At 40.1% G+C, this 72089-nt stretch overlaps 2 protein-coding genes across 3 annotated transcripts; one reads left to right on the top strand and one right to left on the bottom strand.

Annotated features, from left to right (window-relative positions):
- The first annotated feature begins 10431 nt into the window (after window positions 1–10431).
- On the top strand, window positions 10432–31188 carry WASF3 (WASP family member 3). 2 transcript variants are annotated; one of them, XM_062514679.1, is made up of 8 exons: window positions 10432–10564; window positions 16680–16814; window positions 20162–20315; window positions 20755–20872; window positions 25333–25508; window positions 28093–28356; window positions 29963–30318; window positions 31031–31188. In XM_062514679.1, the coding sequence occupies exons 1-8, from the start codon at window positions 10432–10434 to the stop codon at window positions 31186–31188; spliced, it is 1494 nt and encodes a 497-aa protein (XP_062370663.1). The 2 variants fall into 2 exon arrangements, with proteins under 2 accessions (XP_062370663.1, XP_062370664.1); XM_062514680.1 differs by lacking the exon at window positions 25333–25508 and adding an exon at window positions 27261–27427.
- A 32949-nt stretch (window positions 31189–64137) lies between these two features.
- GPR12 (G protein-coupled receptor 12) lies at window positions 64138–65193 on the bottom strand. The gene has a single exon (XM_062514682.1). It carries the CDS (start codon window positions 65140–65142, stop codon window positions 64138–64140), a length of 1005 nt encoding a protein of 334 aa, XP_062370666.1. The 5' UTR covers window positions 65143–65193.
- Window positions 65194–72089: the final 6896 nt, after the last annotated feature.

A 72089-nucleotide genomic window follows, 5' to 3' on the forward strand; every position in this document is an offset into this window, starting at 1 on the left:
TAACTGTTCTGAACTTCTCCTAGTTCTGGCTGGGTGCTTCTTTTCAAAAAAGGGGTGGTATTTTTAAAGGGTAAATGTCACTTGAGAGGTAGACAGTATAGTGTAGTAAGGTATTTATATTTTTATATTTCTTTCAACTCTTCTTAAAAAACAAGAGGCTAACGCTATTTTTTTTATATGCACAAGCAAAGTATTTTTTAGCTGCTGTGCTGAACTGGAGAAATGAAATTTAAACAAGCTCTGACAAATGTGTAGTGTGCATCTTTGCTATAAAGAAAAATAATAAAATCAAAGGGAAACAAATGGTATCTCAGTTCAATTCTGTTTGCTTGAATAGGAGAAGGGATGATAATAAATTCTCAGGGTGTAATACAGAAAGGTCATATGAAAGAAAACTGTGTTTTCAGTGCAGCATAAGTACTTTGTGATGGAAACAAGTCCGTTCTTAAGATAGCAAAAACAAAACAAATGCTCTTACATGATTTGAAAAGACATTTTTTTTTTCAATTCTCATGTACATGCATAACATTTACACTGTATTTTGCTGTTAGTCTAGCAGTATTAGGTTGAAATACTAAAATTGATAGTGACAGTAAGGTTTTTATTCTTTTTTTTAAACATGTGAATGCAGTGGAACAGATGTTCAGAACAGCATGGAATATTCCTTGTTCCCCATCCCACCATCCCTTTCACACCGAGCCATCTGGAAGGGACTTGGAGCAGGATGAGCAGCCATCACGCTAAGAACAAGATTAACGTGTCGGCATCTTTTGTTGATACTTGAAACTGGTCACTGTTTGTTCAGCGGAAAGAAACAATGTAAGGTCTCATGTCTCCCTGTATGCCAACCCCATTCACGTGGCTATGGAAAGAAGGCAGAAGAGAAAACGTGATTTATATAGAACAATGAATAAATTTAATTCAGGCTGAACTTAGACCCATATAGGCAACTTTTTCCCCATTCAGCTGTATTGATGTGACTGGCCACCTTTTACCACTAAGCACAAGGTCAGGTAATCGCATTCTCTTAAAACAGATTCAAATTTGCTTATTTGTGAAAAAACTTGTCTACGTGTATTCCAGGGGTTTTCAGTTCCTGCTGTTCATGAACTTTTGTTTTGTAACCCTGAATTTTTCTTTTTTACAGAGACAAGTATACTACCATGTGTGGGTATCTTTCAGTTTACTTGGTTGGATTTCTTTAGTACCCTTTAGCCTTATATCTTTTGAGATATAGTGTAGTTAGTGTTTTGGCTTAATGAACAAAACTTTGGTTAGAGAAAGGACAGCTTGTGGTGTAGATGTGAGAGACTCTAGCCATGTGTGAAGGTGCCCTGGATCATCTGTATTCCAATACAGAATGAGTAGAAAAGGGTGGGTGGATCTGATGCCAGCAGAGGGATTGGATTCAGTACAGCAAGCTATTGTATTGTGCACTCCGTGAACTTCTGTTAGATTTCAGGTAAGCAAATCTGTTTCTTAATAGATATCTGAGTAACACTGGATGTCAAGGAAAACTAAAATGTGTTAGTGAAGGAGAAATTGGCTTTCAAAGCATAACACACAGGTTCAATGGTAGCACTTCCATTGTTTTGTATTTCTTTCAATGAAGAGAATTTTAAGGAATGGAAATCTGAAATCAGATTTAGGAAGGCTATTTGAAAATAAGATTCTTGAAGTCTGAATCTACTACTGTAGTGCTGTAAGCTGCTCTAAGGGAGAAGGCAATCAGAAAAAAGTGACACAATCCAAGATACCAGCTTTCAGATCTCAGTTTTCAGAGTAAAGATAAGCATGAGAAAAATAACAGAGGGTAAAACTAGTTAAGTGATATGCACAGATGTTCTGGGGAAAGCTTATTCTTTGAAGAAATGGGGTGATGGAACTAAGTAAATATTAAATGCTTAAAAAATGTACTTCAGCATGAAAAATATACTGTGTATATGCTTTTCCTGTATTTTTAAGAAAATGATAAGGCACGTTTAAAAAGTATAATGATTTAAATGACAGGAGTAAAAAAATTACAATGTAATTTACTGGCAAAGATTTTTGGGCAGGGATAAAAATGCTATGAGTATAAAAGACAAAGTTCATTAGTTTGAACAGTGAGAACTTAATACAGGGAATGCATTCTGTATTCCATAGGTATGTTGCAGTTGGGCCTTTATTTCTTCTTTGAACAATGATGAAGCCATTTAATTGGGTGGCATGTATGTGATCCCTTATTTTGGAGCAGGAGGTAAAACTTCATCATTATCTGTCTGTACTTACTGATGGTAAGCTTTTTGCTTCCTTAGAGACTGCTGTGAAAAGTGTTGTCAATGGGAAAAATTATTTTTGGGATTGTGGCTTTGAAGTGTTACAGCTCTTTTGAGAGGAGAAAGTTAATGCAATAACTTTGAAGTGGTCCCCCAGTCTTCTTTTCTTCATTGGGGTACTCTTACTTGGCAGTGAACTGAAGAAGGTCACTGTATTAAGTAGTTAAGAAGTTGATGAGACCTGTGACACTATCAAAGAATCACAGGTGCCCGAAGATCATCTTGTGCTACAGTGGACAGGTAATATGATCCTGGGGTTGTAGAACAAAAGGGAAAAGGCCCCAAAATACTCATGCCAGAAGCTGCAGAGGAAATAAGTCATTTTCTGACTTTATAGTTTTTTGATAGTATTTTAAAGCCTTTTAATACAGTCTGTATTGCCAAGGAGAGAATAGATACTTAATTTTAGGTTGAATCATCCTCAGGGCCTCTTTTCCTGCATTTGTGAACGTTATCTTTTCTATGCATGTTTATAGTTAATCTGAAATAGGGAGAACTAAATTTAAAGTACCTGTAAATGCTCACTACTGTGAAGATCTGTTCACCTTTTTGTCTCCCAGCTTTTTAATTAGCGGACGTTCCTGAATTAATGTGTTCACCTTTTAATGGTTCTGCAAACTTTTGTGTTGCAGGCCCACTGTGTTAAGAGAGGTAGCTGTTGTTCTGCTTCTTACATGTTTTATGGAGATATGAAGGGTTGACTAGGAAAATATTCATCCATAAAGTTTAGGTTGCAGATAAGCAGAACTATTTACCATCCCTTCTCCTGTTGTCGTTTCTCTTGTCATTGCTTAATGTCTTGATTTCCTTCATAATATCATTGGACCATAAAATCTGCCCTGCAGATCTCAGCACAGACAAAAACTCTTCCAAACAAAGAGAAGAAAAAAAACAACCGTCCAAGTTGGTGAACCTTTAGAAACAGCTCATCGCAATCGACATTAAAAAGCTCTATTAAAGAAACAAAGTAGCTTTAGGAATTTCTGTGCTCTTTTCATCATGGCTTATACTTAGATTGGTGTGATGCAAGAGGAAGATTGGAAGTGGTGGTCTGATACTGAGCGGAAAAAACCTGCTTTCATTCCAGCCTTGACTGTCATTCCTTTCATGTAGACCTGGCAATCAGGAGGAAGATCTGTGAAAAAGATGTTGATAGAATTGGCTGTATATTAAATTATAGTGAGGAGGACATTTTCTAGGCATTTCAGTTTACTTGCATTGTTGAAAGATGGGGTTTGTTGTGGGTAAGAAATGTTCTTGATTTTTAGTAATCCTTAGGAAATAGAGTTCTATTAGACTTAGTACATATTTGTATCAAAAGTCTGCCCATGCATCACCGAACTCTTATCAAAATCAAGAGAGTTGCATTAATAATTATGTAAAACGTGAAAAAACCTGTATATTAACTAAAAAATAAAGTGTCCCTTAGATTGGGGTAGCTCTAATGAAAGTAAAGTACTTGTTACTTAAAGCACGGTTGTGCTTTAGTAGAACAATATTTTGTTTTGATACTCATTACATAGTAATATGGCTGAGAGAGGAATTGCATACTTAATAGCATTTGAATAGCTAGAAGAGACTATTAAAAATTAGTCTTCTTTGGTTGCCTTTTGATAAAAATCAATTCTGGGGTGTTAGAGAGCACTGTGAGACAATAACTGATGGCTGAATATTCTAGATTGTTTTGCAGTATAAAAAATGTGGATTCAAATTCTTGTTAGAATAAAGCCAGTTAAAAAAAAAAAAAAAAGAAAAAACACAACTTTTAAAAGTACAGGTGAATGACTTTAGACAAATCTTGAATTTAATAATTTCCAGAATATATGCTAATTATGGCTTACTTATTTTTAACTTGTCGTTGCTGATCAGGTAGTAAATGACATTCAGAGATGGGAAGTAAGAAAGGTTCACAAACATCAAGTTGTCATTTACGATAAGGAAAAACCAGAAAGGATCATGCATTGAAGGCAAATTTATTCCTTTCCTTCCATTAGGATAGGAGGGATAGCACTGTTTACTCTCCATGTAGCCCTTTTCTTTCATCTTGTGAAGGATGAAGAGCCTTTGGAGGACACAGAGATCTGTGGTAAAGCAGGTCCATGGGGAAAAAAAAATGGGGATAGGAGAGCATCTCCAAAGGTGGTGCTTGCAGTCTTCCACCTTTCTGCTTTTTCTTCTGTTCTAATTTAGCACACACATGAATCTTGAAGGTGGGTGATGGCAGGCTATCTAGAATTAAAAGACTTGAACAGGAAAATGGGTAGTATTACCAAATTGGGTGCCATTCAGAGATGGAAATTGTGTGTTAAATTGACTGTTAGGATGTTAGATATGGGGAAAACTTAAGTGTCTGTAAAGGTTTTAATTGTTGAAATGCCCTAGACATGGAGACTGTGATTAGGAGGTAGTGTCACTTGGTTGTGTGGCTTGATGTGAGCACACCAGTGGTATTTCTCTGGTTTTGATGAGGTGAAATGCAGTTCTAGATTCAGATGCTGAAATTTTGGTGAGTACCTATCAGAGCTTACACTTACCATGTCATTCTTGTATCTGTCAAGAGATGCAGAGATTTGGTTGCTCTCTGGTCTTCTGCTGAGCTCATATATATGTAGTCATAAACATTTAGGTGCTTAATCCTGAATGGAATCCCATCTGGTATGTTATTTCTGGCAAGCTGTATATTCAGTCTCTTGCTTTTCTTCTCCACAGAAGGAGAATTATGGTATGTTCTCTTTTTATAGGGATCTGGGAGATTCATCAATAGAAAGCTGTAAAGCTCTCTGAAAAGAATATACTATATTCAGGGAGAATTTGGAGTTAATGTATAGTAAGCTCTTTTTCATGGTAAAATGTTCAACTTTGTCATATTTTACTAGAGGATATAAGAAGAAATCTCTGAAGAGCTTAAAGTTATTGAGCAGTGTCTTTGAGAAAATGTAATAAGTAAATATTCACAAGTAGAGAGGTTGTTTAATGAATTGACATTTGTTTTGTTGTATATGTGAATATGTAAAGAACATAAAGAGCTATGAAATTCAGGTACATATTTTTAGCACTCATGTAAATTGCAGTGATGTTTTGGGGATGTGAAAGGACAAAAGGCAGGTTTGGGGAACAGCTGGTACTTCAAGTTTTTGCCAGTAGCTCAAATACTTGAAAAACCCAGTTTGTAATACCTGTGCTTTTCTGTTGTTTGGGAAGATTGCACATGGTGTTTGTCATTTTCCAAGTTTCTTGCTGTACATCTGCTCTCTACGTGTTTTTTTAAGAATCTGCCTTGCCGAGTCAGCGTCAGACTTCTTGCATGCAGTTGTAAGAGCTGCTATCCAGAGGAAAGTGGTCTGAGTTGACCTGGAGTGGTACTGCTGTGGCTGCGGGGGAAGCATGCAAAGAAAGGCAAAAATGCTTTGATTTAGTCTTTCTGTACCATGCTTGCCTTTACAGCAATGACTACTGGGATAAGTGCCTTCTAATTTTAAGACAAAAGGCAAGTTGTTACAGAGAAGTTATGCAAGTTTTTATAGGAGGGAGATGAGAATACTGAGGAAGTGTGCAAAATGTGAATTTTAATGGGTTGATCTAAGCTAATTCAAGCTTTTGATGTCCTGTCCTTTCAGAATGCGTGTGGAAATTGATTGCTGCTGCCTGGAGGGTTTGGAGAGCAGTGTCCATTTGTACTCCAGTCAGAGTTCAGTCCAGCCAGATGTCGAATCTGATCCATGTCCAGTGAGGCACGCATAGCTTTAGTGAGATGTTAAGCAACATCTCACCGTCTTGGTTTTTCCTCTCTCCCTTTTTGACTCCTCTGATTTTTCTGGTTTGACACCAGTGTCTCATGTATTTTCCACTTCAGCCAGTTGTGCCATATAGCATCTTTCTAGATTCTTCATCTCTCGTGCTAGATGCAGCTGATGGTTTAAAGGCAGCTGTCAGGCATAGGTGGCCTTACAGTGAAAATGAACCCCTTTATGCAAATTATAAGTATTTGGTTTCATTTGGTACTTAGCTGGTGTAAAAGGAGTAAAAAATTTACAAATTTTGGATTGGGACCAATCTACTTGCACTGACATATTTTTTGAAAATAATAATTCATTTCCATTAGATTTTTCAATTATTTGTGGATGGAAGGTGTTCTGTTTTGTGCTGGGGTAGAATTTTTTTCCCATGGGGCTAGTAGGGAGCTGTGTTTTGGATTTGAGCTCAACTCAGGGTTGATAAATTATAGATGTTATTGCTGAGCAGCAGGGCTTACGCAGAGGCACGGCCTTTTCTGCTTATTGTACTTTGCCATTGTCAAGGAGAATACTGGGTGTGCTTGGGAGATTTGGGAGGATACACAGCTGGGACAGGCAACCCAAAATGACCAGGGGAATATTCCAGATCATGTGGCATCATGCTTAGTATATAAAGTGAGGAGAGGAAGGAGGAAGAAGCAGGGGATGTTTGGAATGGCAGTGCAATACTTTGACTTCCCAAGTTCCTGATGGATGCCCTGTTCTTCTGGAGATGGCTGAATACCTGCCTGCCCACCCATGGGAAGTAGTGAATTAATTCCTTGCTGTGCTTTTCTTGTGTAGGCAGTTTTTGCTTTCCCTATTAAGCTGCCTTTATCTCAACCCATGAGTTTTTTATCTTTTACTCTTTTGATTCTCTCCCTGATCCAGCTGGTGGGGGACAGAGAGAGCAACGGTGTGGGGCCTGACTGTTGGCTGGGGTTAAACCACAGAAGAAGGGAAAAGAAGTTATTAAACATCTGTATTTGAAAATTGAATATGATTTCTGAATGCCAGTGTACTTAACATAGTGACATCACAGTGAATATGTTGTCTAGGAAGAAACTGGGACTGAATGTGACTCGATGAAGGTGGAAGATGAATGTGAAAGGAGTGGAATTGCCATTGCAAATTCTTGTTTTCTGTTTGTGGTAAAACACTCCCTTCAGTCTGTTGTGTCTCATGAACACCTTGTAATTGAGGCCTGTTTTGTCTTGATTAACTGATGATCTAACTTCTTGCTACATAGATTTTTGAAATCAATTTAGCCTCACTTCTCAGGCATTTTCTTTAAAAAGGATGAAGTTCATCTGACTTGCATGTGGTGAAGAAAAAGGTAATGGTTGTGCTTTAATAATAAGGACACAAGCTTTTTACTTCGTAATGGGTTGATATCTGCCTAGGTCTGTAAGTGTTTAATTCAGTTAGGTAAAGGTTTTAAATTAGAAGGAACTTATTGCAGTTGCAGAGTTGTTTTTTTCTTTTCCTCTGATCAGGTGCAGGTATCGGATTGCTTGATTTGGTGCATACATTTACTCATTGGTGTTCAGTTTACCTTTTGGAATTAAACTTCAAACTGAGGTTGTTACTGAAAGGAGGTGCCTACATAATAATTTAAATCATGCATTCAAATATGAAAGTTGTTTATTTTCCCCTACCCTCAGCCTTGTTGTATGCTTTAGCCTGCTCTTTAGAGCAGTGGGATTTCTTATGTTGGTCTGTCACTCCCCTGGTAGCTCTTCAACACACTGGAGCATTTCATAAAGAAGTGACCAGAAAATGAAAAGCTCAAGCTGTAGTTGTATGTTTTCTTCAAATTAGCTTTTACAGGCAAGAGAGAACATTATGTGGAGAGGGGACTTAAATGAGAGCTCCTGGTGGAAGTCATTCTGACTGTACTCAGTGTGATAGTTGTTTCAAGATGTAGCAGACTATTAGCTGGGCAGTGTGCAGCCAGCTTCCCACTGGGCCCAGTGTGTTATGTGGACTAGGGAGGAGTTGGGTGAACTGCAAAAGGTAAGCCCAGGGGACAGCTCTGAGAATGCTAGACAGAAAGCCATGGGAAAAACAGGCTTTATTCTGGTGGCCTTGTCATATGAAAATTTAAGTTAGCACTAATTTGTGCTCCTTTTAATTTATTTCTTACAAATTAGGTTCATATGAAATGCATTTTCACTGTAACATTTACATTACAGTGGAAGAATTCCTCTTAATGACTTCTGTTTTGTAGCTCCAATGCGCTAGCCTGTTTGTAGAGCGTTGGTGCTAGATGTTGCTCTTCAGTAATAGTGAATTTCCAGATTTCATTTATTTTTGATCATGTTCAGAAAAGTGTCTGCAATGGATATGAAGTAGTAGAAATACTACGTACTACTGTAGAGGATACAAAAACACAGAACAGAAACAGGAAGGTTTTTTTATCAAGTATATAAATTGTTCCTCTCTTACCTCTGTGTTGTGTAAAATTTAGCAAACTCAGCTAACCTTCAATTCTGACATACTCAAATTGTCTCATATTAAGAAAGACGTACAATATAATTCAAGACTACTGCTTAGAAGTCATGAGCCTGTTCCTTCCTGACCTGTTATGAAATAGTCTACAGTTAAATAGTTTGCTTTTTGTTCATTAAGGTTAAGCCTTTAGAAATGTTCTTGAGAATAAAATACTTTAAATCTTCAGGCAAAAGTCATTACAAAAATTACTGTGCCACATTTGAAAGGCAAAAGGATTTTTAAATTTACTAATGTGATTTTAATTAGAGAAATTGAAAGGCTATTTTAATTGCTTTAGTACAGTAAAAAAGAAATTTTCAGCTAAGTCTTTCCCAAATGAAATATGTCCTTGGTAATAATGTAACTTCTTGTTCCAGTATATTTCCATTCCACATGGTTTTAAACAGAATATTATGCATGAGTAGTACATGGACATAGAGTTGTTGTTCTTAAAATTGTAATCAAGTTGACTCTTGTGCTAATATAGTTTTAAAGAAAACTGTTTAAGATATTTTTGCTTTATATTACTTGCCTTTTGGGAGAATTCTGTCTCACTTGGGCATCCTTGCTGTCAAAGCTGCTCTCTGCAGTACAGGGTTTTCTATGCCGTTGTGCCCTTTTGTGATGCTTTGAGATCTCTTTTTGTATTTGTTTTCCCCATCTGTCGTGGTTTAGGAATGGTGCTCCACAGTTTAGTTCTTCCCCCCACCCCTTCGAGACTTTCCATACCACACTGTCACTCACTTGCTCCTCTTCTGCCCCCCAGCCCCCGGGGGCCAGAGAGGAGAACTGGATGCACAAAAGGCAAAGATCACAGCTTGAGATAAGAACAATTTAATGGAAACAGCAATGAGATAAGTAAACAAACGCTAGCAGCAGCAATATTAATAAGAAAAGTATGTAAAAAAGAGAGAGTGATTCACATGCAAGAATGCTCATTGCATAGCCTGACTTGACCAAAGCCAGGTTGTTGTGACTGTATAGGAGGAGTGCACTGCTTCTTGGAAATGAAAGAGGAATCCCTTTTCCCTGCCCCAGCAATGATGCGAGATGGCATCAAATAACACAGTGTGTTGGCCCTCCCCTTGGGCTGGGCTGGAATCAAGACACCATCCTCATTTATTTCAGTTTGCCAAGAAAACCAGTTCTGACAACCTTATTTTTCTCAGATAAGTGTTTTCCTGCATCTATCTGATACGTTCCCAAAAGCTGTTCAGTGCATGCCCTTACCCCATTCACAGTGCCGTACAGCACCACCTGTGCAAAACCATCTTCTTCCTCATGCTGCCTAGTTCTGAGAGGCACTTGCCCTTATGTGTCAATTGGATTTATCATTTTTGCTGAAAACTGTCAGAGCTGGGGTAGGTGGGTGTCTGACATAATCGGGGGCTGTAGTCCTTGGTCTGTTGGTGGCCAGCTTGCCAAGGCAGGATGCCAGCCTGCTCCAGACAGTGACCTTCCCTGCCACTCCTGTGGGGACTGCCGATTTTTTATAAATGAAACTGCACTGAAGTCCAGCAATTCTGGAAATGCAGTGCGAGTCTGTGCATACAGTAAATCTTACACCAAATCTAAGACAAAAAACCTACATTACCTATATTGCCTGTATTCTCTGCTGCTCTGCAGTGTTCCTGTCATATTCTGGCATGAGTGTACAACTCTAGTGCCACAGTAGGAATTGTACAGTGTCTTACAGAGGGAAGGCTGAAGTAAAGCTTTAAGAGAGGAAAGATGAAGTATTTTTTGGAGAAAGAAAAGCCTGAATGTGTGCTACACTGCTTCAGACCTCTTAATTTCATTTTTGTAAATGTTATACGTATTTGTTTGTGAATTCCAGATTGGGAGCCATGCCTTTGGTGAAAAGGAACATTGAACCACGGCATCTCTGCCGAGGAGCTCTGCCAGAGGGAATTACAAGTGAACTGGAATGTGTAACAAATAGCACACTTGCTGCTATCATACGCCAGCTAAGCAGCTTAAGTAAGTATCTGTAACTTCCTGCAAGTATTGAATTCACAATGAAAAACTGAAGAGATGAAAAGCTTTAAGATGGATTGTTTTAAATAGCAAAAGTACGGTATGGGACATTGCCACTTATGTATTGTAATAATATGCTATTTCATTGCCTTTATGCTCTTCTATATTTTGAAGTTTATTAAAAACCCAAACCAATCCTCCCCCTACCCCCAAACCCCACTCCAAAAAACAAATTGACAAAAATCCAAACAAGCAGAAAAAAAACCCATTGCCTAGAAAAGCCCCAACCAAAGAACTGGAGCATAGAAAACCTGAGGTTTTTCTAAGGTGAGAGAAATTAGTGCAAGAAACAAGACCAACACTTGAGTTCTTGCCTTTCAGTCCTACAGGATTAAGCCAGCAAACTCTTCTGCCTCTTGGCATTAAATTACACATTTGACTGAAATTTTACTTTTTCGTAGTGTGCTAGTCTTTCTTAAGCCTTCTCTTTTATATATATATATATATATCTATATGTATGTGTGCTCAATTCATATGAATGAAATTAAGCACATTGAAAGGATGCCATTTGCTGAACAAACCTTCAGGCTACCGTTGAAGTAGGCTAGCATCAGCTCTATACAGAGTAGCCTACACACCACACCTGTCAGGTGACACCACCACTAGCAACTCTAGAAGCATGACTGGAGTCTTTGCAAGATGAACAATATTTTTGATGAAAGGGATAAGAGATGTTTTTCAGACAGTCTTTAACAATCAGCAGCTGTTGTTTGTGCTGATAACGCTGGTCCTAGAAAAGAAATTACTGCTTTATCAGTTGCTTTACTTTGTAAATGGACGTGGTTTTAAAACTGAGCGTCTATATGGAGCTCAGACTATGGGGCCCACTGGTGTTCAGTTCATGATGATAGGAAAAAGCCTTTTCTTAGGGAAAGAGGACAAGAAATAATACAGCGTTTGCTCTTTGCAGTAGTCAGTGATTTAGGGATTTTTTTCTGAGCTGGAGGTCCATATGAATCATCCTATGTAATGAGCATTTGTAAAACTAGCATCTGTGGTATTGCTTGGATCTTTTGAAATAGGGATTACGCCTTTTTCTCAACCAATGACCTGTGGCAGAATGTCCCACAATGGATGTTGACCTGTTTCTTCCTTTTGTTACCTTCTCATTCTGATGTAATAGAAAATAATAAAAGGTACTTTCATCTTGTACATTTTCCTAATATTTTGTGTTTTAAAAAAAATCTTTATCCTGTTTTCCTGGTGATTCCTTTTCCAGGTTAAAGCTTCCTGATCTGTAAGTGATCTTCTTGAATATAAACAATTTTGTATTTCTGATCACTGTTATTTCTGCTTTGGATATGTGAGTTAGGCTATGTTGTGGGTTTTTAAGGTGGATGTTGATAACTTCAGATCATATTCAAAACAGCTTTTTTTATCACTGTTGTCCTAAGAATTTGTCAAACTTTGATTGTTGCTAAGCATTCAGTTATTTTTTTCAGAAAAGCTTGCAAGTGATCCTCTGATCTTTCCTGAACAGCAGCTGACGATTTAGTGTCTGTTATGTAGGGTTAATTTGTGTTTGCATTGTCATTGAGTTTCATTTACTGTTTTCTCAGACAGTTGCTTAGTAGTGACATCCTTAAGTTTCAGAAAAGTGAGAAGAATGGCTAATGTTCTAATGTTACTGAAGAAGGTGTGATAAGGCCTCATTTTGGTATTGCTCAATGATTGTCTAAGTGTGGATAATACACTTTTTACTTGTCTGACTTGCTAGGAATGTGTGCAGCTTTCATTTATCCAGATTTGGTCCTGGGGCTAATCTGTTAGAATGCGTATTTAGATCCTCTTACGATTGTTGCTGAGGAACTGACTACTTATATTCATATCCTGCAATTTTCCTGTAGCAGATTTCCAGGGTCATCTGAAGTCTTTATAGACAGCCCCTAAAGTTCTGTTAGTGTCAAGTTAAATATCTATGCAAATAAATTATATGTCCTTAGTCTTAACAGATGGATAGGTGGTATTTAGCAAGTGAAAAGTACCACCAGTTCTCATCCACAGGCCAAAATATGTCATGTTTGCAGAGGGTTGGTTTTTTTATTTTGTTTTTTTTTCAGACAGCATTTGCTTTGCCTATTTTTTGAGCCAGCTGGGAACAAGGAAATGATCACAAAAAAATAAATGCTGTGCTGGAGCTGAAGTAGTACCTCCTGCTGACAGCATCAGAGCTGGTTGGTGTTCCCACAGCTTGAGGCATAGAGTGAGCAAGTTCAGGTCTATCGTGCAGTCACGCTGGTTTTTTAGTGTTGCACTGTGAGTTCAGTGTGGATTTGAAAATCTGGCAGGTCTGTACTGTTGCATACAAACTTGGCTTGCTTCTGCCTCTGCTCTTTTCAGGAGATGTGAACAAGCTCCAATCCAAAGGGACCGTGTTCTCAGGAGAGCTTTTTCTGTAATATGTTTTCAGATTTGGTTTTGTTTCCAACCAGCTGGCTCAAAGCACAGGCAGAGTGAGCAGTATTATGTATGTAACTGTGCACTTTTATGTAAGGCAGAATCTTGTCGAGGGGATTCGCCTCCAGTGGAGAGGAGAGACTCTATTGGAAGGGAACGACAGGGAGCATTTGCAGCCTGTACCTGTAAGCATGGAGGAAGTGTAATCTCTGGAGACTTGGAAGACTTCCTTTCATGCAGAGAGCAACATCCACCAACTTGCCTCTAGTATTTTCTTGGGTAGGTTGGCCATTGGCTCAGTTTCACTAGTTTTCAAGCAGAACTGAGCATTCTGCATCCCATCTGTGTCACTCTCTTCTGTAGTACTGCTGAATCAGGCTGGGTTGGGAAGATTGTTTTTTTGCCATTAAATGTCATGCTAGAGGTACTCTGAGAAAGGAGATGGGAATCAAGACCTAGTCAGAAACAGCTTACCTGTGCATCTTTAAAAGAAGAGGAGGGGTAAAGCGTGATTGTAATGTTTCTAGTTAATCTAGTTACAAATGGGTGACTGGAATCACTGTCTTCTGTAGTTGGAGGGAACCTTAGATGGAAAGACTGCATAAATTCTTTCATGGATTTTTAAATTAATGTATAGGTTTGCCACATGTTGGGCAACATCTGTTGTTTTAAAATTACCGTCTTGCAGTACCAAAATGAGCTCTGAAATGGAAAGATACATGCCTTTTTCCCTGCTTGTTTCTGTTTTGTTAAAGATCTAATTTAAACAATGGCAACATAGAAAAAACTTGAATTGTTTTTTTTTTTTCTAAAACTTACTACATCATGTTAATCACAACAGCATGTCCAAAACTGCTTTACTATGTCACTGTTTTCTCAGACAGGAGATTGACAATCTGTCTTTTGCATGTTCTAGTCTAGCAAGTGTTGAAAAAAAATCAAATATTAAAAGAAGTATGATCCTACTTGGCCTTCCGAAAGATAAATGACAAACATCCATCTCCTTGACTTCTCTAGGGGTGATGTGTTTAATCCTAGGATGTGGCAGTCCTCTCTCAGCGGGCTGATTTCAATATATTAACGTAAATTAACATCTATTAAAATTGGTTGAGTTCTGAATACTGGTGGCTGAAGAATATTATATCTGCTTTATTTAGCTGAAGAGTTGAAAAGCTTATTTTGTCCATAGCTTGGAATAACATCTTCATTTGGAGCAACTAAATCAAGTGGGGATTATAAATGAATTTCAACTGGCTGCTGGGAACACTTAGAGAACACTTTTAGTGTGAAGGTGATTGAACACTGGCACGGGCAGCCCAGAGGAGTTGTGGAGCCTTCATCCTTGCAAATATTCAAAACTCAGCTGGTCAGATTCCTGTCTCATTGTGCTTTGAACCGGGAATCGGACCAGATGATTTTGAACTTCAGCTGTTCTATGGTTGTGTATGGCTTTTGTTTTGGAGGGGAAGGAGATTAGGAGCAGGTAGACAGCATACCTTTCTTATCCACTTTCCACATATATATTAAGCAGGGCTTGCTTACACTGACATACCTTAACATTTTGGGTTAGTTTTTGGGTTATCTTTTATGTAGTATTGAAAACTGTTACTGGTAAAGTCCTTCATTCAATGGCAATCACTTCTTTTTTCTTGTGATTCACAAACAGTGCTTTCTGATAATGGATTAGTCTAGTTGTTGTTTCTTCCAGGTAAGTGATCCAAGAAAGGAGCAGATGGTCCTGTTGACTTCGGAAGTGTGGCCATTTTTTTACATTGAATTATCTCCAGATGTTCACGAGTTGGAATCTAAACTGAAATTTTCATTGTGTTTTTACTTTTCTTTGCAAAATATTAAGGCTGGTTATTGGACCCAACATAAAATGGCAGCAGTAAGGGCTGTTCTTTTGTAAGTCCCTGTCATTTAGGTGGTTAGTGCATATTCCATATTCTTCCAAGTATTAGATGGTTTTCCTTTGTCTCTCTCTCCCCCCCGCTTTCTGCTCTTCAGACTCTTCTTGATACAGGTCATAACAAGATGAGCTTAATTCAGAAGTAGGGTTTTTCAATTTGTTTTTGTTTAGAAAGCATGGTTAAATGCAGGAGGCAGGATTTTTTTTTTTACAAGGATTTATTGAGGGGATTTGGCTGCAGAAATTGTCAAGAGAGACAATAAAATGGAATAGTATCTGGGTAGGAGGGACCATCAGTTCAGTGAGTGCGAGCCATGAGTTTGGATGGAATCTGAAATTTGTAGGGGAAGTTCTGGGGCAGGCGAACTATTAAATTTGGGATCTGGAAGCACTGATCAGGAGTGGAGGATAGTTGTGGACTGGGGCACAAAGAGAGTCAAAACTGTGGATGAGTATACCTAGTTCTGTGGGAGGGCTGGGAGAGGAATGGCTGTGCACAATGATCTGTGCATCAGGGAGGGATTTGGTTTATCATGTGGCACCTTCTGTCCACCGTAGCACTTGCAGGGAAGGGCCTGAGGCTGAAAATCTGTACAAGGCACTGGTGAAGCCACACTTTTGAGTACTTTGTCCAGTTCTGGGCCCCTCAGTTCAGGAAGGACTTTGAGGTGCTGGAGTGGATTCAGAGATGGGCAACAAAGCTGGTTAAGGGTCTGGATCACAAGTCTGAGGAGCAGCTGAAGGGAGCTGGGGGTGTTTAGCCTGGAGAATAAGAGGCTTTGTGGGACCTCATCACTCTACACCTGCCTGAAAGGAAGGGGTAGCCTGGGGGGGGGTTGGCCTCTTCTGCCAGGTAGCGAGTGACAGGGTGAGAGGACAAAGCCTTAAACTGCTTTAGGAGAGGTTTAGGTTGGACACAGGGAGGAATCTCTTCACAAAAAGTGCGATGAGACATTGGAATGGGCTGCCCAGGAGACTGGAGTCACCATCCCTTGGAGGTGTTTAAGGAAAGACTCTAGATGTTGTACTTGGTGTCATGGTCTAGTTGATGTGATAGTGGTGGAACATAGGTTGGACTCCGTGATCTCAGAAGTCTTTTCCAACCTGATTGGTTCAGTGATTTGGTGTTCTGGACTGTGCTGTCCACTCTCACAGTGATTGAGAACACACAGCAGGTGAAAGAGAGGCTGGAGAGGTTTTGCCATGGGTAAATGTTGTCAGTGGCCTGTGACCCTCTCTCAAATGGCTCCAGGGACACCTGTATATGCAGTCAGCATTTACAGAGGTAAGTGGGCTGCCTTGCAGGAGAATTACCCGTTTCATGCTGCTTTAAATTTGATGTTGGCCTGTGCTTATGCTTGAAATGAAATCTTACTTTGGATTTCAAGATTTTAATTTCAAAATGTACTTCAGGTGCTTTCATGGGCTGCAGTAACTTTAGGCCTCTTCATCGCAGAGGCAGGTTTTAATGCTCAGTTGTCTGTCAGTTGGCACTAGTCCAGCTATGTAAGGATTAGAGTTTTTAAGAAGACTGCTAACCAGGATGTCCAGAAGAATAGACTTCAGGCAGAATTTCGATATATTTTGACATTTTTGTACAAATTTGTTGCCCCAAAATTTGCTGAATGACAAACTGTGCTGTTCTAATCCTAGAGCTACTGTGTTTTATTATGCTTCATGGTATTGAAACAATTTGTCTTGTGTTTTGTAAGCCACCAGCAAAGGGATTTCCTTGTCTATTTTCTTACATAGGCAAACATGCTGAAGACATATTTGGTGAATTGTTTAATGAGGCCAACAGCTTCTACATCAGGGCAAATTCCCTCCAAGACAGAATTGATCGCCTTGCTGTCAAAGTCACCCAGCTGGATTCAACAGTGGAAGAGGGTAAGTAATTGCATGAAAGCACTGAGCCAGAAGTGATGTTGACAAGACCACAGTATTTAATTGCACAATAACCTCTGTCTTTTCAAAGTAATTCCATGCTGATATTTCATCTTGTCTCAGTAAGGCAAGCTGGGAATAATCACTTTAGTAGAGCAAGTAAAAGTATTCTTGAATCAAGAAGCCTCTGTAGTAATGGAGCTATTAAGCTGCCTTTTTCACGAGGAAAACTTTGAGTTTGTGAATGTAGTAAATCATAAATTCATAAATATAGACCTTACTGGAAGTAAGTCAGAATATTGGTAAAATTTTGAGACACTGGGTGTCCCTATTAATTTCAGGGTAGGGTAGTCGCAAGCTATATTTAGTTGTTCTGATCATCAAAAATCTTGTAATAGTCTGTATTTAAACAAGTCACTGTGTTCAGATCAAGAAGGTGAAATTCTTTAGGGAGTTCTACTCACTAGAAACTGTATTTCCTTTAAGAATATTTCCCGTTTATAAGCTTTGTCATTCACTTCATAAATACACAGTAAAAACAAAGAATTTAAGTAACATCATTATATTGTTTGAAAGTGCTTATTTGGGTAGATAAAGCATTTCTCTGTCTAGTTTTAAAAGTTGTTAACATGTATCTTGGCCTCCATGCTATATGTCTGAGCCAGCCAATGCCTGTACTTCCTGTTTAGATGATTCCTGACATTTACTAAAATGTGAAAGGTTTTTATATCAGTACAGTACTGTAATATTGACTCAGTAGTAGTTATTGCTACTTGTGATATATTTAAGAGTGCTATTTATATGGCGTATATATTTTACTTGCCATTCAGATTTTTGCAGTTTATATATTTATAGTGCCAATATTAAATTTTACTGTTGATACTTAATAGTGAAATGGTGTAATAGTTAGCCTTCCTGTTTTTAACTGGTTACTGTCTGGAAATTATTGCGTGTCGTCGTTTCATGGTTTTTGGAACATATTAACTGTTAGACTACCACAGTTTCCTGGAGAAGCTGTGGATGCCCTATCTCCCAAGAAACCTGGTTAAGTGAAAGGTGTCCTTGTCCATGGTAGGGGGATTGGAATGAGATGATCTTTAAGGTCCCCTCCAAACCAAACCACTCTGATAATTTTTGATACGAGCACCTGCATTTTGCTGTATTAGGAGTCAAGAGCTATATGGGAACATAAACTAAGCTCCTTTGGGCTCACTCTTCAGCTTAGTTTTTGAGGTGTATTTTGTTGGTGCTATAAGCAAAACTAGATGATGTTAATACAATATACTTTTGGAAATGCAGTTCACATCTTGGTTTTGCTGCTGTTCCCCCCCTCCTTTTTTTTTTCTTTATTAAAATGCTTCATTAATGTCTCATTAGTGTTATGCAGTATCACCCAACTAGTTTTCAGAGTTTGGAGAATAATTATAGTCTCTTGGAGGGGAAAACTAGTGTGGACTGAGAATTTAATCAGCGTTTATTTTAAACTGATAGCAGTTGTTACTCTTGCATTGCTAATCATGCTTTGTATTAATAAGCTGTGTATACAAACTGCTGTCACCTTAGTGTTAGTAGTATTTTTTATTAGCTCCTTCCTGTAGAAGTTGAAGTATTTGTAATAATTAATTGAACTGTCAGAATTAGTATGTTTCTGGATAGCTTTGGCATTTAAACAAAATGTCAGTTGCAGGGTTGTTTTAAAATTCCTTCAGATTTGATTGCATCGGTGATTTCTTATATTCTTAGCTGTAATTAATATAGTCTATAGCAAAGATATTTTATATATAAAAATCTACAGTTGAAAAAACATTTTTTAAAAATTGAAGTTAAGTTTTCAAAAATACATAAATTACTTATTCTAAGAATCTTCAGGAAAACATATTTTTTAATTACTTTCAGTATCTTCCATCAAACAAGAATGAAAAAATTCAGATATATACATCTAAAAATCTGCCTGAAATACCTTATACTTACAGGCAAGTTTAAATAGAAAGTACTTTCAAAAATTATGTTTTGTACTTCAGATGGAGGGAATGGGGGGATGACTGCTCAACATTAAATATTCTATTTTTAATTTTTGCTTTTGTAAAAGTTACAGAAGAAACTAAGTAGTTCTTGGAGAGAGAAGCAAGACTTCAGCCCAGATACCAAAAATAGTTTGGCAAAGAAGTCTGAGTGGGATTTGGTGTCCATCATGACGAACAATAACAGTAAAATTCCATCCTTTTTTCTTTTTTCAAGTCGTCAGTGTACTACATTTTTGGCCATTACTATTTATTTACCTTGTGATAATTTCTCAGAGTTTGTCCTTGAGAGTCAATAAATTAGATGAATGGGCAAGAAATATTAGATGAAATGTCAATGGGAATGAAAAGAGACTAACACAGTGCATTTTGCTTGCACAAGGCCTACAGCTTGCACTCTTATGAAGCGCTGGGATCAAATCCAGAAGTGGTCAGTGTCATTGTAGACAGCCGACTGAAGACTTCAACATCCTCTTCAACAGCAGTCTAAAACCTGTATTTCAGGGTACTTAGGGGTAGAGGATGATGTCAAGAGCTTACTTTTAAATCGTGATTGCCCTTTAACTGGATCTTCTTTAACAGTGATTGCTGCATCTCATGTAAACTTGTATTAAGAGTGAAAGAAAGTCTTTATAAAAGTGACAGGAACAATTAAAACCAACTTCCATCTTTCATTTGGAAAGAAAGAATGAAAAGCCTGGTGTTGTTTTCCCCAGAGCTGTGTGTGTGAAAAGATAAAATGAAAGTATGGAAGTGCAAGTATTTCTCTCTGTAGAGACATGATCAAAACTTAAGAGCAAGAAGTGTTTAGTTATATGAGAAGACATGGGAGTTGAGAGAGAGTTAAGTAAGTGGAACTCTCTCTCACAGGAGGTTGTTGCAGCTGTAATTTAATTATACTTAGAATGGGCTGCAATGTGTATTGAGATACCATGTGCAGTTACAAAACACACTGTGTCAGAGGAATTCCAGACCTTGTGTTTCAGTCTCGAAGCCAGTCTTTCTGATGTTAGAACTCCAGGATAAATCTTATAAAAAGGGGAAATGGTTGGACATCTGCACGTGACAGCATTCTTGCATCAACTTCCAAGATGCTGTCTGTGGTCCCATTACTTTATGTGAGGTTCTGAACCAGGTGACAGTTAAATCTGTTTTATCATGTTAATTCTTGCATACCTTTGTGCTTAATTTCAGGACTATCCACGATGGAAGAACTTGTCTTTCTGTTAACTTGCTGAAAGCAGTTCAAATAATTAGTGGAAAATGGATGTTGTGTATCCACTTCCATTTGTTTCAGACCTATGGTAAATGTACTTCTGTTTCTAACAGTATCCTTACAGGACATCAACATGAAAAAAGCATTCAAGAGCTCAACAGTTCAAGACCAGCAGGTAGTTTCAAAGAACAGCATTCCGAACCCGGTGGCTGATATTTATAATCAAAGTGATAAACCACCACCTCTGAATATTCTTTCACCTTATAGGTAAGGAAATATTGATTGTTTACCTTCTTGTACTTTGCTCTTTATTTCCTAATTGTATGCAGAGAATAGTTATAACAGAAGGGGAAAGCTATACTGATTATTACGATTTTATTTTTCGTGATTGATAAAACTCAGTAGGCAATATTTTGAGTATTGATGCAGTAAATGATTTATTTCATTTTTAAAAATGGTATAGCACAGCATTTGCACTGTAATTAATTTTTAAGAATTTTTAATTGGAAGGTAAATGTGTAGGATTTATGACCAAAGGATGTGTTTTTGCTGCTGCTGCAGATGCTGGTGGTATTTGTTTATTGACATCCAGGTAAGGGTTGTTATTGATCAGCTTGAGGTTTGGATGATCATCAAAGGTAAGTTTTTCTGGATTTAAAAAATACCAATTCATGTATTTTTAGCTTTTCTTCTGCTGTTTTTCCAGGGATGATAAGAAAGATGGATTGAAGTTCTATACTGATCCTTCCTATTTTTTTGATCTTTGGAAAGAAAAAATGTTACAAGATACTGAAGATAAGCGAAAAGAAAAGAGGAGACAAAAGGTAAAAGCAGAAACATAATAGCACATTTGTGCATTGCAATTTATGTGCAGTTGTCCAGGCATAAGAACAGTCACATCATACTTAGTTTGTGTGCGTGGAAAGATTGTTCCTCTTTGTGTGGCTGTAAATTCAGTGCATTCCATTTTTATAGCTTATCCTGTCTCTTTTAAGAAGGCAGCAAATTGAATTTTAGGAGTGCTGTGGTTATTTTCCAAGATGCTTCCTTGAATCCTTTGCTGGTATCTGCTTATTGGTACCCAGAAAAATGGCCCTGTTGTGCTCCAGAAAAAGACGTTGTAATGGAATAGGAAAGGAATTGGAATTGAGAGGTTTTTCCATTCCACTTTCCCATTTTTTCCATTCTGATTTTAGAGGAAAAAATACAGATGCTTTAATAAGAATTTATAAAATCACTTGACCATTTTTTTATTCCTTTAGAACAATTTCTACAAAACTATATATACAAGTTACTTTTAGACTTTAACTTCGGCAACACATCCCACTTATTTCCGTCCATGGTATATTTTTTGAAGATTTTAATTGTCTTATTACAGTCTACAAATGTGAATATACTCAATTGCCGTCAGGTGGGATTATAGCCATACATCACAGAAATATCCCTTGATAAATTCTAGCTGAAGCTCTTTTTGGTATTTGATTTGATTAAATATATGCCAGCTAAGAAGAAAGCAGCATAGACTTCAGTTAGCATGGATAAAGTTCACTTTGTGATGGGGAGAAATCTCAGGTTTAGCTTTCCAGAAGATGCTTTTCAAGCATTTCATGGTCTGGATTCTTTGGAGAGCAGGATGGTTTGTTTGGGTGAGATGTCTCCCAGGAACACTTTGTTCCACAGGTTGCTGAACCAAATGTCCTTTTTCCTTTTACTCTTGTCCTTGTGGTAGCAGTAACCAGGAATGAATCCAGAGCATTTATTAACAATTTGATAACTGAATTTAAATTTTCAATCTATTAAATGAGAATTCTTTACCCGATTTATACTCTACAGAAGCACAAAACTTGATAGTTTTTGAGATACTGCTCAGGTGAAATAAATGTGTATTGTTTAGCAAAGTACAAGCTAGACATCCAAATGGAATCTTATTCAGCTAACCAAATACAACTAGTTTTTAGCTTCATTTTTTCAGGTGCTTGGTGAAAATTGAGAGTAGTCCTTCCACCAGAGAATCAGTTTTCCAGTATTATTTTGGTAATTTGCCCTAAGTGCCCATGCTGTTGCAGCAGGAGGTTTCTGAGGAGTTTAAAATTTTCTTGCCTCAGATATTATGCTTTTTGTTTATGTGTACAGTTTAATTGAAAATATCTAACAGGCATCCTCTGATTTGGCTCTTTCAGGTGAATTTTTTTCTGAAGAAAACTGTACTTTTAATTCTTTAAGTTTGAAATTTGTGTAGTCTGGTTTTTTTTTTTTTTACTTTCTGTAGACCAGTGTCTGAGGGTTGAGTGTAGTTTTGACTTGGTATGTATCAGTAATTTTCTAAATTGAATTACTGTAACTAGGGCAGTTGTGATTAAACAAAGGAAGTTGTTATAATTTGCTCTTTATTGTTCCAGCTTTTTATCTGAGAATAATTAGCTATTCAAGCAAGTAATTTTTTTAAATTTGGAAAGCTTGTATTTCAGAAATCATTCTTGATGACTTGTATTTTGATAGGATTTTATAAATTTGTAGTCAGGAAAATACTCTAGGCATGTGCTTCCAGTTTTTTGTAAGTATTGCAAATACTTGCTGAAGCTACTTTTTATTGCTAGTTCTTAATTCTTTATTAAGATGCTTGAAATACCATTTGCTAATTCTTGATGCAAATATGAAACTTAAAATTAACTCAATCCTCTTTGAAGGCTCTAATGTTTTGTGTTTGCTGAAATAATTTCCTGTCAACATGAATGATGTACCTGTTTTCTGGCTAAATCTACAGCATCCACTTGTCTGCCACCGCTTCTATTACAGCTAGTTACCTTTTTTTTAACTCCTTTTAATATTACTTTAATTTTCTGAGAATTATTTCCAGCTGTAATTATCTAGAAAGTCTTCAGCTCCCCTTCAACTCTGTCATCTTTGCCCTGGGTAGTAAAGCTAGACCTGTCACCATTGTCAAGGGAATGAAACTGCTACTGAAAACTCCTCCTAGAGGTATATGTGGCTTTGTCAGCTGCTAGGAACAGGGCTGCCCCACTGTTCTGGAAGACAATTTAATGTTTTAGAGATGTATTGATACAATATTTAATCAAAATATCACTACCAGTAGCATTTAGTACTGCTTGAGTAAAAAGGATTCAAGTGTATTTATTTATTAGCATGCTTACAGATGCTGGTGTGGAGCAGCCTGTCCAGTTGAAATCTGATCCAATTAAAACCAGCTAAGCTTTGTGTTTATTTTTTGTTGTTTATACATCCATATATATTTACCTTTTCATTTAAAACAAAGGGATCTCTTTAAAAGTAAACTTCTAAATAGTAAGCAGTAACTGAAAGCAGTCATACAAGCAGTCTTGATTGTAGAGGAATTGTATCAAAATTGTCTTGCCAGTAGCATCATATATTGGTCAAAAGGTGGATATTTATTTTATTTAGAATCTTGCAAGAAATATGTAGTTGTGACCTCTAGATGACAAAACTGTTGTTCTGAAAGAAGAAAACACTGTTTTCTGTGAGAAAGTTTACTTGGGCTTCTGAAATATAGCATGATTCAGGTAACAAAATCTTAATAAATGATTCAGGATAAAAGTTGAAAATTAAAAAATCCCAGAACATTATCAGCAAGTAATTGAAAAGGACAGATGAAAAGCTTTTAACAGGCATATATTCAACCATGGCAATTAGCAAAAATTTAGATATTTAAAATAAAGTGTGTCCTTTCTGCTCCAAATCCTGTATTGGCAGAATTTGATCTGAAAAAGTGGTTATCGGACATAAAAAGGATGTGATTCTAAAAGGTTTGTGGAGGAAAAATATTTTGGAAGAGCTGATTAGAACCAAGATGATCACTGTTATTTAACATAAATCAGACCGAAAATCTGTTTGATGTAGAAATGAGAGTTGTCAAAACATTTGGGTGTTGACCTTCAAGAAGTCTTTTGTGTCATTCTAAATGTTAGCAGGGTCAGCAGGTCTCTCATGCTAACATGTATGAACAAGCAAGAGATCTAAAACAAGGGCAAGTAAGCCATTTGATAGGGTTTTTTTTAATGTAATGTCTTACATATTATTTCAGAATTACTTACTCAGTGCTGTTTGGCAGTTGGAGTAAAAGACCTGTGTTCATCTGTGATGAACTTTTTGTTGAGCTGCTTTCCAATTATTATCCCTTATTTTGTGGGTCTAGATTTCCCAGCTAAAAGGCTTGCCTACCAAGCTCTTCTCTCAATACAATTAATTGACTGTGTTCTCAGAATACCAATATAATTCTTTCCTGAGAAACTATATTTCTAGCAGCCAAAAAGTCTAATACCAACTAACTAATAGATAAAACATGTATTCTAAGGTGTGGCATCTAGAGATGACTGAAAAAAAAAAAACCTATGCTCTCATGAATACTGAGAAAAGGAGTAGCAGACCCTTAGTCTGACTTGAGCAATCTTGTTCATTTTTTGTGATGAAGCACCAGTATGATTTATGTTCAGCCTGGGTAGTCAGAAGTAGGTGAGTACAGCATTTCCAAGGTGTTGAAAGCATTGTGTCCCAATATTAGGAGATCTTGCTGGCAGTGATGTAAAGATAAATAGGTATGATAAACACTGACATTGGTTCAGCCTGATGTTATATTGAAAGACAGAAGCAGCCAAGTTTGTCATGAACCTGTCAAGCTGTAATATACTGTTGGCCTGAGTATTTACTGACTCATTGCATAGAAAATGAACACAATTCATTTTCATATCAGAGAATGGGAAATGATGAGGAGAAACTAGGAGAATCTTCAGTTGCTAATTGGATCTGAGAAGGGAGAGGAAGGTAAAACAGAAATAATTTCACATAGACTATGGAATAGGAAAGTGTGTCCAATTTCTCCATAGTTCCCCAGGTCCTGCAGATTGTGACCATAATGAACAACCAGAATAGCCCTGAGCTTATTTAACATTTTCAGAAGTCTGATATTTAGGAGATGAAAATTACAAGTGCTTCAGGGTTAAATAAAAGACATTATGTCAACTTTCTGGTTTTCAAAATTGGTCGCATTTCTGTATTAGGAAAACCAGGAGACTGGCATCACGCTAACACATGCATCCTACAGAACAAAGGCAAATCAAGAGTCTTGAGACTAATGAGGGTCCTAGCATAAGGAGATATTATTTTCAGTGCAGAGAAATTTTATGAAGACTTGGCTTCATCTGTAAATCTGGTCTTATTTTCATGCACTCTAACTGCATTTTAACCAGCTTTTTTCCTTTCCTTTTTTTCTCTCTCTTTGCATGCTTTATTTCTTTTGTTTGGACATTAGGAGCAAAAGCGTATAGATGGCACCACCCGTGAGGTGAAAAAGGTTAGAAAAGCCAGGAACAGACGCCAGGAGTGGAATATGATGGCATATGACAAAGAGCTTAGACCTGACAACAGGTTGTCTCAAAGTGTGTACCATGGAGCATCTTCCGAGGGATCACTGTCCCCAGATACTAGGTCTGTTCACAGCAAAGCTGTTTCTTATACCACAATTGTATGTTCAGCAATACTGAGTAGAATTAGGTGTTTTTACAGGATGGGAATAGTTAGACAAAACATGCAGTACACATTTAAAACATTTTTTCCAAGTTTACTTTAAAGCATAAATGACAGATTCTGTAATGACTTTTTTCTTCCTCAGCTTCACATGAGCATTTTGTCATCATAATGTTATGTATTGCGGAGAAATAAGTGTTTGCTACATGCTTTGTATTTGATCTTCAGTAGCTGTAGTTACAAAGCATTTAAGTTTCTACTAGAAAATGTCAGTAGCTCTTCCATAGTGTCTAGTTTGTTGTTTGGTGCTCTGCTGGTAGCTTTATAAATATTTTTCTGTGATCTACTCAGTCGAGAATACTTTTGCCTGTAAAGAATGCTTCAGTGGGAGAAGAGTTCAGCTTTTTGATGTTACAGTAGTCTGAAAAGCAAGCTACAAAACCAGATGAGATGTTATTGCTTGAAATAACAAAAAAATCCCTGCTTAGAGATACGCAGCAGAATACATTGACTGAGATTCCCTTTGAGCTCAGTGGGAGTTACCTGATGTGCATTGAAGTCTTAGTTTTTTACACTAAGCTGATCTCACCAGAGGATTTTCCCACTTACTTTATTTCCTATATCTGTTGTGATTAAGTGCTAGCAATAAACATAGAAATAAATAGAATCCACAGGAAAAAAATGTTTAAACTGTTGAATGGCTAGGTTGAGGAGGCAGCTGCCACTGCAGGAGTGTGGACTGATACCTTTAGTCCACTGTCCAGTGGAGATTAATTTAAAAGAAAAAAATCTGCTCAGAACTTGTAATCTTGTGGTGTTTGTGAAAAGTAATGAACTTGTAATTGAAACACAGTATTTGATATTGCTGTTGGTCTTTCAGTAATGTATTTAGACTCCCTCCTGTATAAAAACTATTGTTTGTTTGGTTTTATTTCACAGTTTCTAATGCAGAACTTCGTCTCCTGTTAGTTTTAATGAAACACTGCAGACTGATAAAGCTTTACATAGGTTAATCTAGTAAAAGGTGTGGAGTTTTTCATCACGAGTTCTGTTTCACACTTTGAGTCTTTTTTTTTTCAGATTTAACACCTTGCTTCCAGGATTCCTGAGTTTAAAGTATCATAATGAAGTGATCTGTTTTTATCTCCCAGCAATGTCAACATGTCTCTGGCTGTTTGCAGATATCTTTGGTATTTGCAACCTGTGGGATTTTTAAGCGGAAATTGTAGGATGCGTCTCTGTGTTGGATTTTGATGTTGTTTGTGTGACAGATAACATGTACTTACATAAGCCTTTTATATTTTATAAATTATGGAGTATTTTGCATTTCAGTGAATCATATATCTGAGATTGAGTCCTGAAATCTGTTTTTCATCCATGAGGGGTTGATTCTGAGAATGCTAGTGAGGTGGAGAGAGGGCTTTTTATTTTTTCACCTTGGAGCTATGCAAAAGCCATACATATAGAAATATGTACTGGCTTGAGAGACATTTTCACGCTGCCAGCTACTGCATGAGGATTATTTTGTAAGTCAGGTCCCAAAGAAGTGTATTTGGTTATACTGTGGTTTTTCTTCTGCTGCTAAAGTAAAAGAAAAAAATGGTCATATTTCTTCTCGTTTGCTAATTGTAAGACCTAAGCGTTATATGTTGACATCCCAGTGTTTGGTCTCTGGCAATTTACAATGTATTTGTTATACTTACTGTACTTTAGAGAGAGAAACACAAGCTGAACCCAAACAGAAACCAGCAAATTAATGTGAGAAAAGTAAGAACAAGAAAAGAAGAGTGGGAGAGAAGGAAAATGGGCATTGAGTTCATGAGTGACGCAAAGAAAATGGAACAGGCAGGAAGCATGAAAGAGGACAAAATGCCCAAAGGGTTTGTTATTTTGTTTTGCTCAAAGCCCTGGCTTTTTGTTGCTTACCTTGCTTCCAGTCTCACAGATAAGTGCATCAGTTCACTGTGTTCACTAAAAGCCAGGCTGCACCATTGTTCATTACTAAAACAAGTCTTCACAGTAATGGGATGAAAAGATCCTTTTGCTCCCTCTCTTGGGCTTATTTGACAGAGCATCCTAGACTTTGTATCTTTATGAACTCTCTGCTCAACTAATACTTACATTTCCCAGTTTCATTAAGCCTTTCCAACAAAATTAATTGTGCAAACAAATGAAAAGCGTTTTCTAACTTTTGAAATTGTTTTTCTCTGCATTGGTAAAATACATTCTTCTGCATAATTGCAAGTGCTTGCAGTATTGCTTTTCTTTTTCTGCTTGTTAACTTGAGGCAGGCTGGTAAGTATTATAATTGCAAACAATGAACTGTCAAAATCATTGACAAAAACCATAAGCTTCCTTATGGCTACTAAAATTCTTGTGCTTTCTGTGGACTTAACAGGGAGTGGTGCTTGATGAATTGGGGAATCCTCTTGCAAGAAAAATAATGCTGATTGTATTCTTTTTAGCTTATTTTGTCAGTTATTTAGATAATGCCCTGTTACACTCACACAATCTGTTCTTCTGCATCAATTTACTTTAATTTTAGGTCACATGCATCTGATGTTACAGATTATTCTTATCCTGCTACTCCGAATCATTCCCTCCATCAGCAGATAGCAATGCCTTCCTATGGAGCAGGAGATGGTCCACAGTACATGGCAGCATCCCAAAGCCATGAGCATGAATACAGACCACCCTCCACCACTGTACGACACGCCACTTTAAACAGACCTCAGCAGCCACCTCCACCTCCACCCCAGCCTTCAGATGGCCAGCACAGCTCAGTACCTGTGGTACCAGCAGAATATGGGTAAATCTGATTTATTCTAGTGGATTTTTGGCAAAGCCAGAGGAATGCATGTTTTTTATGACCATTGTAATGTGTAATGCATCAAAGAAAAAGGCCCCAAATACACTACTTGCCTCCTTGGGGAGGACAGAAGAAAACTGGTATAATTTCTATGGATAAACTGAACTTAAAGTGAAGAAATCGTGAAAATAGAAATAACCAAGTTTGTATTGAATGAAGTGTGTATTGGTGAAGTCAGTATGATTGTAAAATATTAAGGGTGCTAATATAATATTGAAGAAGGGATAACTTTTCTTTAAAGTGGAAAGTAGTTACAGGATAATTTGGATAATATTTTAAACTTCAGGACATGTGCAGAAAAAAAGAGTATTGTCGATTGTGATTAATCTGGCAGTCCTTGCTGCATCTCTGAAATGCCTTTTTAGAGAAGCTTGTGACAGAATTGGAAGAGGTCTCCTCAGACACAAATTCCATACTGCTGCAGGAGGAATGCCACTTTTTAATTCAAGACAAAGATTTATCAAACGCCTGTGTAGATATTTTCCCTGAATGCATTCTGAAAGAAGGCTTGCTCCAGAGTTCTGGTTCTCCTGTAGCAAGTAAACATCTGTTTTCTAATGAGTCTGTCTGTTCTTTTGTGTAAATAGGCTTAAACTTTCAAGTTGTAACGCCAGGAAAGTTGTAGTCATTCTTGCCTTTGTTGTTTTTAATACTATGCAAGCCAAGGTTTGTCATCCTTGCTTCATGCATCCAGGGATAGCATTTGCCTGGTTCATGGCTATCGTGCTGCAGATGACTCAGTTAGGAGTGACTGTTCTAGCCTGCCCCTTCTCTGTTTTTTCCAGTGTGTAAGGCATTACTGTGCTTAGCCCTCAGGTCCATGACCATTGTTAGGGTGTTGCAGTTGCTGTACAGTGGCATGCGTCACTCAATGTCATCAGTCACTTAGCTTCAACTCCTGTCTCCTATATCTAGTTCTTTACCTGCTTCATAACTCTTACCAATTTGCATTTTTTTTTCTGATTAAGATTTCTTTCAGTGATGTTTTAACAAAGAAATGAGCTCTTCCCTGTGCCTCCTATTTAAAGAATCAGTCAAATGTATCAATTTAATTAAATGGTATTTAAACTGATAAATTTCACCGAAGAAGCACATGAAACTTACCTTTGGATAAATCCTTCCTTTCATACTTTCCATTGTTCTCCGTGTCTGTATCCTCTATTACCTCTTGACCTATGGAATTGAAGGGTGTAGTCTGCCATTTTCTTAGTCCCTTTTACATCAAAGACTTTGTACTTAACAGTCCCACAGAGTAGATGTTTAATAAGCAATGCAGCTTTATACTTAATTAGGTAGGAGAATTAAGATAAAAAGCTCACTTTGTAGAGTGCTGGAAGGACATTGCCTTTAACATTTGTCTTAAATCTCTATATCAGCAATATTTCACAATTCTTACGCATATAATCACTTGCATATTTAAGTCACCAGTTTAAATTGCTTTTGGTTTTTGTTTTACCTGAGGTTGGATAAGTATAGTTTAAGGGGCAATAATTTTGTAAGTCATAACTTTGAATGCATTAAATGTTTTTGTTCTGTTTTAATATAGGATGCTTCCAGCTCAGATGGTGGATTATTACAATCCTACAGGTCCTCCCCCTCCTCCTCCCCCACCTATGATTCCTTCAGCACAAACTGCATTTGTTAGTCCCCTTCAGCTTCCTGTACCACCTTCCCATTCTGGACTGGTGACTGGCTCTACATATGCAGCTACTCATCCTCCTCCTTCTGGTGGGCTTGTTGTCACTGCTCCTCCTCCTCCCGGCCCACCTCCTCCCCCTCCAGGCCCTCCTACTGCAGGTGCATCCCTCTCTTCCTCCCCCATGCACGCTCCTCCAGCATCGGAGGCGAAGCAGGCACCGATGAGCGATGCACGGAGTGATCTTCTGGCTGCCATCAGGATGGGTAAGTGCACACTGAGTTTTAGGTATTCCCTTTTTTGTTTTCCAGTGAGAGCACAGTGTTTTCCACTGAAATGAGTTTATGGCTTCTTTTCCCAGCTGGGCAGATTTCATTAACCACAAGTCCCACACACCCATTCTGACATTTGTCAGCCATGAGGTTGGATCATTATCTAACACCTAAAGTTGCACAGCTTTGTCAAGCGTGTTTGTGTGAACACAATGAATGCAGCACTTGTGTTTGTTATGTAATGTGCTAGTAGGTATACCTGAATTTTTGCTTCTCTTCAGAAGAACTGAATTAGCCAACACCAGGCTTCAGCCTACTGATTGTTTTAACCAGTGACTCACAGCTCTTCCTGACCTCACTTACAATATGGAGCTGTAGGTCTAATAGTATTTCCAAATAGAGTTTTGAAAACTTTCATCTTTGGATCAAAATTACCTGTATGGTCTTGAATATTTAGCTTCTTCAACATACTGTTGACAGTTTTAGAAGTCCAAAAGTATTCAGTCTCTGAGAATTATTTCCCATCTGCCTTTTTTCTTTCCCTCTTCCTTGCTCAAGGAGGGTCTCTTATCTCAATGCTCGCTTTTTTCCCCCCTCCTTTTCTTCCTGAGTATTTTGTGAGCGTGCAACAGACTCACCAATAACAGTGTCAAGTATGAAACGTCTTGCCTGGAAAGCTTTGTCTGAGAGTAAATTGTCTCTTCAGGAATTCAGCTGAAGAAGGTGCAGGAGCAGCGTGAGCAGGAGGCGAAGCGCGAGCCCGTGGGCAATGACGTGGCCACCATCCTGTCGAGGCGCATTGCCGTGGAGTACAGCGATTCCGACGATGACTCCGAGTTTGATGAGAACGACTGGTCAGATTGAACGTGGTCCAAGCCTACTGGCAACTACATCAAATACTTTGCTTCAGTGGTTGCTTTGTTAGCAAGATGTAAAGCAGGACGTTGACATGTATTAAGGCTAGTAAGGGAAGTGCTAAAATTGAATTGGTGTTATTCAGAATGCTGTAGCTTAGCAACTCTGGTAATAATGATGTGATTATGCTTATGCAGATCAGAAACTTGTCTTACTTTCAGTATTTACTGCGTAATTCTTAAGTGCCACTAAATGTAGCAACTTGTGCTGCGTGCAAAATATGCTGCAGTTGTTGCACTGTTACAGAACCAGCATTTTATTTTACTTTCCTGTTCTTGAAGGGATAAAATATATTTTTTTGAATTTACATCTTATTCTTTTAATTATGTAAGCAACTTAGATACTTGTGAATTGGTCTGGTTGTTAGTCTTTGAGGGCAGCTAACTGTATGGCTGAGTGAAGTGTTGAGTTCCATTAATGTGACTTCTAGATTTTTTTATTAGGTACTAATTATGCCCACCTTAGTCTATTTTTAACCACTTCTGGGCTTAAGTTTTTATGCATACAGAATTGATTTTATACTATCTTCCTTTTTATCTTAAAAATGTAGCAGATGAGGAAATGTATACTTTGCCGAATGAACCCAGAAAGAACATTTGGTGAGCAGACAGGACATGTCTGTAACAGTACCAGCTCGAAGCTGCTGGCTGCTTGTTGGGAAGAGTGCTGGGGGGGATCTCTGCTGGATGGCAGATGCATGTCCGTGTTATAAATGAAAATACCTGTAGAACTCTTCAGTCTTATGATAAGATCAGCTGGATGCAGGATAGACCTGATGGAAACCCTGTGGCTATTGCAGTGCAGAAATGCTACTGCTATTACTAAAGATTGGAACAGTCTATATCTAGTGATCAGATACATTTCACAAGTATTAAACTTGGTCTTTCTGCCTGTAGGTATAATTGTGTGTAAATAAGTTCAGTTGTTGTTGATTTGTACATGTGTAGTCATGTAGCACATTGACTCAGAACTCTTACTTTGAATGTATTTCTTTCCCAGTACATCCCATGGATAAAAAACGGGCAGTTAAAGCAGTTTTGATGGCTGTTGAGGTACTATGCCATATATAGAGACACTCACTTTCTTGGTCCTTTCCTAGGCATAGTTGCTGCCATGAAGTCTGCTTTGACTGTCACTGTTTTCCTTGTTTTCCTTTTATTTTTATCATCAGTACAGTATTAAAATGGTTTTTGTTTTGTTTTTCATTTCTGGACCAAGAGTCAGGCTGCTGCTTTGCCTAATGAGGCTTTTAAATTTTATTCATAGCAGGGGAAGAGTTCTTTCCTTACCAGATTACAGTTATAATCTTCGTAACAAGTCTGTGTAATTCCAGGTCTAACATTTGGTAAACCTCCTTTGTTCTGTGAGGACCCCCCTGTCTGTTCTTAAAAGAAGTATGTAAAATAAAAAGAGAAATGGAAGGTGATTATCTAACCTGTGTTTACACCATTAACAGTTATAGTCCTGAGAATGTAACAGTCTAACACGATGTTTGCATGCAAACTGTTGGCTACTGCATTGCTGTTTAATCTGCATATGATTTTTCAATCGGTGGTGGCTGCCTTTATGATAGAGGGAAAACGTGCTGCCTCAGGGCTGGTGTTAAAATTCATCACACAAAGTATGACCAATCTCTGCATAGCATTGAGCAACCACAGCTCTTGGTAAACCAGGGCCAGCTGAAGGTACTCCCTGATCTCCATCCTAATTGGAGCTGTTTATGTTTTTGCCTTAAAATGCAGAGCTGAAGTGTGCTTTATTTTGTGTCCTGGAGTCTGAGGTCTGTGTGTCCACCAGCGAGGACAGAATTTAGGCTGTAGCCTGATGGTGGCTTTCATCACTGTGTGGGAGACAGCTTGTCCTTGCCATCATGGTGTGCTTGCACAGTGGCCTGAAAAATTACTCTGTTCAGGCAGCTAGGTGAAGGTGCAACTGGGACCTCAGTGTTACATCACTGCACAGGTGGTGAGAGCACTCTTGATGTTCTTTTGATACATGCTGAAATGAAATGTCTCAGCAGAAAATTCTTTCCAATCTACTGAAATTTGATATGACAGAAGATATATTTTATGAGCACAGAAGTTGGATGTGTCTGAAATTTTGTAATTTGTGCTTATTTTAAATAATAAGCATTAAATAAAGCAATCTGTTGTGACCAGTGAAGATAGTGTAGATTTTTCAGTCATAGTAGCCAACCTGTTTTTCTGAACCTGCAATGTTGTCATTTTCCTTTTGGTATTTTATGGACGAAATGTGAATTGAATTTAGTGATGTAAACACTATTCTAGGCTGTTTTTATCAGTTTTATCATACTTCAGGTTGTGCATAAGTAACAAATATGAATAAAATCTCACTTTTGAGCCTGTGTTTCTTTCCTTAGATTAGTAAGACTTTGCTGTTAATCTTTTTTTCAGTTTATCAGTAGCAGAAGTGAAAATGTAAGACTTCCAAATGCTATCTCTGCTCCCAAGGCATGATGTCTACAAAAAAATGAAGTCTACAAAACCAGATTCCCTTGAGGTACTGCTGCTCCTGCTAGCATTCATACTTGGTTCTTTTGCAGCCTTGATTCAAGCTCTGAATTCCTGGCTGTTCTAAGCAGGTATGAATTTCCCTACAGGTAGCTTTAGGGATTTTTTTTCCCAGTGAAATGCATTAAATGCCAGCTTTGCTTCCAGAAGGAACAAGGCAGAAAATGCAAGTTACATTAGCAGGTCTTCTTAGCCACTTTTTAAATAAGAAGTCATCTTCATAGGTTAGTGACATCCAGCACAAAACTGTGAAATACAAACCTGTGTAGGCCTACTGGAAAAATGCTTTAAATTTAATATTTTAATTGTAATCAGATTAAGGCCAGGAGAGGCTTTTCATCCTAATGGGAAGAACTTATATAAACCAATTGTGTAATATAGTAGCTCAGTTGTAAATTAAACAGATTTGTTTATACATCTTAGACTCTGTTGTTTCTTGGGCAAATAAATTAATCTTTATTCTGTTCAACTGAAAATCCCAGTCCCTCTGGCACTCAGTTCTTACTTCTCTCAAATTTCCCACTTTTTGATTTGAACTTAATTCAAATAATTTATAGCACAATTCTTAGACACCAATTTTACATAGAAACTGAATATGCAAGCTTGAAATGTTTTGGTTCAAGGTTCTCATAGTATAGCATTTATAACTGCTTGTTGAAGTTCAGTTGGAATTAGGAGTGATGGTCACTCAGCATGCTGCTTCTACAGCTTTTGTGGTTGTCTTTTGAATTTTAAAGAATTTTCATGGAACTAAACTGAACTGGATTTTTTGGTATTTGAGATTTCTCTTTACCAAGACGAATGGAGAAGAAAAGCACCTTTATTGTAAGAGATGATGCATGATGTTGAGAACTAGCTCCTAACTGAACTCATTTGCAGTATGCAGATGGAGTTGGGAGGAAGGGGAGATGTCTCCTTGGGAAATTGGTTCTTGATGTATTTTCCAGCTATGTTCTCTCTCCTGTGCTGGGCACTGTTTTAATAATGAAGAGGTGTTTTTTTCCCTTGAAACAACATATCTAAGGGTACAGCAAAGATGTAATTTCTAAAAATGTTTAAAATCTCACTGTGAACTGAACTGAGTGTAAACCTGATAACAAGACTTCATTAGAATCTTATGGCTGGAAGCTGAAGTTGTACAAATTAAATTTTGAGCTGAGATATTAATTCCTAGCCAAGAAGTAAAATAAATATTAGAACAGCTTATCTAGAGTTAGATTTTAAGAGTGAATTTTCTTTAAGGTGATATTACACATTTTTTTTCCGTCTGAAAAACCAAACAAGACATTCAGCCTGCTGTCGTGTGCTTTGGGGAAAAAATGCTTGCCCTGTGGAGGTGTGGATTTTCACTTCTTAGTCTGAAGCATTCCTGGTAAAAATACATTACATACATACATTGACTCAAGTCCAAGGATTTTTAGCATATTGAATCAGATCTTCATTCAGGTACTAAAACATTGAGGGTGATATGTAGGAAATAAAAATAAATGTTTCCTGCTAGAATCCCTCAGGCCCTGATGTCTGCTGTGGAACAGTCACGAGAGACGAGCTTATCACTGAACACCCTTCCTAGTTTCCTTGGACTTTAGGAAGTGTGGCTACTTCAGAAGGACTGTGGTTTCCCAGTTGACCACCTTTCATTAGAAAGAACAAGAACACTGAGAAAAAGAGGTCCTTTAGGTACAAAACAGGGAGCAGCAATTTCATATCTTACTTTCTGTAGTAACAGGCAAAGAATCTCTGTTCATGTGCTGTCACGTCTCTTAAGTTTCTCTGGAGAAATGTGTTCTCATCTGTGACAATAGATGGAAAGCACTCAGGTCTGGGCTGGGCTGGGCTTTTCAGCTACATAAGACAAGTTGCCCCTAAGATTCTTAGCTAAATATAGTGGTCTCTTGGAGATTATTCTTACTGCTGCAGATAAATAGAGAACTTAATGTGATTAGCCAGAGCAGGGTGAAGTTCTTGTTTTTCTCTTGTCAAGGGGTTATGTGCAGAGTGCTTTGGAGATTAGAGCTGAGGGCAACTGTTTTGAGATGTCTCAGCAGCTTGTCTCAAGCATGCTGCCTTCTCTGAGTCACTTGGCATTTAAATCACTCTGTGCTGTCTCACCATGTGAAAACTGCTCTCTTCAGCAGTCACTCACTGCCAGTCTAGTGTAGGGCTGAGGAGGCAAGAGAGGCCTGGTAATCTACCCCAGTTACCCTAATGCCAGTTAATAGTGGACAGTCTGTCCTCTGTCTGGGGCAGCAACTCTAAAACACAAGTCCTGCCAGCTACATTGAAGGGGGTGGCAGAACTCTTCCCTCTCCTCTGTTCCTGGAAATCAGGTGCTCTCTTGGTATCTGCCAGTGCTGATGCATTTTTCAGTCAAGTTTTCCTAAGTCATCCTGCTGTTAATGTTTGATTTCAGTAGTGAATTTAACTTTCTAGTCCCTTACTGGTCACCTTCTCTACTTTCTGAATGGCCCATGCCCACTGCCTGTCACCCATTCACAAACTGGATGCTGTTACCAGCCATGGTGGCAGAGCACTTGCTCTCCTGAACTCCACAGTCCAGCATGGGCTGTCACCTGCAGCCTGTCCCTCTTCCTCCTGCTCTCCTGAGTCTTGGCCTCCTGGTTTTCAGTAGACGGTTTGCACATTACCAGCCAAGGATATTCCCCTTCCCAGTTTCAGCAGGACCTATGGTTTGGTTGGTTAGCTGGCCATGGTGTCTTTCCCTTGGGTAGATCTGTGAGTGTGCTGGTACCAGTGGGTGTTAAAAGGGGGTGCTGTTTCAGGGCACAGGGCTTTTCCTCTCCACAGAGGAGGATGATGGTAGTAGGATTGTTTATCATAGAGTCACACTTCATCACTAAGCTAAGCCTTTCTAAAGTTGCTGCTTATCCCAACCATGTGAGGCTTCACCTTAGCCTTACTGAGACATTCTTTCACGTTAGTATTAATTTTCTCTTGTCTGTGGTTTTGGGGTGTTTTCAGCGATACCTACAGTGGTTTGTTTTTCTGTTCTGTTTGTATTTCCTTCCAAATTTAGTATGCTTCCTAAAACTTCTTAGGTTGCCCTCACACAGCTGGGTACACTGCTTATGATTGTCATTATGTTGTAGTCGTTATTTCTGTATTTGAGGAAGAAGGATTATTGTCTGCTTCATGTGCTCAGAATGACAAAGCAACACTTTCAAGGATGGCTGTTAAAGTTTCCCCATAAATTAATTCCTACATAATTTGTATTTATGGCACATTTTGCTGTAACAAAGGTTTAGAGGCTTACAGCAGATGGTCAAGTTTTTGTATTGGTGTGAAGAACTTTCATATAGGTTCATAAGAAGATGTAATCTGACTGTGTCAAGACTGTTAAGATGTATAATGTGTGCAGCGCTGTGCTGGATGTGATCTCAGTTAGTTATAAATGTCTGCAGTTCCTCGCGGCAATTAGGGTTTACCTTAAAATACCTAGATCCTGCTGGCTTGCTGCTCCTCCTAGTACCAGTCACTGATTTGCCTGAAGTGATGAAAAGCACCACTGTGACATTTCACAAATGTTTTAAGAAAGATAAGCATGATTGCTGCCTTGTACCCTACTGCCTGCCATCAGCCAAGTGCTTACCTGAAAGAGTATCTCATTTTTGATCATTCCCTGTGCTCTCTTCAAAACTGCCAGTGACTATCATGACAATCCATGCTTTTAAAAATTTTAAGAGCCATCTTTATTCTATAAGCTGACATGGTCTGCTTAGGAAACTGAATTTAGGTCTACCACAGGCTTTTAAGAAAAGGGTGATACCCCTCCTGTCCTATATTATTTGCTATGTTTCTAGAATTTATATGAATAATTTATATGGCTTGATAGATTTACTTTGTACTTAACTGAAAGAGATAATAAATCATTACTTTAGAGATTTTCAAACCTAGTTAAAATACACCAAATGGTGAGGCAGCTTCCAACAGCTAGAATTATTTGAGAGAATATGTGGGCATTGTCTATAACATTGCTGCTTATTTACTGTTTTAGCCTAGTAAAAGCATTGAAGCATGGATGTCTCACACGGATAAAGAACAGCACAGATCTGTGGCACTCTATCTCTTAAATAGAAGGTAGAAAAAGAAAGATTTTTATGACAGAGATGGGCAAAAAGAGAAAGGTCTGGATTTTTTTTCTGTGCTGAACAATAGGAGAAAGTGCTTTGGTAAAATTGATGATACTTCTCTTTGTAATTGTTTTATCTCCATACAGAAGCCTCTAAATGGTGAGGCTACATTTTAACCTTTTCCCTGAAGATCACCTTCCTTTTTTTATTCTCTTCACCTTATTAGTTGCAGTATGCAATGACCTTTTTCTTCGATTCAGCCATCTGCCTGCTTCAGCTTTTATTTCCTTCACTGATCAGATGAGACATGAGGGTACAAATGGCACTGGCGGCGCTGCTGGCCTCAATACCTGATTAGGATAAATAGACTTAAACTGACATTTTAAATAGCAAATAGATCTCTTTTAAAATTCATGAATACAAAAATTGCTAAAGGAGTCTAGGGAACTGGTAGTGTGTTCTGCTCTGAAAGCAAAACATATTATACTCAGGGTGGTAGGGCATATAAAAAGAATGTGTGGATAAAGCACACCTCTAAAGGGCTGCTCTGTTTTAAGGCTTACAGATGTGAGCTTTGCACAATTGCTGCAATTACCAGCCTGCTGCAGGTATTGCTTCTCTCTGGGTTTGGGCTGCAACTATTTATTCTCACCCAACTGCCTGAATGCTAACAGGGATATTAGTGCTGTAGAAAGGATGCAGAAAAATCTGTTGCCTCAGGAAGCATATATGGAATGAGATGGAGAAGTAGTGGTATGAAAAGAACAAAATTTTCCTCTGAGAACATCAGTGATCTTGGCAGGATAGAACTGAAGATACAAGGAGGCACCATTAGTTTCTTAACACAGCAGTTAAAGAAAATTAAGTAGAGCTTGAAAGTTCCAGGTCTTGAGATCCACGGCACGGGGACTGTCTCATCTCATCAGTCTTAAAGGCTGAAACTGCAGCCTAGACAGCCCTGATGTCAGCTGGCCGGTGAGATCATGTCCAGGTGACTCAGAAGTGGCGCTCAAAGGGGAGCCACCGTTTGGATCAGGGCACGGCAGGTGCTGGGCTTCAGCTCTGCTGCACGCGAGCTAAATGCCTGGAGCTGTCCTGAGAGCAGTGCCTGCCTGCATCTGGCAGGAATCGAATTCACGGGCTGCTCCGCGGTGGGAGTTAGAACATGGAGAGCTGGAGTGAGCATATTTGCTTCCAAAGTGCCTCTGATCCGGACTAAAGTGCTGGTGTGGACTGCAGTGCCTGTGCTCTGTGTGTGACTGACGAACAGCCCCGTTCTCGTGGCTGTTCGCCCTTCCTCGCCTCGCTGCTGGTCCTTCAACATAATCTGTCGCTCAGCCTGGGAGAGGCAAACACCCGCATCTTTGTGCTGAGTGTCTGGCAAAGTGTTGGCAGTAGCTGGGGAAACCTTGCTGGTGAGCGGGTGTTGCTGAAAGCAGCGTGGTGCAGCACCTCTCCTACGCAGCCTGAGCAGCAGCCGAAACAGCCGCCTTCTCTGGAGCTCATCCTGGCACACGAGCCAAGTAGGATTAGCTGCATAGGAAAAATCTATTGGCTGGTAATTACACTTTAGTATTTAACATTTACATACAAAGGCAGATAATGCAGAAAGCGTGAAAATGTTTCAAAATGTTCATTCTTCTGTTACAAATTCCCTGCCCAGCAAGAAGCTTTGTTACCCAAGAGAGGAGTCTGGCACTTAGTACCTGCAGAGCTGCAGTGGTGGAAGAGAGCTGCAGGAGGGCACTTGCAGCTTTTGGATCGAACCTACTCAACAGCTGGGAAAACACTACCTTTGAGCTTCCTACAATTGTTTGTTACATTTTGACTGGGAAAGGACATGCCAGGAGCAACCTTCCGTTATGGACTGCACTAGGCTTCTGTCCTCGTCTTGTACCCAAAGCCTTAAAATCCTGTGACAGGAAAATGAGGCGCTGCTCTTAAGAGCTCTGTCCTCTGCTGACCCAGCAGGTGAGAGGGACAGTCTTTCTGCAGCAGGAGACTGACCTCCAGTGGACAAACGGGGCGGTCATAAGAGCCTGTTTTAATTTAAATTTCCCTGTATGAGGACAGAGAGAAGAAACTCGAGTTAGAGAGAGAAAGAGAGATTTCCTCTCTGTTATTGAGTGGCAGTGTGGTAAAACTGGATGTACAGAAAAATGTGCATGTACAACTGTGCTGACTGCTGGAAGCTCAGAGTGTGGGTCCTTGGCAAACTTGGAACAAAGTGCTCACAAGTGTAAAACTGCCATGAAGCTAAAAGCACTGGAGTGACAAGGTCTGACAGCTGAGGAACCTACTGCACCTCAGTTGAGTTCCCACCTGTAAATGTCCTCACAAGTCCCCTGAGCCTGCCCAGGTTGTGAGGTGATGTATCTTTGAACAAGTGAAGAGGAGGCCTCCAAGGAAGTTGGGAGAGGGATGTGAATTGCAACAGCTTGATGTTGGATGTTTTAAACTTTTCATTCCCAGAATCACGGGGGGCTTGAGGTAAGAAGGAATCTCTGGAGGTCATGTGATCCAGCCCCCTGCTCAAGCAGGATGACCTAGAGCTGTTTGCCCAGGATCATGTTCAGATGGCTTTTGATTATCTCAGAGGAGTGAGACTCCACAGCATGTCTGGGTAACCTGTGCCAGTGCACAGTCTTGTGTGTCATTTTGTGCCCATTGCTTTCAGTTTTGTGCTCGAGCTCTACAGATGCTGCCCATCAATGCTTAATAACTGTGTTGCTGTAAATGCAGTGCTTGGGTTAAAAATCCTGAGTCACCCTTCTTATAGGGAAAATTATGTATGACTAGAAGTGGATGTGCTGTTCATCTTGTGAGTGACACGGTAATAAAAATCATTAAAGAAGTTAGTTGCACAGCAAGTTTCATTATGAGACTTTCATTGGCAGGAGCTGAGCCTAATACAAAATCAGAAAATCTTGACTGTTGTTCTCTAGCCTTGCTTGGGTGATGTGCTTTGAATTTCACTACCCAACAAGGTTTTCTAAAGACTAATGAAAAATAATCTGAGGACCTTGTTGGTTTTGGTAAGGCTGTTTTTCAAGGAGGTGGGAGTTTTGTGGCTGCCTTTTAGAAACAGACTGGAGGGTCAGAATGGGGTTTTGGCAGACTTAAGTTTTCCCACATTCTGTTGTGTGCAAGCACAGGTTTGGATGGGGAGGTGATTTGAAACCCATCTCCTAGTCCGGAAGGGAAGTACGTTCAGCAACAAGAGCTAATGCTGTTTCCTTAGACTCAGTGCTGCTCCTTTGCGTGGTGGAAGCCAGTCTTAGCTAGAAAGCCTTTCCACTGCTCTTTCATAGGACCACAGGGTGGTTCAGGCCAGAGGATGCCTCAGGAATTCTCTTGTTCAGCATCCTGCTCACAGCACAGTCAAACCAAGCTGCTCCAGGCTTGATGTGGCCCTTGATGCTTACAGTAATATTGTTTTTTTTTTTCCCCCAGTATGTGACAAGGACATCCACGGCAGGGTTAAGTTTTCCCCTGCCGAATGACTGAGACCATTCTTCACGGCTCTGAGGAGGACAAAATCCTTCCTGGTCACTAAGGGAAGAGCACATAGGGAACACCTCACTGTGGTATGGGAAGAGCTGTTGGCAGTGCCCACGTTCCCTGCTCCCCAGGTGTGAGTTAGTGGAGAAGCTGGCTGGGGTGCTCTGTGGGAGACCTTACCATATTGATGCTGCTGCTTTACTTTCCCTCTTCTGGAAGTTCTCCAAATATTTGAAGGATTTGAGTATTTGGTAGGTGGAAGACACTGCCATCTTCCCCTGAGGTGAATAGAAAGGGGATAATTATTCCCCTGGGACAATGATGGTGAGTGATGCTTTTTGCAGCGCTGCTGTGTTCACCACTCCTCTCACAAGAAATACATCCCAAATTTTCCTTATGGTGTTTGATGATGTGTCTGTAGATGTGAGTGTTAATGGGCAAAGGCCTAACCAGATTTCACTGGGTGTGTTATTGCCTGGAACTTGCCCGTTGGCATGAGAGTAGATCAACACTTGAATGACAACTAATCTATACTGTGAAATATATTATACAATCTTTAATTTACATAGAAATGAAGTCTGCTTATAGGGAGTGGAAATCAATAATAGCTTTTATATCATCCTCTGGGTAGAATATTAAGTCTGAAATTCCATAATATCTAAATTGCATCAAGAGATTACAAGTCAATAGTACTAATAGCATGAAAAGGATCATTTTATCCTCTCTTCATAAATTTGATATATCTGCAGTTTCCAGATGGGGTTTTTGTTCTTTCAGAATGAGAAATGTGTTGCAGGCTTCCTCATATTATTACTGTTGAGGTTATAGCCAGAAGCTTGGAATGCAGGTGGTGTATAAACACAGAAAGAAAAGGTGGTCCCTGCAGTCTAATCTGAATTTGAGGGGTAGTTGGTGGGCAGCTACTTTATCTGAACAGGAACCTTAACTTTTTCCTGGTTCAAAGCCCACCCAAGAGCAGAGAGATTTGCTATGGACCAAACTGTACACAATTTAACTCTGTACTGATACCAGGCAGGGAGTGGATTCAGATTAAATCCAGCCTTCTCTGCAAAGAACCCATTGCCAGTGCATTCCTACAAGCAGCAATGGTGTGATTCCCAAGCCAGCATCCATCTCTGCTGTGTCTTGGAAAGGCATTGCTGCCACTTGATATGTTTTTGTTCTTTTCTTTGAGCTAACTGTAGCCATATAACAATCTGCTTCAGCCATTCTGAAGGGTTTATTTTTTCTATAATTTGCTTTGACTGTGAATAGATGGGAAAATTGAGAGTGAAAGAAAACATTTCAGTCAGAACAATGTCTCTTTCCAAAGGCATGTCACAACAGGAAATACAATTAAAACTGAATGCCCATGGTTGGTACATAAAACCTTGTGCAGTGATTCACAGTAGCAGAGCACAGTGAACATGATATACTGGAGTATTGACACTCCCTGGCTGTTTCTCTGTACCTTTTCCAAGTTGGACTATTTTTCTTTCATGCCCTTGGCCCCTCCCCCTCAGAATGCTCTCTCTTCTTCTGCATGATGAATACAGCCATTAATCCAAGATTAACTTTATTCAGGTTTTTTACATCACATCTTCTCCTCTGGTTTTAATCAGCTTTGCACAACCAAGTTAGGTCTGTCTTAAATTTTCTGTGCTTACAAGGGCACAAGAACCAGCAGGTGCAAGAGGACTGAAGTAGGGGGAGGAGGATGACAAAATTGTGGGAGTGGGAGGAAAATAGGTGGCTTTTTAGATGGACTATTTTTATAGCTTGAAAAATTACCTTTTTCAGAGAACACATAATGACTTCCAAATAATTTACTCAAAACTGTGACTTCTTTAGACTAAGGTTTTCTCAGAATTTCTTGGGGGTTAGAAATTAAAGCGCTGAGCCTATTTGATTAATAATCTCCTGTAATGCAGCTGCTTATGGGTGTACAGCAGAACCATGTACAGACAGACTTATTTTTTCTGTAAAACTGCATCTCTACTGCAGCATTTAAAGCCTGTATCTACTATGCATTCCTTATTTCCCATGCTGTCATAAGGAATTAATTTGATGTCTTTGGTCGTGCCCTATCTAGACAAAAAAAAAAAGATACGTAAGAAAACTTTAGATACTGCAAATTTTATAAACATATTGACTCCTTCTAGGAAAGAGATCAGATTCTGAATTATTTCTTTCAAGGTAATTAACTTGGCTTATAGATAATTCTATTGAAATGCCTAAGTTTGTGAATTGTACAATTAGCATATTTTCCTATCTCTGTACATCTCTAGCCAAAACAAATTCCATGGCTGGAATTTTGATTTGTGTTTTCATTTCAGCTTTGCCAGATGACTGCTGTTCCTTTAAGTGAACCAGACTAAAAAAGCCTCGTGTGAACAGGTGGCAAGAAATAGAGCAGACAGGGTTCTTTTCATTGTTCTGTTCCTAGATTGCCTCCTCAGCAATGCATCTCTTTTAGGATTTGATATAGCAACATCCATAATTTTCCCGGCCCACTAGTATTTTTAGTAATTCCAGGTCAAAGAGTGGGCCTGAGGAAAAGCTTATGCACATCAAAAATTTCAGATTTCCCTTGTAAGTATTGAAGGCTGGAAGTTTCAGCCATGGAAGGATGGCTTAAGGATAAGGCATGGACAAAAGCAAAGTCAAGAGCAATTTTAAATGGTTCAATGTAATCTGTGCTATTATAGCAGAAATATGAAAAGCTCTTGGCACTCAGCATACACTGGGAAGGTGACTGTTCCTGAAAGATCAGTTATATTTCATACATTATGGAAGTGTTTGTGATTGTCTTCATCTGAGCACCTGTGACAGTTGCTGTATTACTAACTTATGGTATAGGGCATGGTGTTGCAAAGACGTCTGGTCTCTGAAAGCAGATGGTTTGTTATGATACTGCTGATGGAAATTATGCAATGAAGCCAAAAAAGTGACTCAGCACTGGATCTGGCATGAGTGACTGCTCTTGGTAGCAACACTGGCACAGCTTGACAACGCAGGGACCTGGAGACTGAACTGCTGCCTCACTGTGGTGCCATTCCAAGAGGAGATGGGAATTCCAGACCTGTATTTGCTGTCAAGACATTCCAGGCACACACAAAGGGGGTAGATCATACAACTGCTATGAACTTCTTACTGCTCTGTGTTGGAGATGTGCTTTAGGGCTTGATTTGTTCTCCGTGTGCCACCTAGTTGTGATGCTCTCTGTGTCTGCACTGACCTTAGACAGCCTAGGCATACTGCGTGTTCAGCATTTTCCCCTTTTCATTAATTTTTAACCAGTCCTGTAGACTTTCCAGGTGTTCTTTCAGCTGTCAACTCTGGCTGTGCCACAGCTGCTGCTGCTACGCCACTCAGTGTGACCTTCTGTGCTGCTCACTTCAAGCAGAGGAAGAGCAAGGCTCCAGAATGGTCTGTGAAATGCAAATTACTCTGCCAGGTAGGAGAGCAAAAGCAAAGCAAATGAGGGTGTCTTCTAATTAAATGTAATGACAAGGAAGCCAAAAAGCATCCCCTGCTAATTCCTGAACTACTTCAGCAGGAGGCAGAGAGGAAGCAGAAAGAGAGAATACCTGCTAGAATGGGGCAGGGGAAAAAAAAAAAACAGGACAAAAAGGGAGGTGGCACTGCAGCTTGTCCTGCATGTCCCCCTGGGCTTTAGTCAGGGCACCTCTGCCCTGCTGATCACACCAGGGCTGCCTTGCAGCAGCTTCAGGATCCTTCAGCTCCTGGTGCTTGGCTTCTCAGGAAAATGTTATACAAGCAGTTTCTCATTGGTAGGCAAATCTTTTGGATGAGATAGCACTGGTACTAGCTCCTCTGGTTTTAATCTGTTCCTAATGCTTGCAGGAATATGCATGGGCCCAAGACACTTTTAGTAATGTGGTTTCTGTAAATCCTTTTTATTATATTCCTTATTATTATATAGACCCGAGGGAAAGCCCTGCTGTCCTGGGAGGTGTACTCATAAAGACAAAACTTCTTCCTTCATTTATTTCAGTTTCTTTGTCTTTCAAGTGAGAATGTGCTCTGGTGCATCACAGATCAGCTTCTTGGCAGGGCTCACACAGGATTTCGTGCTGTAGCAGAGGTAGGTGGCAGCGTGCAGCTCTGTTGGGCTGTCTAAGCTCTACTTCATTTTGTTGCTCAGACCCCACTTGGGAAAACACCACTGCCAACCAAGCAGGTTTTCCCAGGGACTCTCTTCAGCTGCTCCTTCTCCTATCAGGGAGCAGTGGTGATGGACAGGTTTTACCTTACGGATGGGTGTAAATATGTGTGTGATACAATTATTTTTGCTACATCTGGAGCTTCACAATTTCTCTGTTGTTAGTCTCCATTGTGGAATACACTCCATGTGGAAGGGATTCTCCACATATCTTCATTTCCACAATTGTTCAGGGAATGATGTGAGCATGTGTACCCCAACTCTCACTTTCTACACCTTCCTGAGAACTTCCCTCCTACCCAAAAAAAAGAGGTTTGGTGGCCTTTGGTGGTCAGTAGAGTAACCCAGGTGAGAGAGCCCAGGTTTCAATGGCAAGGTGGGACATTTTTTTTCCCCCTGTTCTGTGTGGATATTCTTTTTTCACCTTATGTGAAAAGTTAGGAAATAATGCTTTTTCTTATAAGGTGAAACCTGGCACAGTTTATAACCCACATTCTCCTGAACACAAGCCCTCCCCTCTCCTCCTCATCCCCAGGCTAAGTGATGACTCTCCCTGGCAGCCTCACACCCTCCAAGACTGAGTTGTTGAGGATTTGTAGGGCACCTTCTGTTCTGTTTCAGGCTGGGCTCCCCGAATGTAACTCAGGAGTTAGTACTTGGGGTTTTCAGTGACCAACTGCAAATGAACTGGGGATGTGTTTTTCTCTCTGGCTTAGGGAGATGGAAAATACCAGGTGAGCAGGTTTTGGCTGGGCAGGATAGTGGTGGGCCCACTGTAGTTGGTCCAGATGTCTGGTATGGAGACTTCCATCACATATTTTTGAGTGTGAACGTTTCTTGAACATGCATGCAATATAAGGAATACATTCCTGTTGCAGATTCAAGACTTTCAATGAATCCTTCCAACAGGGCAATAGCCCAAAATAAGTTTGACCAGGATTCCTAGCAAGGAGTTTTTACAAGTGGCTGGGAGACTGACAGAGAGCTGCTACTTCACTTACTTAGGTGGTTTGGTCCATTGTAAAGATAGGGCAGGGAACAGGAATTTCTATAAACTGTGGATATGTAGCCTTTTATTTTTTATATCAGCAAAACTGTATTGTATCTAGAGAGATAATGCCAGACATAATCATATGGAAAATAATATTAAGGAATATATATTAGTTTAGCAATGCACCAGCTGCAATAGAAAATGTTCATGTCATAACCATTAGTACTTGATTAGTAATGCTGACAGAGGCAGGAATTTTTTTCCTCCCTTCCCCCCCCCCCCCTTTGACTTCAGCATTGGTAGTCCTGGCGACTGGAAGGCTCACTCCATCCAGAAATTGTGCAGGCTTTTGTACCTCAGTCCTACAGAGGACAGGATGTCTTTAAGTTACTTTTGTGCTCTTGATTCTTTTCCACTCTGTGAATAAGAGTCAAACACCAAAGGACTAATGACTCAGTCATCACCACCTAGACTGATACCCTCAAATTATTTCAAGTAGATAAATAAATAATGGCTGTGATCATAATCATAATTGTGATTGATAATAATATTTTTTATTTGTATTAAACATAGGTTATCTATGATTCTAAGTTGTGCCTGGAACCTATGTTGTGCCAGGTACCCTGCAGACACAAGATTCTGCTTAACTTTTCCAGATGATATGGCCTTGCAGACTTGAAATCTGCCTACAACCTGGGCTAGACTTGTGTGACTATGAGATCTTCAGTTTGACAAAGAACATGCTTTGAATGGTATTAGGAAATTTTTCCCACTCAGAACCCAAATTCTAATGCTGCCTCATGCTGTAACTCTGATCTTTCTGCTGTTCTGGCTTATCTGTTGAGTAGACTGATACACGAGTGTTAGCTTTTTCTTTTAAATACTGCCTCTGATATGACATAAACCCACTGTGGGGCAATGAAGACCTGGGTATGATTTTAATTAATTTTATTTCCAATGCTCATGCCCCAAGGCATATCTTGTAAGGTCTGAAATTTTGAAATGTGTTATCTTCTGGGAGCACCCAATGTTATGAATAATAGGGGGAATCCTTAAAACTATGAAGGGCACAGTGTAAAAAGTGAAAAAAAAATGGCTGAGGGTGCATTCTTTCTCTGCCCTTCCCCTGTGGTAGGTACCAAAGCTGTTTGTTACTATTCAAGACAGCAGATACCAAGAGGTATAGGAGGAAATTCCAATATGTAATTTGTGGAGGCTTTGTCAATGTCTCTGCTGTGACCACAGTCATTGATTCCACTAGATCTTTGAGCCAGAACACCAGTACATTATAGGCTATTTTAATTTGTCAGTTGTTTATTCTTCTACTAAATCCAGTAGTTTGTGCTTGGCTCAAGCCATTCCAGCAGCTGATCTACATGTCAGGAGATGGGGATCCCTCATTTCCTAGGGAGTATCTTCCTAGGCTTGATCTCTACCTACCCCCTTGTTATGAACTAAAAATAAGACAAAGAGTAATAGGTACAAATTGAAAGATGGGAAATTTAGATTTGATGTTTGGCAGAAATTTTTCACTGTGGGGGACAGTGAGACACTGGTGAAATTGCCCAGAGAAGCTGTGAATGCCCCAACCCTGGCAGTGTTCAAGGCAAGGCTGAAAAGGGCCTTGAGCAGCTGGGCTGAGTGGGAGGTGTGAGGGGCATTGGGACTGGATCATTTTTAAGGTCCATTCCAACCCTTAACATTCTTTGATTCTATGATAATGCTCTGTCAAGGTCTAAGCCTTCCAGATCATGCTATGGACACCCACTGGTGTGTCTCACTGTCCATGAGAAACACAGGATAGTTCAGGTTGGCAGAGACCTCAGGAGGTCTCTGATCCAACCTCTGTCTCAAAGCAAGATCAAAGCAGGTAGCTCAAGGTTTTATCCAGCAGAGTACCAAAAACCTCCAAGAGAGACTGCACAAGCTCTCTGGCCAACGTGTGCCACTGCCTGGCTGTCCTGATGGGGAAAGAGTTTCTCCTTATATCCAGTATCCTCCTCACTGTTTTCACTGGGGCCTGTAGGCTCTCAGCATACACCATGTGAAGATCCTGGATGTTTCTTGATAACATCCCCACAAGCTTTGTTGGGTCCTCGTGAAGCCAGATCTTCTCCAGGCTGAACGAGCCAAGCTTCCCCAGCATCTCCTCACAGGCTGTTGTACAACCTTTGACTTGTATTACCTGTAGGGGGGTGTGTTTATAAAACAAACCCCTGGACATCCAAATGCAGCACAAGATGATGTCAATTTGTTGAGCAGTCTGACCTCTGTTATCTTGATGACAATTTAGGTATTATAAAGCCTTTGTAGGTTAAAGGACAGATGTCTGTATGTTTTACATAAATGTCAGAGTGTCCCATCAGTTCCTCTCTAGTAATTTCATCTGCTAAATTTGATTTTATATCAAAACTCAGGCATCAACATAAAAATCCTTTCCTCCAGGCTGGTCCAAGATGAGTCCCTCTCAGCTGCCCTGCTGGCTTCCAAGCTTTTTTTGTCTCTCAGTGATCTGAAATACCATCTCTATACCTCACCAGCTACCCAGACCTCTCTTTCTCCTGATGCTGAAACAGAGGGAAAGCAGAGCTATCAAACAGTTTCTGCATTGCTTCCTGAATTCTTTTACAATCTCACTGTAGATAAGCTGAGCTCTCATGTAACACAGGAACCAGCTCGTTACCCCACTTATTTCTGGAACATCATATCCCAGCCATGATACTGTGCACTCAAAAGCAACATCCTGCTCTTCCTCTTACACATTTGCTCTGCTTTCACCATCAATAACAAACTCATAATCTCTCCTGGGCAGGATTTTGTTTCGAGTTCTGGTTCTCACAGTCAGCTGCTACAACACAGGGGCAATTACAGTGCTTGACAACTGCTGCCAGGTGGTTTTTAGATGAGAGTTTTAAGGATTGCTTTTGACTCAGAAAGCTGCAAATGGCCTGTGACCTTTCTGAGGGAAATTGTACCTCTGCTGCAGTTGAACCAATGGATGCTGGTTGCAAAATGCCTCTCGGGCTCCAGCTTTGCCAGGAAAGAAAAGCATCTGGTAAAACCCTCTTAGAAGTGAGGCTTTTAGTAGCTTTTAATGGGTCAAATAAAACTTAAGCCTCATAGGTTTTAACCTGATGCACTGCCCAGAAACTCTCAGTTGCTGTCTCTCCCCTTGGGTCTTCCCTGGCTCAGACCGGAGACATGTCTGCAGCGGGCAAGGGGAGGCACAGTGCCCAAAGCTCTACAGAATCTGTGAAGTATCGCTATCTCTCCCCTGCCCCATTACTGGAAGCCTTTCAAATTGCCATATCTTTTTTTTACACTGCTATTTGCTTCTGCATCAGCAGAAGGCTGATGCCAGCCTGTTTTACACTCTAAACCTGAAACAAGGCAATACTATTTTAAGCGTTTCAACTGCTATGTCTGGTGTACTCTTCCACACAATATAAGCTACTGAGAGGGAGACATACAGGTGATGTACTGTGATGGAACCTAGTTCAGGAGTGGAAATCGTTCAGAACATTAAGTAAATGTTCAATTCACTGTAATAATTTCTTTTAGACATTAATCCCACAAATGCACAGCGACAGAGAGCACTAGTCTTATCTGCCACATTCTTACAGCAAACACTTAGGGAAGCAAGAAGGAAGAGCAGCAGATATTTGTGTTTGCCACACGCTTGATATAACCTCTTTGTGCTCAAATTGCCATCGGTTGTGAAGCACTTTATGGGTGTTTGCCGAGTCTTCTGTATCTTTCAAAACAATATTGCTGCTTTATGATAAAAGGTCCGAATTATTCTATACAAGGCCCCACCTTTCCACCTGACATCTTTACAGGTACTTAGCTGCTTGGGATTTTTGCTGCTGATTTCCACCGATTTTCAGTGGGGGCTGCAGCCCTGCTGACTTTTGTCTCTGAACAGCTTTCCAACAGGAAGCTCTCTCCACTGCAATATAATATCATGCAAGCTATTCACAAGGGAAACTTCACCTACAGCAGCTGCATCTGATGTTAAATATGGAATCCACTGATATTTTGACACAAGGGGACCCTGTGCTCAGGGAAGTCCTTTTATCATATGATTAAGCTGTCATTTAAATGGTGTAGAAAATAACTTCTAAGCAGAGGAAAATGGAAGAGTCTTTTTGCAAATGACTCTGAAGGTGAGATGATTGAAAGGGACATAGAGCAGCATTTTGTTCTGTTTTTAACTTGTCTTTAATGAAACACTGTATCATTTAGTGAACAGCAGAAATTATGGAGATTCTGCTGTTTCAATCTCTGGAGACAGATCAGCATGTGATCAATGATTGCTCACTAAAACAGCCTCTAATAGAATCAAAGAGAAGCAGAAAAACACTGAAGAGAGTAAGGGAAACTACCGAGCTCTGAGGAATCTTCTGAAGAGTACAGTTTTCCTTGGTAAGGCAAGGAAAGACATGGAACTGATACAAGCTGGAAGCTAACAAGCTGCTGTGGCTCTGCAGTGTACACACTCTCACAGCACAGCCTCGCTGCATGTCCACAGGGCAGAGCTGGTGTCTAGCAGCACCCAGCTAGCCAGGTGAGTCTTGGAGGGAAGATACACCATGGATGGCTGAGCAGCAAACGCACCCTGGACAGGTAAATGTCTGTTCTTACACCTGCTCACAAACTGGGGTCACAAGGGAAGGAAATCAGCCTATCTGAACACTGCCTGCTGTTGTCTGTCCCTCACACCCACTCTCCCCAGGCCCCAGGGATGTGGTGACCACAGCAGCAGCAAACAGCACACCAAGGAACACTCTCTTGGCCGTCCCCTCTGCCAGCAGAAACACCCGATTTTAGCAAAGGCAGGTTGCTGCTGCTGCTCCTGGGGAAGGGGGCGGCTTCCGGGCGCGATTCCACAGCTGACACGCAGCTGTTGACCGGGAGCCAGCCTGAACGACCCTGTGATGGCAGACACAGGGGTTTGCAGATCTAACACCGGACACATCTACTGGCAAGGCCGACTGCGTTTTTGTAAAGGCTGAGCACAAGCTGTGGCTGGGTGGAAGGCAAACAAACACTTTCCAGAAAAAGCGTGATGAATTAAATGGACCGAATGTTAAGAAACCACACCGTTTTTCTGTGACATCTTCCTAGGAGAGGGTACAAATCCAAACCAAAACCAACCCCAGCACAGAGAGCTCTAGGGACCCTAATATAGGCTGGTTAATTAAACAACAAAAAACAGATCTGTTTTATCAGGTCCCACAAAAAGCTGTGGCGGGATTGGGAATCCAGCATTGACCATAAATCCTGGAGCCCATCTGAGCAAGAAACAAGGCTGCAGAAGGATCCAAAGCATCAAGGGAGAGATGAGCTGCTGCTCTGTGGCCCTGGCTCAGTGTAACATATATGCTACCTTGCCAGGCAGGGAACTCAACCATATCTGCACAGTAATAGAGCCAAGGGAGTGTCTGAGACTGGGCAGGGACCAGCCCCTCCACTCCAACAGTCCCTGCCTCTAGGCCAGGGCCAGTGGACTGGGACCTTGCCCTTCCCTCTGAAAACGGCGGGGCTATCTCACCTGCTTGGACGTCAGGGAGTGTTTTCTTGTAGGGCTAAAGTGGCAAATAGCAAATGCTTCCTTCTCCAGCCTGATGCCCTTGCTGATTCATGGCTTGCCATGTTAACAGTAATTTCCATGTATGTCCTTGCACTGCATCACCAGGGGCATATTCCAGCTCTTGGAAAAAACAAAAGTGGAGCTGGAGGCTGATGCCATGTGAGAACCAGCCCCCTCTTTGTCAGCCCCCATGCAAAGGTGAAAGAGTAGGAATAGCCAGAGGAGTGAAGGAAATCCTGAGGTTAGTTTGAGATTTTGGAACCTTCTGCCCCCATTTAGACCTGTCTAACACCTGAAACTGGAGTGGTGGGGGCTTTCTCCCACTTTAGTTTGCCATATCCTCCGTATTCCCCTTGTAAGCTAAATGATTTGGAATGTGTTGATCCTTGTTCTGGAAATTGTGTGCTTTTGAGCTTGACAGCTCAAAATGATGATGATGGCAAACTCAATGTATCTTAGAAAATGTGTTTATATAGGCTTTCTGTCAAGCACCATTTAAATGCCATACATCATGATAAAAATGAAGGTGAAAGCAACTCTGCTAGGCCACTGGTGGGAAAGCAGTGTCCTGGTTACATTAAAATATCTTTTGTTGTCAGATAAAGAATGCCTGCATTGAAAGGCCACCAGCTTTACAATTATTGCAAAATACAGGGGTGAAAGGATTTTGCAGATATGAAAGAAAATCCCAATAAAATTCACAAGCAGAATAGGCTCAGGTAAGAGCGGATCCACATGTAGTAAACAAGTGCTGGTTGTAATGTGCTGTACAGAAGTTGGGTTGCTCAGCTCATATCCACATTAAAGGAATGCAAAGTAGTACCAACCCCATGGAGCATTTTTGCTATGGGGATGACATTTCAATTAAAATAAAATTATAAGTTAGATTTGAGCTGCTAATTTTAAAAGCAATTTTAGAGGAAAAAAAACTTGGATGTGTATGATTATAGATAATTCCAAAATAACTTTAAAATGTAGGGTTTTTAAAATACCTGCAAATGGAGTTCTCTTTGTCATACATGCCAGATTGATGATTTCTCCAAAACATTTTCAGCAACGAATACAAAATCTCCATTAGCTGCACAGGCCTCACACTTTGCATGGACATCAAAGACTCATGGTATAGGACAGTGGTGAGGTAGTAGACACTCTCTGTCATCCTGCTATAACTAAGACAATTCATAAGAATTTAGGAAGAAGGTAAGATATGCTGCACTGTGTCCAAAAGGCCGTCCAACTCAGCAGCTCATCTCTGATGTGACTTACAGACACTTAAATGAACCTTAGAACAGGCATGCACACCTGGAACAATGCACTCAAGCATCCTTGAAACTAAAGAACACTGAAACTACACTTTTAAATATCCACTTGTGGGCCTCATAAAACTAAACTTTATTTTGCTTACTGTAGCATGGAAATTATTTCATGTCCTAATAGCTTTCAACTGTTTTATCCTTGTATGTACAGTGGCCATTTACTGTTGGCCACATAAGTGTTCTGTTGCATATCTATTATTCATAATTTTTTACCTTTATCAAACACATCCTGGTCACCACTGTGCTGCAGTTCTTTTGGCTATAGCTTAACCTCAGAGAAACAAACTGGGTCTCTACTCTTGCACTATGATACCAGTTTCTTCTTGTTTAGCCAAAACAGATGGTGCCTAATGCTGATGTGAGAGGTGGAGAGGACAGCTGTATCTGGTAGAAGTAAACATCCCCAAGATCTCCTCCAGGATGCATCTGACATGCAGGACTGCAGTCCTGCATAGCATAAAGGAAGCAGCCTCACTCTTGATCATTTACCTGGGTATCTGTCAGTCACTGACCCATTTCTTTCAGAGGCCACATTTCAATAGCTATGGTGCACAACAGTCAGTCCTACAGTTAGAGATGTAACTCATTCCATCAATTTATATGCCTAGAAAATAAGATGGGTGTGCAAGAAAACCATTCAGAGGAATTAAGATAAACATTTTATAAAAAAATTTAATTTGGAAAATGAGACAGTCCACCGTTTTCTTTTAGCCTGTCTAAAACAGTCAAATTGGAAATACAGAACTGTGATCATGCATCTGATTTTTCAGTTAGTTAATTCAATGATTAGGACCAAACTTTAAAAAAAAATCTAGGTTAACACCATTTCTTACTTTCATAGTGACTTTCACCTCTCCCAGTTAATGACTGCTAACACAAATACTAAGTATTTAGATCCATTTAATATGACCAAATGCAGAACCTCTTATAATACACACTGCATTTTGTTCCCTAAGACTGAACATATACAATTATAATAAAAGGCAGCATGTCAGAAGAGAGTGCAGAATAGATAAATTAACTTGAATAAGAAAGGTAGACACGGAAGGTTACTCCGTCTCTCATTTGCAACTCTACATTCAAGAACTCCTGTTAGCTCTTCTTTCAGTGTTTTTGTCTGTGGTGCCCGGTATTTCCTTCTTCAGTGTTAGGAGATGCAGGGGATCTAGAGAAGTTCAACTTAAGTTTGCACATCTGAATTTAATCCCCAAGTTTAGTCAATGTCATCTGTCATCTCTTTGCACTGGAACACACTTAAATCTTATATCTGTAGAAAGGATATAATTTTGTTATTTGAAACAGAATGGGGAATTCAATTAAATGAAACAACCAACTATTCTTTTTTTTAAAAAGGAAAATTTATTTATGGCTACATACACCACATATAAAATTAACATTTAACTGAAATATGTAATTGTTTCAATCATTTATGACTAAACACAATGTTGACTACAAAACTGTACAGTTTATATTTAGTAACCAATTATTACAGCATAGTGCAATTGTAACATTTTATAAAGAAAATAATTTGTGCCTTTTTTAAATAAAGTGCATTAAATTACTATCTTGTATACAACAAGAAGCTCTGTAGTTGCAATTCAAAGCTTTAAGCTTAAGGGAAACTGAGGCAAAGATATTTCACTTCCTTTTAAAATCACTTCATACACTGGCAAGCTATGGTTCAATCTTCAACCACAGTTAAATTAAAAAAACCAAAAAAACCCAAAAAAACAAAAACGAGAACAAACCAGACCAAAAACCTTAATTAGAATAAGAAATAACCACAGGCCTCTATGTATGAAGCCAGTAACTGATTCTCATATGAGAAGCACAACATGCAGGACTTCAATCCACCTGGCTCCTAGTGAGATGTACAGGATGAGAACTATCCTCCATAGAGATGGTTTTGCGAAAGCTTTTAGAATTCAGCATGGAACTACACTGCAGTCAGGAGTATCAGTGCTACCTGAAATGTACAATGTTTCCTAGGAAAAGTTGTCTCTGAGGATCTGAAGACATGAACATGGTAAACTACAGGTTATGTTTTAATTGCATTTGGCAACAAAAAACATGGGGATCTAGTTAGTAAATCTAGAAAATTACAAGTGGTTCAACTAGCCAAGGTATTACAGATTTCATGGTCTGAAGTTAAAGACAAGAGTTTACAGCTTTATTTTGGAGGCACACTAAGCACTTATCCTATGAAATTCCATTTGTAAACACATTTACAATCAACTTTTGTAGATTTTGGCTGTGACAGTAAAGCTCAGACCAAACAAAGAAGGTCTTTAGCCCCAAAGAGTAAAAAGCTATAGACTTTAAAATGGACAGAGGTATAATGCGTCTTTCCAAAAACAACAGCAAAACCAAGAATGCCCATTTCCTTTGGTTGGCTCTGCCTGAGACCCAACAAGGAAGATCTTATTCTTCTCCTTCTCCATACATATACGGGACTGCTAACAAAAAATATATTTGAGCACATGCAAGTAACCCTAGAGACTGCCTGACTATTTTGCTATATGTGTAATCCAGGCAATTTACCTGCCTCTTCAGCTGCAATACTTATTCCACGCTTTTGGCACGAATCACACACACTGCTCCTGCATTCTGGAAAAGTGCATTTTCTTCCTGGAGGGACTAGCCTGAGTTCAGCAGCAGATTACTGTACCTTCAGCTGCTCTGCTCTGGGATAGCTGCCCTGTATAAAGCTGTATGCTAGAGCGTGCTAACTCCCAGCAACTGCTCACCCTCCTCCTCCAGGACTAAGGAAAAGTCTCTGCTTACACTGACAGGGCAATACAAAATAAAAGATTCGGCTGGAATGTGATTGAAGAAGGCTCCCTATTTTCTGCCATGTCCACAGAAAGCTCTGTGCTGAGAGCATAGCTCCCTTCCAAACCCATTGTGCTGTGACCTGCCACCTGCCTCACTTCTGTGCTCTTTTCTTCTGAGCCCTCTGGCGCAGAGGCACCACGAGGTGGACTGAGTGTTGACCATATATTGAGGGACTACATTGTCAGAGGCCAACCAAAGAGTGGCAATACAAAAACCCATGGATGGGGCACAACTGCCCACACTCCACGTGGACACAACCCTTTTGTCCTTTTCTGGATGTGGGTATTTCAAAGGGCAATTTTCAAAGGGCAAGGTCATGCTGCTTTTATTTCCATACTATAAAATATCTCCCCCCTGAAAGCAGGGAAAGCCAAATTCCTCATTATTTTAATCTTAGTAAACACTGAAGTAAGAGGAAAATTATATGGCGACCATAAGTAATCAATGGATTAGAGCCCTATATCTTGGCCCTAAATCTTAGAGGTTCTAGGCTTTTTTCCCCAGAAAACCCCTGCAGCATATATGTATTTTGTGTGCCCTTTAAAAATGAATGCATCAAATTTTTTAGGTGCTCTAACATTCCCCAGGTTAGTATCAGCTGGTGCAAAATGTCCACCTGTGTCCCACGACTGTGTGGAATCATGATCTGTGCAGTCCTGTAACCAAAGCACCTATGAAAAGCAGAAAAAGAGCAAGAGAGAAAAGGGAACAGTGTGGAGAAAGTTATAACTGCTTTATAGGCTCATGCTTGTGACAAGTATCCTTCCTGCATTCTGTATCATCTGTGGTCATGGAAAACATTCCTGTAATCTCAAAGCTGGCAGAGGGATTTGTCCAAATTAAAGACATGAGGATTTGCTTCCCTTCCGAAACCTCTTGCCTGTCTATATTTGTTGAAATATCAATTACTGCTGAATCTTTCAGTGTTCACAAGACTTATACAGGTTGGGTAGTATTTTTCTTTGACCGTAAGAAACGGCCCAGCAAACAGGTTACACTTTAACTACATCCACAATGAAGGTATAGACCATGATATATGGCATGTCATAGATATAAAAACTAAATTGTAGAATCATAATAATTATGTACGTGTATATATATATATATATATTACATTTAAGTATGTAATTATGGTATTTAAAACTGATAGCTCATCATACTTAATCAAGTTAATGGCATACTAAAGCATAAGAAAATGTTTCTCTATGCAGCATGTGATATAACTAGTATGTTAAACCTGGACATAGGTATTTCTTTTTAAGAATAAGTTCATACTTAAAAGTAAAAAAAATCTATTTTGTTGGCATCTATTTTTTAAAAGTGAAAGGCCCCTCCATTTTCTAAGATAAATAATTGCAGGATGCAGTCTTCAGCACGTGCTGCTGGTATTGGCTTGCTTTTTCCTTGAGAAACTGGGACTAGGCCTGTGCTCAGGCATGATGGTAGATCATGCGGATGGGATCAAGTGGTTATAGGAAAAACAATATTACCAGCATAAAGAAAACAGTAGCAGTACACTTGCATTCCCTCCCCACAGGTGTATCAGACATTTCCTGTGTAAGGGAAATGCTCGCTAAAGCTCTTCAATGAGAAAGTACTGCTGATATATTTGAAAGGGTTATAACTAACTATTAAAAACTTTGTAAATCAGCTTTTTCTAGGAATGCACCACTGTACTTATGAGAGGCAGGTACTTAGAATCATAGAATCATTTAGGTTGAAAAAACCTTTAGGATCACTGAGTCCAACTGCAATCCAATGTTTGCCTTGAAACAAAAAGGACTGTACCTCTTACTGCTGGGGGCTGGGGTGAAGGAGAAGAAGAAAAATACCCCAACCTGTAATCCTATGGCCATCAGTTAAAATACTAATACTCTACACTTGTAATTCAAGGAAGCCCCTAAATGTGCAATGAATGTCCATAAGAATGCTATGCTTTTTTAGAAAGTTCTGTACTACTTAGAGATGTCAGATAACTAAATCAGTTCATGAGTTCTGGGACATAACACACTTCCCCCTGCCTGGGAGGGGGAGACACACAGTACTATCTTTTCCAATTAAATATCTGGCATGTCAGCAAATATAAAAGAATTGCATTGGCATATGTAAAGTGCAAAACAAAGGTTTGGGGAGATGAGAACAATTTCCTTAAAAGCCAATTGAAGGAGTTTGTGACAGCAACTGTAAGTGACCATTGTTTTAAAATTAGTTTTACTCTTGCAATTATTTGCAAAGGATCTCTATTGGAAAAATCTTCCCCTATTCTTTCCATGGGGCACTGAATTAGTCTGCATCACAGTAGTGACACACTAATTAACTGCAACATGGTTTCATCTAACCTACATTCAGATTTGGATTTTTCCCTTCTCTTCTATAAGAAGTTTGTATAACAGTGAAATGTGCAATGAAACTCTTTCTTCTTGTGGGGCTTACAAGATCGCAACAATTATGTGAATAAACCGCAGCATGGACTTTTTTAGTGCAAAGGCATACTGTTTTCAAAGAAACACTTACTACAAAGTTACAGGCTTAGCTGCTCCCCAAAAGGAACAGAAATACATAATGACTTACTGTAAAATAATGTTCTGTGGGTCCTACTTTGAATTTTCAATATTTTTCCCACAAAAACCCTCTTCTTATTTCAAGTGGAGCCACGCAAGACCATGCTAACATTACAAGTAGTAATCTGAATAAAATATGGGACAACATTTTCAAGGAAGGTGGACCTCACTTCTGACCATATCTCCTCCTGTGTGCTCTCTGAACACCACTCCAGAGGCACAGCCATACTGCCAGCCCCAAGGACAGGGGACTGCTGCACCACATCCCAGAACAGAGGCAGCCCCAGGGGCCTACCTGGGGTTCTGTGTACCTCAGGTAAAGTTCCAAAGGGACAGTTCTAAACACCTTTCTTACAGGGGGTGCATTTATTCAAGCATCCTTCCCAGCCAAGCTCAAGTCCCAACTGATTGAATCTGGCTGATTCATTAAGCTATAAAGACTTCCATCTCTCATCTCTCATCATCCACTTAATATTAAAGTAGATATCCTTGCAGTTCATTCAGATTTCTGATCCATTAAAAGGAACTGCATATTCTTGATCTGAATAAGACATCAGCGCCCAGTTTTAAGGGGTAGTTTTCTCTTCTATCAAAAAAGTATTTCCATACAGGAGACCTTTCAAGTTTATTGGGAGTACCATCATTCTTTTACTGACAGATGAGGGAGATACACATGCCTAATTTATCTTTCCTGACCTATTGCTTATTCATGAGATAAAAATTATACCACTCCCTTGTAGTTCCTTCCTTTTAGTTCTCTATAAGCAGAGATTAAGAGATCTTATTTTTCCTCCATGGAACATCTCTGGACTACCACTAAGCCAATCTAGGAACCATTCAGTATCTCAGATAAAGTGACAGGATAGCTGGTGGGTTTTTAAATAGCAACTGCTCTGTCTAATTCTTACTTTTTATTTATTTATTGTACATAGAAAAAAAACAGGCTCTAAATACTTTCTCTTCATAAAAGTCAGGGCAAACATTTTGAAAGCATTGTTCTGAATGTTACAGAATCACTTTTTTTTCTCTCTTTTTTTAAGTAATGAGTGTGTAGTTATTCTTCAGGGTCTTGACTTGTAGCAATGCTATTTTATCCCAGCTTCCAGTCACACAGCAGGTTGCTTATCACCTTGGAGAAATGAAATCACATCTATTTTATTTTTAAAAGCTAAAAAGTCCCTAAGAAAATGAGACAATAGAAAAATAGCTCTTTGGGGACAGCCATGAGCGCTGGTCTATGCCAAAGTTCACTGCTGCCCATGGAGGACTTTCAGAGACTCCAAGATGCCTCAAGGCTGGTCCCTGAACACTAAAGGATGGATGCAACTGCTTATGTCACTGAGTGTCCATGGCAGGAAAATACAGAAACAATATCAGTCCCTTTGAGCTTGCTCCCAAAGAACCTGGGTATTGGTAGGGGTATCATAATCAAGCTGTCTTCAGAACGGGCTAGCACCATTTATCATAGTCACCCTGATGAGCACAACAAATTCGGGTTTTCTTGGGATTAAGCCGTAACTGGAAATCCTGAACACTATTAATTCATCCACAGAATGCCAAACAATAAAAAGAATAAAACTCCCCAATGTGGTACATAATTCTTTCAGCAAATAGCACAAATTCAGGATCCAAGAATTAAGGTAAAACGTTATTGCTGTGTAATTCTATTATGAATTCAACAATCATAAAACAAATCAACCAGGAATAGCGTCTCACATTGGTCTGATAGGATCTGCTTAAAAAAGGAAGACTTACACTTAATAAAAGTTCTTATGCAAGTTACTTTTTTTTGTCTAAAGTATATATTGCTTCCTCTCTATTGCTCTGAGTTTACTCAGCAGTTTATAGTATCCACATCATGAAGGATTTTATTGCTCTTGCGCTAAAAGAAAAATTAAAAAAAAAAGACAATTTTAAAAAATCTTTTCCTAAGCTTTGAGGATGAACATATGAAAAAACTGACCACAATAAATTTTTCCCATCAGGATACAACCTGTTACTAACTTTGGGTCAAGTGTGTTAATAAATAAACATGAACTTCAATTCTTTAAACTAAATTGCGTCTTAAGAAAAAAAATCCTTTTGTCATTACCATGGAGATACAAAAGCTACTTCACTGTACACAGAATGGTGAATCTAACCCCCCTGGTGTAATGCACCGTTGGTGTTTGACGGGACAACAAAATATCAGAAACTGCAAGTTGATGTATTTCTGCCAGTTTCAGGAGGTCCTTGGATGGATACTGGCACCTCACCATACAGAGCAGGGGCCTCCACTGTCACTCTGAGGGGACAGCAGAAAGCTGAGTAATTCTGCAGGGTCTGAAAGGTGGCTGGCTGTCAAGCAATTCTATGTGAGTGAGGTAGGCAGCTTTGCACGCACAGCTCTGCCCCTGTTTCCCAGAGCTCATTCAGAGGCGTGCTATGCAGCACCCATCCCAGTGCTGCAGACTATGATAAAGTTTGCCCTGACAGCTGCAAACCTATGTCATTGACTTTCAGTAGGATTTTCAGGCCTAGGCTGCACAGCCTCAATTTTGGAACATATTTCTGGAAGAGGCAAAATCCTCACTGGAGGTCACAGCAGTATCTTTGGAGGCAGAATCATGTTTCTCATCTGTTTGTGGTGGAAGGTAACCATGCACAACTCCTCAAACAAGGGCAAATCACAACCCTATGAGCCAGCTTTGTGGGATTGCTATAATTAATCCTTCTTTCCTCTGTTTGACTTGCTCTGCTCCTCAGGAGAGAAGCTTCCAATTACAAGTCTCTCTGCTCCGGCACAAGGAAGAGGTCGGCTCCCCCGGCACACTGGAGAGCCTCTGCAGAATTGAGCAGCCTGTGGAGTGAGGAAGATGACAAGGACACGAGGTCAAACAGCATGAGAAGAGGGGATGACATTATCTCCCTCTGTGCTGTTTTTCTCTGGCTTCCCTACCACACAGGTGTTGCCTAGAGAAAAACACTAATGCCTGTGAGGTTATCCAAGAGGATGAGAATACATCTGCATAAGGGAAACAACAGTTGCCCTCAGAACTGAATTTTGGTCACAGTTGTAGCTGCTCATCTTCATCATACTTTTAGTAATTTGATACAGAAGAACAAATAAGGGAAAAACCAGGGGGAGCAAAGTTTGCATGATCTTAACTTATTTTTTCTTTTAAAAGTGCCATCCTACATTATTCAGCCTCTCTACATTATTAATCTTATGACTTTTACTGCCATTATTTCCCAATAGTTTGCACACATATGTAGCATGGATACTTATGAAGTGAGTATTTCTTATACAAACACTTGTAAGAAAATTCAATGAACAGAGTTTCAGTATCATTCATAAGGAGATAAAGAACACCAATACCCTACACAGAGCAGAGGTCATAGTCTAACTTACTGAGCATCTGTAAATCACAGGGAAGCCAGGGGAGCTTCAAATTCACAGCTCTACTGGGTCATGCCATGCAATTATTATTAAACTAATCTGATTACAAAGTAAGAACCAAATATCATGAAGGTTGAACCAAAAAAATAATGGAATTTAAACCCAGCATTGCAACTAAAATTAATTATTGCTCATAAAAATCTCTACAGAGCCTTGTTTATAGACTACTCACATTTGAGATTCAGCTTTGTGTATAGCATATGATTCTTAACATCACAGAAACTTTGCCACAAAAAGCTACAGTCATCCAAATGTCCATGTGAAAAGGACAGATTCCATTTGGAAAAATCCAGACCAGCAGCGCAGTTGTCTCTACTATCTCTACTACACAGGTATATTTTTTCATTGAACTGTAAATATTGCTATTTTTACACTTGAGTTTTAGATTTTATATTTTTTTTAATGGAAGGTACTGAAGCAACAATACAATATGCTGACTTTGACATTCAAGGGAGCATAACCTGCTGATGCCAGGGCATGAACACATTGAACTCCCATCAGCACAAATGGAAGCAGTACTCTAAACTCCTACATGCTGACATGAAGGTACACCGTAAGTTTCATGAAGACAGGTGCCAGGAAGATTTTCACTCTGACAGTCAAGCAGTCTTCAAATCAGAAAACCAATGCTCTATTTCTAGTGCATTTTAATGTGGCTTCAGTGGAAGGTTAGAAGCAGTTTGAAATTTAACCATTCATGAGAGGAAGCTCTGCTATCTAGACCAGAACTACAGTGAAGTGAACTGACATGTGTACAGTGCAAAGACTGAAACTGCCAGAAAAGGAGAAAACACTGTTTTGTCTTGCAGTTCTGGTTGCATATAATTATGAATCAGATATGCTTTGAGAAATTATCAGTGTTGGTATTTAAAATTTCATAGGAGAACAGTGAAAACAAATGGCAATAGTATTGACTTGGTAACAAATGTAGGGGAATCATTTCATGTAGGGTTAAATATGTGCTGCAATCAATCTTTAGGTTGTTTTATGAAACATTTCTTACACTCTTCTGAAAAGATAAATTTGTCGGAGAAACCTAGTTTTCAATCTATCACAAATGCATAGCCAAAAGAGGCCATATTGTTTCATCAATTTCAAAGATACCCTGGTCAGTTTTAAAATCAACATCATATCTCCAATGTCCCACAAGTGAAAGTGAAAACATATGTCTGACTTTTGAAAAGGAAAGCAACACATATCTCTTGCTTTAACATCCAGCCAGAAAAACATGAGAGAACAGGTAACTCTTGAAAACAACTGTCAACCTAAGTAATGCTGAGATGTAAAATAAAAAGCTGCATAAGGACTTTCTCACTTAGAGCAAATTTGTTGCACTGAGATTATTACAATAAATTCCATATAAATCAGTACAATTGGCCATTATTTTGAAGAGTATTCTGATGATATACAGATGGAGTAACAGGACTTGGTTTGCTTTCTTTTGCTGTTTAAAAAAAATTTAAAGAGGAAAAAATATCCTAACAACAGATTGTAACATGCAGTGTGACTAAACTCAATCACATAAGCAATTTTAAAGAAGTATGCTGTTTCAATCTAATTTTAGTTAGAAAACTTAATGTAAAATCATGGCAAACATGGCAAAGTCTGGGTAATATGACAAAAAGACCCTGAGCAACATTATAAATCTCTTAAGAACACTGATTATTTTGATTTTGGAAATCTTCCTTAAACCACCCGATTGATTTCGGTCGCTGGGGTTTTCTCTTTACAAAAAGGTCAGTCGATCCTGCGGTTTTTATGTGAGCCCATCACACACCATTTAAAGAATGCATCTAAACCAAAGACACAATGTCTGGAAAGTAACATGTTAAGGAGCATCCTCATGGCTGCCAATCAGACATCACTGGGTGATCTTGCCCTCTGAGACAGGTTAGAAGGAATACAGCCACAACAGACGAGCCAAAGTGCTTTCTGTATCTCCTGGTTTCTAAAAGCATATATGACAGGGTTGATGATGGAATTGTAGGTAGCTGGCAGGAGGGTGGCATAGGTGTATATAGAAGGATAGGTGTAATCTGCTATTAAAGAATAGAGCGTAAAAGGCATCCAGCAAGCAGCAAAAGTCCCCAAAATAATGGCCAAAGTAGACACTCCTTTTCGGGTGGTCACATAGTGGGAAGTGGCCAGGAAATGGTGTTGCAAGGCAATCTGATGGGCATGGCGCATCACAATTTTACAGATCTGGATGTAGAGCTGCAGCATGAGGGCAAACATAAGCAAGAAAGAGACCGAAAGGACAGCTGCATTATTTTTAGTGAGTGGTCTGATAACACTGCAGGTGGATTCATCTCTGAGGCAGTTCCAGCCCATTACAGGCAGCAGTCCAATACATATAGATGCTCCCCAGAGCAATATAAGCATGACATAGGTGAAAGTGACAGTCCTCTCTGAATTGTAAGTCAGAGCATAATACAGGGAGAGGTAACGATCAACAGTGATAGCCAGCAAGCTGCCAACAGATGCTGAGAAAGAGGCAACAATCAGTCCAATCGTAACCAGTTTCGTAGCTTCTGACTGCAGAAGGTAGGCAAAAACAAAATTGATGATCAATCCAATGCCTGCTAAGAGATCTGCCAGGGCCAGGCTGCCTATCAGTAGGAACATGGGGGCACGAAGACTGGGATTATGGAAAATGATCAGAACCACAATGGCATTTTCGCAGGAGATAAGGGTCCCTGAAGTACACAAGACAATGTCCCAGGGGTTTACCAAAAGCTCTGGCTCAGGGTCTACGGCAGGAACCAGGGAGGAGCCTGCAGCTGAGGCATTCTCTGTAGAGCTGGCTTCTACATGATCCTGAGGCAGCCAGCTCAAATTAACCTTCAGATCTTCATTCATTTTAACCCCTGTCTTCTTCAACAGAAAGACATTATTTTTAATGTTCAGCCACAGCACCGGAGACTCATCACCCCCCACCCCCCGCCCCCCGGAGCATGCAACGCCCTAGACAGCAACACCAGCCTGACGTGCGGGAGGGCACTTGTTACATAAATGGGACAATAGAAAATAAAAACAAAATCGGGGGCGGGGGAAAGGGTATTTAAAACTGCCCGAGATTATCCTCCGAGGGACCGATGCACAGAGGCTGAGTGATCCTTAGGGCAGCCTGCGCAGGGAAGGAGGCACGGGCACGGGGGGAAACCCACGAAGCTCCCAAAGCCCCCTCTAAGCGCCGCAATTTGGGGTGGGGGCCGGCTGCGGGGCGGCGTGAATCCCGCTATCCCGCAGCCGCGCTTCCAGCGCGGGATTGGATCGGTCACGGAGGGAGCGGACAGCATGGGGAAGGACGAGGGAAGGCGGAATATCTTTCACCGACCCCCAGTGAGGAAACCAAACCCCGCCCGGGCTGTGGGGAGAGCAGGGCGATGTCCTCTGAGAACTTACAAACTGGACGCGGACACCACACACACAGACACACACAGACAGACATCCCCCCACGCACCCCCAGCGGCGGATCACCTGGGTTGTCCCCCGGCGGCTCGGAGGAAGGATGGATGGATGAAGGAAGGAAGGAGGAGGAGGAGGCACGGAGGGGTCGCCGCGGTCCCTTCCAGGCGCCAGCGGGGCCGGCGCCGCGCGCGCGGGGCGGAGGGGGGGGGGGAGGTGGGGGGTGGGGGGGGGGGGCGGCTGAGGGCGCAGCGCAGGTGCGCGCCCCCCCTCGCGCGCGCAGGGCGTGTGCGTGTGTGCCTGGGCGCGAGGGAGGGAGCGAGGGGCGGGGGCGCGCCTCGTGCCCGCGCGCCTGCGCAGGTGCGCGCGGGGGAGGCGGTGAGGGGCGGGCGGGGGGGGGGGAAGGGGCGGACGCCCCCGCCCCGCTCCTCTCCCCTCCGCCCTGCTCCTCTGCCCCCGAGGTACCGCCGCTCCCGGGGCGGCCCGCTGGCCACCCGCTGCTCCGCAGGGAGCGGCCGGCTTTTCCCGTGCAGCAAGAGCCTCCGGAAATTATTTGAATGGAAATTGTCCTCGTGCTGTGGGGGTGGTCAAGTGCTGGCGGCACGGGGTTGCCCCGAGAGGTTGCGGTGTGTCTGCCTCAGAATCGCCCTCCCTCGTAGTGTTTGAGGCCAGGCTGGGTGGGCTCCCCAGTGACCCGATCTAGTGGGTGGCTTTTGAAACCGGATGGTCTTTAGAGTTCCTTGCAACCCAAACCGTTCTACAGTTCTGTGATTCCGTGTCTTGAATGAACTGTTCTAGTTGGCAGTGCTTTGAGAAGTGGGGCTGGACCAGACCATCACCAGAGGCACTCTGGAGCCTAACCTTTCTGTGATCCTGTGGTATACAACCGTATGGACATTAGTCATAGGATGCTAGGATCAATTAGTTTGGAAAAATCCTCTGAGGTCATTGGGTTCAACCCACGACTGAACACATCCCCTTGTCAACCAGATCATGGCACTGAGTGCCACATCCAGTCTTTCCTTACACACCTCCGAGGATGGTGACTCCACCACCTCCCTGGGCAGTCCATTCCAATGTTAAATCATCCTTTCTCTGAAGAAATTCTTCCTCGTGTTCAACCTAAGCCTCCCTTGGCACAGGTTAAAACTGTCTCTTCTCATCCTGTCACCTGGGAGAAGAGGCTGTCCCCCACCTGGCCACGAGCTCCTTTCCAATAGGTCCTGAATGAACTCTTCTAGCTGACCCTGCTTCGAGGAGTGGGGCTGGGCCAGACTGCCCCCAGAGGCACCCTGGAGCCTCAACCTTTCTGTGATTCTGTGGTTTACAACCACATGACGATGAAAATGTGGTATAAAACATTTGCAAGAGTGATGCCCAGTGTCAGGTCTAGAGCAGGTAGTTTCTGCTTGTGCAGGGAGCCTGCTGGGGTAGCATGGGCATGGGGATGCCTGCCATCTTCGGATGGTGACTTTAGGGACACATGGGCATTTTTAAAAGGTGTTAAATAGTGAATAGTGCAGGCAGGCCAGTGGGGCCTGGAGTGAGTTGGAACTAAACTCAGATATAGGCCACTGGGTCAGAGGAGTCATACCAAACAGCTTTAAATGGCCAGATACATATGGGTTTTGCACAGAAAATAGTCTCCCAGGGTTCTCTGTATGGTCAGTGGAGAGAAGTGTGTCCTCCAGGGCATGTCAAAACAGTGGCATGAGCTGGTCTACAGAGAAGCCTGGGGAATTTTTGGAAAACATGATTTGTCCTCACTTGCACCTCTATACACCTCAAGCCCTCTGGAAAATCAGGCCCAGGGGAATTATTGGAATCTGGAGGGAAGATTTCCTTCTCCCTTGTTGAGTTATGGACTCAGCAAGTCTGCGTGGTGCCATCCTTCATTCAGATCAGCCTCAGTCACTGTACTAAGCCTTGTGAAACTTTGCTGCATGACTCAAGATGATTCATTCATATTTCTGGTGCCCCTCCTGCTTTTTAACAAGGATTAAAAATGGATATCACCTTGCTGCTGATCATTGTCTTCCTGTTTTATCCAGTGATTTCTTATGTGACAGCGTGACAAATACTTCCCTGTGATCTGGACTGAATATGTTTGGTGTGTTTCATCATCTGTCACTTCCATTTAGAACAGTTGCAATAAAAATGCAAAAGCTTTTCTTCAAATGTTTTAATATTTGTTTCACAAATGGAAAAGACAAGCGTTTCAATTGAATATTTTAATTTAGGACTTTGGAGAGCTGTGTTTATTCACTTACTTAATTTGTGAGTGATTTCCATTCCAATTATAACACATTATAAACAAGCAAATGTTTGTATCCTGTATTGCCAGTTTGTCACTTTTTCTTGAGATGGTGGACTGTCGTCATTAGGGCAAATGGCATTGGCATGGATTTTACCCAGTGAAACAGAACACTTGTCATTTAGAGGAAAATCTCTGTTTATTAAAATCTCCAGCACTATGAAGATTACCAGATGCAAAAATTAGTGACAGGTCATAGCTAAAGAGCTTTTGTACCACTACCTTGCTAATTATTTCTGTCTCTCATGTACCTTCTGATAGAGATGTTTGCTGACCCTCAAGCTAGCACAGAACAGCCCAGTGCTGGAACAGGAAGCAGAGGTCGGGCTGTGCTGGCTTTGGACCTGGGATCTTAGGATCTCTGTCTGACGCTGTGACTGCCACAGTGACGTACAAAGATACTCTGGCCCAGCTCAGGTAACACAACATGACTTTGCACAATAATGGCATATCCTGAGGAATATATAAGCCTGTGGGGAATAATATACCTGTGGAGTCTAGTGCTGTTATCTGTCTTGGTCATAGTCTGGAAGTTTCTCACTCTTCAGGCAGTCTGTGACCTGCTGTGTCCAGGAGGTTTGGGTGAATTCAGGAACATGCCCTTCTTTCCTTCAGGTATCTGTGATTGGCAGTCTCCTCTCCAGGGTCATGCCCCAGCCATGTCTTGAGTCTGCTTTCAGGACCCCATGTGCCATGGATAGGGAATCTCTTCATACAGCTGAGGGATGAAAAATGTCGTCTGCTCCATTGCTTTCCTGGTCTGAACAGTAGGAGCATCAGGTTTTGGGATGCATCCTGAGTTACCAGCCAGTAAATTATATATCTATCCACAGAAACTAAGTAGTCCCATTCAAATAGAAAAATTGTCCTGAAATAACACACTGACTTAGTTTTTCATCTGGGTCCCTACCATCTAGCAGGCCTCCCTTCAGGAAATCCGATAGAGTCCTGTGCCTTCCTTATTCCTTCCTAAGCGCTCTCTCTCTATTCTTAATCTCTGTGTTTTGACTCCTAGTCTTTCATCTATATAATCAAAACCACCTTGAAGGAGAGCCTAGTCAAGTGTGAGTCCTCATTACCTGGAATTATTTTTCCTTTGGATTTTACTTTTCCTCATATGTAGTCATACAGTAATTTAAGTAAAATTAAGAAAAGATAGTTCATATTCTGCTAACAACTCTTGCAGATAGCGATGGTTTGCTGTACAAAAGAAGTGTGAAAATTCTAAATATATGACAGCAGCCAGTGTGCATTGTAGAAATGGCTTTTGTTAGAATTTCCATTCACGAGATTTCATCTTCACATTGATTTAATCTTCAGTGTTACATGAATGTCATTTAGACACTCAGACCATGTAATGAACCAAATTCTTCCCATGCACAGTTCTGTGCAGTTATTACTGATCTTTCAGAATCTTTGAACCAGCATACCCTGGGCCCATTTAACCTTTGTTTTTTATTTTAACTTTCTCTTTTTCTCCCCTTCCATTGGTGAATCAAGTGTTGAAGTCTTCACTTATGTTTTCTGAATTGCTAGGACAAGCTGGAAACAATTAGGAGCATAACTAAAGTAGAGGTTATTATATAAATAATATTTTGGGTTTATTCTAAGTGAATGTTTGTCCATTTCCAAAGGAAAGAAAGAGAATGGAGCATAAAAGAATAGTTGGTAATTTATATTGATTTAATAGAAAATAGGTCTTGTTACACAGATATTATTACAATGGGAAGACATATTTTGTTCCTCTACAGATGCAACAGATTTTTGAAAGGCACTTGTCTGTCTTATCATATGCCATTATAACTGGAGTGCTAATTTTCATTTCAAAATTCTTATGCGGGGGATTAATACCTGTTTTCTTACAACCTCTTAAAATTCCAGTTTCCAACAGAGCCTGTGCCAGACTTGCAGTTATTCCATAACCCACAAAACAGGCAAAGAATAGACGTGTTATAAAGACAGGTAGATAACATGGTAAACAAAGAAGACAGCAGAGCATTCGGGGTGGGGGGGGGGGCAGGGGACATTTTGTCACACAGCTTGTTTGGGCAATTTATTTTTTAATATATACAGCTATAAACATAACTCTATGTCTAACAAAAATTATTTAGTCATTCCTACATTATACAGTACCAAGTATGGGACAGCACTGACTGTGCATGGGAAGTAGCTGGTTGTATATGAGTTCCCTATGGAGAGCTGTGACAGAGGGCTGCTGTGATAAAAGGAGAATCATGAACAGAAGCAGGGAAATAATTATTGCTTCTGGACAGGGAACTGATGAGATCAATATTTGAAAGCTTTTTGCAGTCCAATGTGTTTTTAAAAGTACTGAGAAATGAGAGCAAATGCAGGAAAGAGTCACTAAAAGTATTCTGAAGAAGAAAGGAAATGTCTTCTAGTGAAGGATTTCTAGAAATTACTCTGTTCAGTTAGTCTAAGAGAAGATCAAGAAATGCATGGATTACACCATACTTTCACCACGATTTTGAATGGCTCTTGAATCTATCAGAAAAGGGTGTAATGTCCAGAAGCTGAAGTTAGAAAAGTTCAGACTAAAAATTAAGCTCAAAATTTTAATATCAAGATAATTATGCTCTGGATCAACATGTCCAGGGCAAGTAATGGTTCCATTTCCTCTTGACACATTTTTGTCTGATAAATTGCTTACTATTCAAGGGCTTCAAAATTGTCTGTCTTGGGGCATGTTTCTCTGCAAATATATCTCATGTTTTTCTCCCTTTAATACATAGGTACTTTAAATCTTTAAATAACTTTCTTCTTTTTTTTTTTTTTTGTGGGTGGGCAGGTGGTGGGTGGTGATTTATCATGGATGGATTATTCTGGAACTGAAGAAAGTTCACTTACCTTTGACTTTTATAAGCAGCTTTTTGCTAGTTTTTTATTGCATCAACAAAAATTTTTTTCATTACAGTCTTCATTTTCTAATGGGGCATAAAGCATGAGATGAATGAGTGAGAACCACTGAGCTTCTTTAGAGCCCCACAGAGTACTTGGAGTTCTTCAAAAGACCGCAGAGGACATCAAGGAAGATAAAACAAGGCAAGCATATTAAAGATATTAAAAGGTGTATGTCATGATGGGAAAAGTTATCGCTACAAACCCTATAATGACCATGCTTAAGTAGAAAGGCTGGCTTGCAGCTATATTTGGTTGCTCTGTTGGCCAGCAAAGTAGTATCCCAAAGTAGAAAATGATTTGAGGCATGTTGATTATTCTGCTTATTTTATAAGTGTTGTCTTCTTATATGGGCATCATGGCTCTTAAAAGCATGGAGAATATTTCTGGGAGTATTCTGAAAAGCACATCCAGTTATAATAGACAGTTCTCTGAAGGGTAAGTGACCATCCTGCTGAGACATATAAATTATGGTTTTAAGTATTTGTGCTTGCATCTTGGTGGAAACAGTGGTAATAATGCTTAAAGATGTATTATCAAGCTCACAAATGTCATTAAAAGTCAGATGTGTTACAGTGCATGGCATGGGAAATGTTAGCTGTGTGAGGAGGTTGGATGGAGGGGTTGTCCAGCAACATGCACTCCTCCTGCAGAAACATTAGCTTTATTGTCTGATTATCACTTTGTATTACATGGGATGTTCAGTGAGAGGGGTTTAGCTGTGAGCTTGGTTGGTGGCTAAATCCACTGTATGGAAGGATTTGACTTCCTCTTCTGTGTCAAAGCAGAAAATGTCAGGAATTCTTTGTGGTTCCAACAGGTTTTCACAGAATTATCACCTCCACAGAAATGATGCTTCACTCCAATCCATGTAATCAATTGAAACTGAGGTTGGTTTTTTTTTTTTTTTTTCCTGGGAAAAGCCCACTGAAAGATAAAGTTTGCAGTTCCACTCTGTATGGCAGCACCTTTCTAAATGGCTTATTTGTAAATTGTCAGAGATCTGGGGAATCCAAGTGTGTAATAACGCAAGTGCAATTTAGGACAGGTCAGACAGAGGCTTAATTATCTATGATCATAGTTACTGATGTGGAAAAGTGGGGAGCTGGAAACCATCACTGTTAGTTTTTACTTATAGGGAATATTCTTTTAGTTACTACAAACT

This window comes from Cinclus cinclus, chromosome 2, assembly GCF_963662255.1.
Source record: "Cinclus cinclus chromosome 2, bCinCin1.1, whole genome shotgun sequence".
Classification (NCBI taxonomy): Eukaryota; Metazoa; Chordata; class Aves; order Passeriformes; family Cinclidae; genus Cinclus; species Cinclus cinclus.

Excerpts from the sequence above, each read along its gene's own strand:
- WASF3 (XM_062514679.1), top strand. The coding sequence starts at position 10,432 with ATGCCTTTGGTGAAAAGGAACATTGAACCACGGCATCTCTGCCGAGGA. Across the intron at positions 20,873-25,332 it reads AAGAAAAGAGGAGACAAAAG|GAGCAAAAGCGTATAGATGG; the intron begins GTAAAAGCAGAA and ends TTTGGACATTAG. Across the intron at positions 30,319-31,030 it reads TCTGGCTGCCATCAGGATGG|GAATTCAGCTGAAGAAGGTG; the intron begins GTAAGTGCACAC and ends TTGTCTCTTCAG.
- GPR12 (XM_062514682.1), bottom strand. The coding sequence starts at position 65,142 with ATGAATGAAGATCTGAAGGTTAATTTGAGCTGGCTGCCTCAGGATCAT.